Source organism: Nicotiana tabacum, chromosome 19 (assembly GCF_000715075.1).
Source record: "Nicotiana tabacum cultivar K326 chromosome 19, ASM71507v2, whole genome shotgun sequence".
Classification (NCBI taxonomy): Eukaryota; Viridiplantae; Streptophyta; class Magnoliopsida; order Solanales; family Solanaceae; genus Nicotiana; species Nicotiana tabacum.
Window position 1 is genome coordinate 46227797 of NC_134098.1, and position 72089 is coordinate 46299885.

A 72089-nucleotide genomic window follows, 5' to 3' on the forward strand; every position below is an offset into this window, starting at 1 on the left:
CAACTTAAGATATATAAAAAGACAAAAATATTTTAAAGAGACATTCAAAGCAATGCGTTATAATTTTATTATAGCATTAAAAAATCATGGCAATATCTTTCTTAGTCTTCCTCCCCCCTATGGAATGAGCACAATAAGGTGCTAATACCACCATTGAGAAGAAAAAGAAACTAATCAAGATGTGCCAAAATACAAGTTACATATTAATTTACATGGTATCTCTTACAAATTTCATAAATCCTTCAAGGTCCGGAGGAATTTTCGTTGGTGGTGGCGGAAAATAAGCTTGGTCATCACCGCTTCCAGGCGAAGCATCATCCTCCGCAAATTCAGCTAGCATTTCTTCGTAAGCTTCGTCTACCTCTGGTTGTGATTCATCAAGTCCAAAATTTCTTCTTTCCGAACGGATCCAATCTCTGAAAAGTACTGATTTTTCAAGCTCTCCCTCATAGACGCCCTATAATCACCGAGTTGAAGTCTTACTTGACTGAAAGCGCTCTCTGATGCCACTGTTGAAGCTTGAATAGTTAAAATATCTCGAGCCATCCTTGAAAGAATCGGAAAGTATTTTTCTTTGTCCTTCCACCATTCCAAAATATTAAAGGAGCCGTCGGGATTCACTTCCTCAATTCCCTATGAAAAATAAACTTCAAGCTCATTTAGTTGTGAAAAATCACTAGTACTAGAACCTTGAGAACCCGTGAACCCTGCCGAAGCACTAAGTGCTCTTACTCCCGCAGTTCTTTTAGATGATTGAGAACTAGAAGAAGAAGGAGTTGGAACGTTTGGTCTAGCATGATCTAATGCAACTTGATAAGCATTATAAATTATTTGAACATTTATTTTAATTGAGGCTATTGCGTCCGGAAGTTTAGACAACTCCTCATCTTCAAGTGTTAAACCATTATAAACAGTTTCATACCAAAATTAAGGACCTCCTAATTTCATAGTAGGATTTAACAATGCAGCAATACCGTAAATAGGGGGAATAGGAAAAAAAATATTTTTTAAACTTTTTTCTCATAGAATTAATAGCAAGTTGATAAATTTCCCCACCCTCTGAAAAATAATCAAATAAATTTGCAAGTTCTGCAATATAAACTAAACAGTTAGAAATAGTAGGATAATATTGCCCAGAAAATTTATTTGTAGCAATATGAAATTTTTCTAAAAAATCTACAAGCATTTTAACATTAGCCCAATCCGCATTTGTAAGGTGCTCATCATCATCACTTACATGAGCATTAAACGTTGAGTTTATGAGGTTTCTATATTTATATGCAACAACTAAACTTTCATACATGTAATTCCATCTAGTCGGACAAGGTTTAGGAACCTTTCTTTCTCTTAGGCCAAATTCATCGCATCTTTTAAAATATTCTCTAAGTCTACTTCTACGGTTTGAATAAAAAAGTCAATTAAGAGCCATTTTAACCTTTTCAATTTCAACATTTAAAATTCGCATACCATCACCCACAATTAAATGGTAAATATGACAAATGCATCTAACATGAAAAATGTTACTAAATGCAGGACTTAGTGTAGTGGTAAGCAAGGCTACAACATTTGTGTTACTAGTAGCATTATCTATTGAAACTGACATTATTTTATCATTAATGCAAAAATATCTATAAATATCCGTAATCGTGCTAGAAATAAACTGCCCTGTGTGACGTGAATTAATTATTCTATAAGCAATAATGCGCTTTTGCATTATCCAATCCTCATCAATCCAATGAGTGGTAACAGTAAGGTAATCACAGTCATTACCACTTCTACCAATATCAGTTGTAATAGCAACACGACAATTTATATGAGTAAATAAATAACGCAAATATTGTTCATATTCATCTTTATATTTATAAATATCGCTGTTTACGGTTGTGCGAGAAAAACCTTTATAAGTAGGATTATAAACTTTTCTAATATAATGCACAAAGTGAGGGTTAGAAGGAAAACTATAGGGTAAGCACATAACAGTAACCATTTTTTGCCAATTCTTCCCGACTAGGTGCACTTGTCCCCTCGGCCAAAGCTTTCATACGAAAATATCTAGCTTTATCTTGAGGGTGTAGCAATATGTGTCTAGTCAAACTCCCCCCTCCCCCTCCCCGACTTCCAACATATTGAAAAACTAACTCTTTGCCACAAGTTTTATACTTAGCCTTATTTTTTTCTCTTAGTTGAGTAAAAAATGGCCAAACAAGAGATGTTTCTGCCCGTTTAGAAGGTTGTCTAAAAAAAGTAGGGGCAGTAACAGGAGGGTCAGACGGGGCATCATTTGGATTATTATTAGTTGGGTTAACTTCAGGAGCAGGAGTAGTGGGTGTATCGTCATCCGGTTACGTTTCATCAAAATCTATTTTTTCATCATCATTTTCATCAATAGTTGGATTACCATAAAGAGCATTCATATATTCATGGTTTAATTGTTCACCGGGTGCAATATTATGGCAAAATTGACTCTTGATAAATTGTAATAAACTATTATCGTTATCAAGAATAGGAGGTGTAGGACGGGTAACAAGTTTGGGTCGGGGAGCCGGGGGAAGTGGAGGAGGAATAGATTGGCCACTAGATTCACCACTCTTGGATTTTCCCTTATTTTTACTAAATATTTTTTTAAGGAATAAGCCATCTTAATTAATCAAGCAAAGTAAATAAAACAAACAAAACTATACTATTAAAACTTAAGAGTTGGAACGAGTTTACCGAATTGACGAACAACTTGTTGAAAATTAATTATCGATGAAGATTTGAAGACTTAATACTTCAATTCACCAACTTCACAATTTTGCACAAAATGTAACAATTAAGCAAGTAATTATAGAAGAATATTAGAGAGAGATTGATGATTTTGTGAGAAAAATGAAAGAATGAGGGGGTATTTATAGTTGAAAATAGGGAAAAGTGTAATTATAAAAAGTTTGGGGTTAAAAAAAAGTTTGGGGGGGTTAAATGGCTATTTTGCAAATAGCCAACGACTATTTTGGCAGACCAAACGGCTAGTTTTTAAATGGTCAAACGGTCAATTTTTTTTTAAAATTATCTGTTGGGCCTGTATAGGCCCGTTTAGGACTGCTTGAACCGACCCACTTCTCAGCCGGTCCCGGTCCCAAACGGTCCCGGTCTCGCGGGCCTCCCCATAGGACCGACCCACTACCCAGCCCACCTCCCCACCATCCCGGTCCTATCCGGTTAGGACCGTTTAGGCCCACCGCCCATTTGGGCTTGCGGTCCTGGGCCGGTCCCGGTCCTAACCGGCCCACATGCCACCCTTAGTTGGGAGTGGTACTGTGAAAGAAAACCATCTCGTCCTTATCCTTGAATTCTCTTTTATATGTTCCGTCTTTTAATCTCTTGTTTGTGAGCTCCTTAACAAAAAAATCCTGAACTCCAGTGTAACTTTCGTCTCTGATCGGTGTCTTTTTCAGGACCCGAGAACGGGGGGATCCTTGGGAGTGGACGTGAGGACAAAGGGCTCTACAAAGCATCCTTGAGACTTTTGGTCTTATGTCCTCCACATAGGCCTTGAATGCTTCTTCTTATAATGAAATCGAGTATGGCATCGTAGATTAGGGCATCTTCATGTGTCAAAGATGCGAGTCTTAGTTCCTAGTTTATCTGAATCAGGTGTGTCTGAGTTGCAGTCTTATGTATGCAAGAGGGCTAAGCATATTCTAAAGTAATATTCCTATAGTGAGAGTCATTGTAGTGTACTATTTGAGTTAGTTCACTCTGATGTATGGGGGCATGCCCCTACTCTTTCTTTATCGGGTTATAATGATTTTGTGACTTTTTTGGATTCTTTCTCTCGTCTTACTACTGTTTATCAACAAATATCTAAGGATGAGGTTAGTTTTATCCTTCCTTTGTATCAAAAGACTGTTAAAACTCCATACAATGCTTCTATAAAAAAACTTAAGTAAGATAATGATAGAAAGTACATCTCCAAGAAAGTGCTGCAGGGGTATTTGGAAAAGCAAGGCATTGAGTCTCAAATGACATGCCCATACACCCCACAGCAAAATAGGGTTGCATAATAGAAAAAGAGACATTTATTGGAAGTTATTAGGGCACCTTCCTTTGAGATGAATCTTCAAAAGTCTTTATGGTTTGAAGAAGTGTTAACCTAGGTTTTACCTGATTAATAGGGATGCTTTCTGTGGTATTGAAAGGTACATGTACAATTGTGAAATCCTAATGCTAAAAACTTTATTCTTCTACCTAATTTCTAAATGTATCGAAGTCCTGAGTAGTAAAGAAAAGTGGGATGCTATATTTCCAGGATTGGGATTCGTAAATATGTTAATAGATTTTTGATCTATATCTTCCATTTTTGGGTGTGTGTTATGTCTATGTAACCGGGACCTCTCATGAGAAATTGGATCCTAGAGCTGTGAGATGTGTCTTCACTAGTTATCCTATATCACAAAATTCTTTGATCCCATTACAAAAAGAAAGTATGTCTCTATGGATGTTACTTGATTTTCAAATCAACCCGATTTTCATGACCCAACCAAGAAAACCTTAAGTCATCAACAAGAAGGACCTGAGTCAAGTTATTAGCCGTGTTTTATAATCCCTATGTCATCTGCCCATAGAGAAAACAATGCTACTACTCCTCGAGGGGAAGATGCGGTCAAGACCAATTAGTGGAAGACATACTGACCCAACGAGGCAAGAGAGGACTTGTTGTCCCTTATGTTCCTCTTGTTAACATAGAGGATCTTTCCCTTGAATTGGGAAATGTTAATATGCCTCAAGATGAAGAGAGTAAAACTAACCCTGAAACTTCTGATCTTGATCTTACGATTGCAGTCAGGAAAGGGGAAAAAGAGCATGTACCTAACTCCCTTTGAACTACTATATATCCTATCCAAAATTGTCATCCTCCAACAAGGCCTTTATATCCACGTCTAATTCGGTATCCATACCAAAGACTACAAGGGAAGCCTTGTGTGCCTCTCACTAGAAGAAGGCGATGATGGAGGAGATGAGTGCACTTGAGAAGAATGAGACATGGGAGATTGTTGATTTACCTCCTGGAAAGAAGACCGTGGGATCTAAATGTAAATGGGTATACACAGTGAAATTCCAGCCAAGTAGGGAGATTGAGAGATATAAAGAAGGTTAGTGGCAAGAGGATTCACACAAACCAAAGGAATAGACTATGGCGAGACCCTTTCAACAGAGGCAAAGGTCATTTTTATTAGAATATTACTTTCCTTGGCTACACAGAGATCATGGACATTGTATCAGTTAGATGTGAAAAATGCCTTCTTGCATGGGGACTCGCACGAGGAGGTATATATAGAGATAGCACCCAGATATGGAATGAAAGGGGAGTCACATAAAGTATGCAGATTGAAGAAAGCTCTGTATGGATTGAAGCAATCCCCGAGGGCGTGGTTTGAGAAGTTCAGTACGGCCATAATTTAGTTTGGCTACAAAAGGTGTGCTTCTGATCACACACATTTCGTAATAAAGGGTAAGAAAGTAAGCCGGATCATAGTAAATGTTTATAATATTGTGGTCACTTGTGACGATGTTGATGAGATTGCAAGATTGAAGGCTTACCTAAGCCGCACCTTCTACATAAACTTGGCATGCTAAGGTACTTCTTGGACACAGAGGTTTTCGAGATCTATAAGAAGTAGAGTTATCTCTCAAAATAAGTATGTCCTTATTTGAAGAAAACATGGATGTTAGGTTGCAAGGCCGCAATTAGCCCAATAGAAGAAAATCATAAGCTTGAAGAAAAGAGAAAAGAACCCTTGGATGATGCAGGCATCGGAGGCTTGTGGGAAAACTTAGATATTTTACTATCACTAGACCTGACATTACCTATGTTGTGGGGTTGGTAAACCAGTATATGCATGCTCCTTGTCAAGCACACCTACATATAGTATACAGGATCTTGAGGTACCTCAAAGGTTATCTTGGCAAAGGTATGATCTATACTAATCATGGCCATGAGAGAGTTGAAATCTGTAGTAATGCTGATTGGGGTGGGTTACTAGAGGACATGAGATCAACTTCAGGATGAGAAAAGACCGCTGAGAAAGCATCTTGGCGAAGATAAAAGAGTTCGACACCTAAAAACCCCAAAACAAAGCATGTATTCTTCCTAAAACCCCTATTCTTAGCATGACGGATATTGAATAAATGGATGACCGAGGGGGTACCGATTTGAGGGAAGCATAAAGGAAGACACCAAAAGGTTATGTTAAAAGAGATGGCTATGAGACTAGTGCAAATAATATGTTGAAATAGTAGATTTAGTAGTCTGCTTTCTTTCTCCGTGTATGAACTCCTCCCTTGAGGAAGGCCTATGTTGTGGCAATTCAAACCAGAAGGTATAGTTACTATAACTAATAAGAAGCATAGCAAAGTCAGTGTAGAATAATATAATCTCTTATTAGCTTATGAAGGAAGGAAGTAAGTGTAGCTTTGAAAGCAGCAAGGAGGCATTAGGGGAAACCTAGATTCAAGGTCGGAAGAATCGGAAACAGACTCGAAAACGTAACCCTTTATCTAGCGTCCTCTTGGCTTATTTCTTTACAATCAGTCCAGGCCAGTAGCTGCTCCTGGCTTTCGGACAGCTAGAGCACTGATAGATAGAGCGAAGGGTCCATAAGGAGAAGAGCCAAGGCTTGTCGTAGATAAGAGTTGTGTACGATAAGTTTGAGTCTTATATCTTATTCTCGAGAATTTCTTCTCTCAGGTCTTGTTTCCTCACTAAGTGGCTGCACACACCTGTCTTACAGATATAGTCAAGCACGAGATGGGTATTTACTTGTTCTTTTTAGCTAGCTAAAGGGTATCTACGGTTGAATTCGTGGTTTTGCTGGTCGGCTGAGGAAAAGTCAAATGGTATTTGGAGGAATAGACAAGGCATGATTTTCGTCTTGATGAAGTGTAGAACGGGGTTGTCTTTCCATTGAGTCGGGGAGACAAAATCGTAGTCAGTGCCCATTATTTGATTGAGCATGACGTGGTCTGCTAGTCGCGTTAAACCATCCAAAGGAGTACCGTCAGCCCCCAAAAGTGCTTTCCTTCTCGCGCGAAAGAAAAAAGATGTTTAACTTTTTTGTCTGCCTCCTTTACCTATCAAAGATTCTGTTAACATTACAGATGGCACTCTCTTACCTCTTTCACACTGTGGGTCTATGTATTCATCCCGGATTCTTCATGATAGATTCCATTTTCCTCCTAAAGACAACTTGTTTTCTGTCAGTCACCTTGCAACTAACCATCTTCGTCTCATCTTTTCTTCTTCTAACTGTCTTATCCATGATCAGCTCACATGAAGGATCGTTGGCCGGTTGGGAAAGCTTTATTATACATGTATTCTTCTCTACATTCCCTTTTTTAGCTGCTTCATTAGAATAAGGAATGGGACCCGCCATCACCTGAGACATACACAACACACAGTGCAAGACTTCTTCCATTATCTAGGGTATATTCCTGCATTTCATTCAGATGGGTTGAACAATTCATGTGATTGTTTACAGTTGGCAATTGTATGCTCCTGGATTAAACATAAGAATCCAAAAAAGTGTGCCTTTCTTTGGATTGATTCATTCGTTAGTGTCCACTTGTGATTTGACCTACGGCTGATTTAAGGATATATCACAGACAACTACTTGAATTTAATTAAGGGGTCCTACTCGAGTGCAGTCATTCATAGGTGCAAGGTACTTTACTTACTATTATAAGTGGATGACTACAGTAGATAGATCTGGCTTTCTTTACTTAGAGAGAAGTCCTAAGCTCTTTCTAAGTTTAATATATAGAAAGTTTGGAAAATAAGTCAAATCTCCAGATCAAGAGGTTGAGGTCTGAACTCCGGCGGAGAATACGTGTCAAGGGTCTTTGATTTCATGCTCCTGAAGATAGGAATCAAACGTGAGCTGTCGTGTGTTCATACTCCGCTGCAGAATGGGGTGTCCTATAGTTATAGTTGAAATGGATTTGACTTTGATGATAAATAATGGAGTACCAAAGCATATATGGGTTGAAGCATTCACTACTACAGTGTATTTAATCAACATAGTGCCATTTTCAGTTATCAACATGCAATCACCCTTTTCTTCTCTTTATGGTCATGATACTTTTCAGGGGGAGATCACTGCCCTTTCTAAGACATCTGACTGGGTTACTTTAAATCAATCTTCAGAGCACAGTTCCAATAGTATAGTTCAAGGTGCCAATAATTCATCTTCAAAAATCATTCTATCTCTGTTTGCCGCCTCAAGCGAGCACTTTATGGCCTTAAACAAGCACCCAACCTATACAAAGGGCTATAGTTATCCACTATATGAGCTTTCATCTAACAATCCCTTATTTGGTATGTCACGAAATCATGAAGCGAACTCATTCTATTCAATATCTATATGGGGGAAAGAAGATCGAAATCCATTGAGTAGTGAGACTTTCTTTTCCAGAGTAGTCATAGAAAGAGAATCGAGGGGTTTGCATGCATGAGTGCTCAGGTACGCCGTCAGTCTAAATTCCTAGTAGCCTTTTTCAGTTGTATTTGTTTTAACGAAAAAAATAAAGAAAGTCCCGAAGAGCGAAATGGCCGTCCAACTCCCCCAAATACAAGGGAGCGAGCACTACTCTCAGCCTGTCGTAACAATGAAAGAAAACTCCACATACCGTAAAAGAAATTGACCTTATTCCTAGAACTGAATATAGATATTGATACAAAATGAGGCTTGAGGGACCTCGAGCGTAGAGCGTAATATATGCTACCATTAGAGAAACTTTAGCCACAATTAACCCATGGTTGAAGAATGAGGCGATCAAGAAAGTCCTCCACTGGAAAAAATATCCGAAGATCTTCTCTTTCTTTTTCATTACAAACAAAGCGAATGCGCTACTTTTAGCCCTTTCAATAATGAAGGCCCGTGCGACACTCGGCGTTAACACTCCCAAATCTTGAAATCCTAACCACAGTTTTAATGATAACTAGCGGCGAAAGCATACAAAGATAGTGAGGCTTCCATCGCTTAGATTTAGGGCGATAGGGCGCACCACAGATACGATAAGAAGCACCCCTCAATCGATAGGTCAAAGATAGAAAGATAGTACCAGTGACGTCTCTAATCTTTGAGAAAATCGGGGTCTTTTCCACATAATAGCGTCAACCAAAGACCGGAGGATCTTAGCAGACACTGGAGTGAAATCCCTAGTAACTTCGTCGCTCAAAAATGATTTGGCAAACTCCAAAACATGACTTATAATAAATTATCTTTCAAATGGGAGACTTTTCTTTATATATAGTTATAGTACACTAAAACTATATATTATGCTAAGTGGCCATCACCTTCTCGTCGGCGATCACCGTCGCCAAGAATGGCATAGTCGCAAAGCTTCGTCGTGCCATATACCCTTTCAGTAGCTATCCACACAAGCATATGATGTTAAAGTGTGAATAGAGGCCAATAACTAAAAAATCCGATGGGTTGACCCTTCGTAAACGTCACAACCGATGACCTATAGACTTTATTATAATTACAGAAACTATATGGTTATTGAAAGACTACAGAACAAAGTATGAACGTCCAGGAAGTTGCAAAGGGATTTCCGAACAACCTTGCATACATGACATCAGGATAACAGATAAGGAATCGGTAGCATCTTTAAGATAAAAAGAGATAAATATTTTCTTTCTTCTCAAGTACTGTAACGTTTGGGTCTGATTATAGGTACCATCTATTCTTAACCTTGCCAAAACCCTCATCCATCGTGTATAGGCCATACCAAGGCCTGATATAAGGGTAAGACAATAGCGAATAACCTTTTCTTCCATGCCTCCTAGACCTTCATTCCCATCCCGCAACCAAAGTGATAGCGGCTGTAGCATCCACCGGTAATGTGTAGAAGAGGGTAAGATTTCTATGTGGATATGACGTATCAACACCTTTTGCATCTTTTCATTTTAAAGAAAATATAGTTAAATAATATAGTGTTGGGTCCTGAGGACCAGGATGGCCAAAGATCAAAACCTAAATGTGCCAGGGGTTGATCATCGAAGCCTGGGCAATAACGATTAAGGAATTTGAGCGCTGATATAGCTAAGAGCCACCTTCATAGTCAATTCATTAGGGTTGTCACCTTCTATCCGGAAAAGTATCCACCGTTTTATTTATCTGTTAAGCCTCACAGCTATGGGACTTCCTAAAGAAAACGGCAATCGTAGTTTATCAACCACTCACAAGACCAGCAATATCTTCAACTTAGCTCCAAAAGGTAATCCACCCGGTCCTTTCCCAACCTATACAAGGAGAGTGAAAGATAACAAAAGGGAGACAAGGTCCAAACTAAATAGAACACAAACTCCCATTCCATCTATCATATCCGTCGAGTTGATCCGATTCATTCTTATCTATAGATAACGTAAGAGAGAACTTATGACCTCATGGATGGAGAGGGATTCGAACCCCCCGTATTTCTATAAATACTTTGGTTTTCAAGACCGACTCTTTCAACCGCTCAGACATCCATCCCCTTCGAGCTTCGCCCTCCCTATCCATCCGTACACTGGCAGGTAGGGGCTTATCTATGTGATTCGCTACACTTGCCTGCACCTATCGATTGATTCTATTGCCTGCCGGTTAGCCAAACTTTTTCGGTAGTACGAATCGCTACGCTTTGCCTCTTTCTATATGATAATATGCATCTTAGTTGCTGCGCTCCCTGCGGGTAATAGCAAGAGAGTGAATAACGAATGATCCTCCAAACTAAAAGAGTGATTGAGTCCGACTCAAGCGAGTGAGTGGAAGGAATGGCAAGAGAGCGAGCTTGACTCGCGAACGATCAGCAAGTGAAGGACCGATCCTTTTGCGCCAATACTGTTGCAAGACTGGTACTTGGCAGCTCACAAGCAACATATAGACTATGATTGCCCTTCACTCCCTTGATCTTTTTTGAAGGCCCTTTTAATTCTCTTTCTAGTATAGTTCCTCCATAAGAACACTGAACGCCCAGCTTCGCATAGCAGCTCTCTCCCCAGCCCACATCATAGTGTGGAATCTTGATCCTTTCATCGAGCACCAATTTTTTTAGATAGAAAGGTGTTCTGACTCTATTGGATCAAGTCATAACCTAAGCCTTCTACTAGTACACTACTATGGAGAGACTAAGCTCTATTTCAGAGATTGGACTCTCTTACTGTGATTAACTCCTACTAGTAAGAAGCTGTTCCCGAGCCAGGTTCCCTGGATCCACGTGTTCCTAGCCGGACCTAAATGGATGAATGAAGAAGGGCGTCCGTGTAGACTTCAAGAGCTCTTTCTTTGCCTATCCTCCTTCTTCTTATTCTGGGGTCATAGAAAGATACGAACCACCTACTCTTTAAAGCCCTACCATTAGATTGAATAAAATGAAAGCTGCTTGTCCTCACTAATAAAAAACAGCAATCCCTCCCCTTCTGTTACCTACTTTTACTTATTTCTTCGGTATAACTCAATATAAGACAAGCGCAGGAAAGGATAAACAATAAAAATCGGGCTATCGCCCTATCTAAGCAGCTTTCCCCTCTCCTCTACGGAAGTAATCTTTTAATTTATTTCAGTTCCTGTGTTTGTCTCTATCGCCCTATTCTCTCTCAATTGCCTATCCTTTCTAGATGAGTGGGAGTCCCTTAGCCGTAGCTTCCAACACTTAAGATTGACCTCCTTAAGTGCCAGATATGAATATTTTATGAATTTCATACGTGACTACTTACTTACCTAAAGTTCACTTTTGGCTTACCAAAAAAGTTGACTGAAGGAACTGAACTAAGCATAGCTCTCTCTCTCTCTCTCTCTCTCTCTCTCTCTCTCTCTCTCTCTCTCTCTCTCTCTCTCTCTCTCTCTCTCTCAAATACAAATGCTAAGAAAGGGATTCCTTGGATAAAGTGGAAAAATGCTAAAAAATCCTTTCATTTTTATTTGAAGGCCTTTGTCCTACTTATAGTATCAGTCCTCCAGCCTATACTTGTGTTTTTATTAACCAAGAATACATGCACTTTGTTGGCACTAAAAAAAAAGGTTATTCAATCCACTAGTGAAACTGAAGGTGCGCAACCTCTTCTGAACCGGAACAAGAAAGAGCTCATAACCACTGCTTGTGAACAACTCTCCTCAACTTAAGGCGCACCTACTCTTACTAGAAGTCTAGTCTCTCTCAGGTCCAGTTTCGATCTCTAACTAACTAACTTATAACATAGGCTGGAAGAGAGATATTCAGAAAACCCGATTTCCTGTCTTAAGAACCTGACTCAAAAGAGAAAAGAAGATCGGACTAAAAGAGATCTCACTTTCGACGATTGAACTTGTCTTTTATATCCAGATTGGAACTAGACTTAAACGTCTTTGGATCCTGCTTAGGGCCGGCTTTCACTCCACTTTCACTTTCATATCAGGAACATCGACTTGCACTTGCAATATAGAATTTGACTTTCTGGAATCTTTGCTCTTGGCTTATATTCACATAGGCCACTCATAAGAATAAGACGTTCAACTCCCTAAAACATGTGTAATTGAGAGAGTCATCATATCAGTGCCTTAGGGAAATGCCTACCTTCAGGAAAAGATTACCAAATGAGTTTCAAATCTGTCCTCTTCGCTTTCCAAGATATTTAGGAAAATGGGCCTTGTCGGTCACCGCTTGCTGACGACGGAACACATCATCAATTAACGGGTCCTCGCCTTGGACTTAGTTGGAAAGGTAGGTGTTCGGCATGTCCATTGCTTATGAACTTCTTTAGTAGGGCGGAGGTGCCATTCCTCACGTTTATCGTTGTCCCCAGACTTCACTCTTTCAACACGTGTATACTTTCTAAAGAGTCAGGCATTCACTGAGTGACTTTTTCTTACCGCTGCGCTTACGTCCCTATCTCTTAAAGCTCTATCAGACTTCCCTTGCCGATTGAAGAAAGCCTTATATGGCTTCAAACAAGCAAGAAAGGCCCTTTCTATCTTATTAGTCAAGCGTGCTAGCTGCAATCGAAAAACAATATTAACGAGCAAGAAAATGGATGCGCTAAGGCGCAACTTCATGCAGCTACTACGCCCTTGCTTCTTGCTTTCTAGCCGGAGCTTGCTGGGTAGTGAAGTGGCCCGTGAAGGTTAAATAAGACTTGTGTTAAGAAAGCAGAGTAGTCAAGCCAGAGAGGAAAAAAAAGCAAGAAGCTATTTTCATTCGATCGACGGAATCAATCGTCTTTTCAATGCTGTGGACCGGCTTTCATAAAGCACCTTTGGGAAGCAGCAACTATTGGGATCCAATTTCGAGATCAATTGGATAATGAAACTCTTTAAGCAATGATCTTATCTATGTCATTTCTCTTGACGCAATACAAAAGACTACTTTCGAGAGTCACTTAGCCCCTTGACCTCTTCTGTCAAAAAAGACGATATGCGGGCAAGTTGATCAAAGTCAGAGCAGGGAGGGAATGTTTATTTACAGTTGTTGTAGTACAACTTTTCATTTCCTGTTTGGTATTTCAATAAGTAGTCAGCTGTGGGCGTAGTCAGACTTAACATTGATTGAAGCAACTGTTGGAGAGAAGGCACCAGTCAGACCTGCAAGCACCGGGTAGTATGCAGTGGCAGTTTTCAATCATACAATGTGTACTCTTAGTCTGACTTTTAGCGGTAGTCATATGTCCTCATTCTCCTCTTTGAATTGCCCTATTGAGTAAGGGTCGATGTTTGCTAAAATGTCGAGCCGACGGGGTCAGGTACCAGTAGTGACAATAGCAAAGGGGGGCTGGACACTAGTTGTGCGAGTGGAATGACCCAACTGGACCTAGTCAGCCCGAACCATTTTGCGGTTCTAGAGGACCCTGAACAAGAAAGGGCAAAGATGCCATATCTAGACACTACTGAACCAGAAGAGATTTCTCAGGATGAGTGTTTGGGTAACAAAGCCGCGGAGGGTGTAGTCAAGGAAAGAACTCCCGAGGAGAGTGATTTGGCTCATAGAAGTGAGGATCTGGAAGAGAGGGTAAACTATGGAAGTGACTGAGATGGACTTGTTCTGTGATAAACAAATGACTTCAAACAAGAACCTCAGGGCATCCAAAAGAGGTGAACCTGAGAAGAACAGTAAGAGTAAGCGTTCAAGTACTAGTGCTATGACCAACAAGGTAGAAAATCCTCCCCTGGTTCGAATCACCATGAATGAAAAGTGGGCGAACAAGATGCAAAACATATCATAAATGTTGAATTCTAAGAATGAGGGGGGAGGGTGAAAGTAAAGGCCAAAGAACAAAAGACAAATAAGAGTTGCACAAGACGAAAAACCAGAGGTAGCGCTAAGGTGCGAGGGGAATGTAAAATTAACAATAGTTCCACATGAAGGTCCTTATATGGAATGTCAAAAAGATCGGTAAAGTTGAGAAGAAGAGAGAGGCCAGAGATTATATAAGAGCACAAGAGGCAGATTTGATTGGCTTGGAGGAAACTAAAGTGAGGAGTGGAAAGGTAACCAGAATTACCAGATGCTTGGGAAAGAATTAAAGTAAATCCATTACTGTGGAGAATGAGTAAATAAGTTTGATGAGTGTAAGGACTAGTAAGGCCTACCCACTTTATTGAGCATTTTCATTCACTGAAGCAACTTGAACAAAATAAAAGTAAAAGAAAGAAATTCATTGACTTTAAAAAGTAGGTCAATTAAATGAGTACTAACTCTCTTCTATTACTTTATTGTACCGGGTTAACAAGAGCTGACCCTCTTTATTCACTACAGTCTCGGAACAGAACAATCTTGTGTCATAAGAAAAGCTATTATCCAAATCGATTTTTTTGTTTTTTTTATTGGCTTCATCCGGAACATCCCATTACTGATGGGGAAATCTGTTCGGAAAGAGATATTTATTAAATAATAAAAGCGGCATTATCCCTAAACTTTAAGAACACACAAAGAAATCATGCAACACAACTTATTAATATCATCTGCAGGAACCATCCCTTCTTCAATGTCTATTGATACTAGCTTCTCAAATGTAAAATCACTAGGATCCCCTTTATTTTACCATGTATACTGAGGTCCCAAAGTAGATATTGCTATTAGTCCCAGCTCATTGATAAAGTTCTTCAAATCCCTTGCTCCAGGTTTTGACTGGTTCATAAGGACCAGGAAACAAATGTCTATTCAATAGAAGAAGTTGTTCGACCTTTCTTTCATTTAGTTTGAACCACCCGAAACAAAAGGAAAATCAGGCTAGGAGATGACTCGTAATCGATCCGGCTGTTGGACCCTTGACCCACCCGGCCCGTATATTTCATAAGATGTGTTTCATTTAGGAGGATAAACTAGACTTTTTTCATCGCCCCACCCAAGGCAGATCGAACAAAAGATCTTCCCACTATTGCTTTCATTCTCCCGGCTATGTTACTGGTAAAGAGCCCTCTTCCTTCTCTCCGACACGGTTGTTGAGACACACTAAGTAGTCATGGTAAAGATAAATATCATCCGTGTGAAGGATATTGAGATAGCTTCTTCCTTCTCTGTGCGTGGGTTAGCCCTTGATCGGATAATTATTCTTATTAAAAAGTCAAAAAATAGAGTTCTTTTCACTTTAATAACTGTGTTTTTTCTAACAACTCGAAAGGCGATTCCCCTTACTATCTACAACTCCAGACGTGACAAAAGTGCTTATTCCCCAAGAAAATGATTCATTCCCCTTCTCTTCCCGACGATCGGTAATTCTTTCTAACAACTCCATCTGCCCATTTGATAACGATGCCCTTCTTGTAAAATCTCTTCTTACGCTAACCCTGTTGGTGGGATCTTTTATCCTTTCCTTCTTTCTAGGACAGTAAGAATGGAATTGCCTGAATGATATCAGTCAGAGCGCATTCTCTCACAACTTCTTTTCTTCTCAAGCACTTGCTATTCATCTTCTCTTAAATAGGCTATCTTCCGATTCAATGCCATCAAAATGTATTTAGCATGCCTACTTTTCCTTATTAGTTCAAATAGACCTAGCTAGATTCTCAAGCTCTAATAAACCCACAACAAGAACAATCTTTATTTTATGCCGTGCTGAAAGGACTAAGAGCTCTTATTCTGCAGTCATTAGCACATAGTAGTCGACGCAGTACTGATTCCTGGCGGTTCTGCTAATCTTTCTATAAATTTCATTCCTAAAAAATTCGGCAATTGTAGATTGCTTTGGTTTATCTAGTCTTGATAAATGAAAGGTACCCGCTCTTATTCCAAACAGTCAATGAAAAAGGCCGTCTTCGCAAAGTCTGTACCTGTACCGAAGAGACCAGACCTTGGGTTGCAAGGTTGCTTTGGATTGCACTTGTTTCCTGTTTTTCAAACAAAGAACAATTTGTGAGTTTGAAACGGTGGTTGATTTTGTGGCCTTGAGTGTTTCAACCACTTGATCTTGATCGGCTTCTTTGATGATGATTTCAACCGTAACTAGTTGTTTCCTGGATATCGATTGCATTTATGGCCTGGAGAACCTTTGGCTCTTCCAAACTTTGCCATAACGGTCGGTCACGTGGGATTTAACCCTTTTTCAACTTTATTTTGCCTCTTTAGGCCTTTGACTTCTTTCTTCCAATTTTAACTTCAGAGCATTGGGGAATCCTTGGCTTTTCAAACCTTGCCAAGACGGTTAGTCGTGTGGGACTCAACCTTTTCAACTTCATTTCTGCTCATGTAGATACTTCAATTTGATTTCCTTCTTTCGAGAGTTTTTGATTTCAAAACATAAGCTACCATGGCCAGTCGGGGTTGACTTGATGCCCCTACCGAGGCTGGGTGCCTTTTTTTAGCTTGCATTAAACGAGAGCCCTGTAAATCAATCTTGCCATCCCTTTTTTGCCTTAGTTTTGTAACAGAGTTAGACCAAAAGGGATTCAAAGAAAAATAAGCAGTAAAATGGAGAATGAATTTAGACAAAAGGTATCCCTTTCGGAGAAAGGAAAAAAGGACTTATCTGGAGTACATGCGGATTTCAATGAACATTACATGCCTTTTGGACTGGATGCCTGATCTGTATAAACCGTCCGACTCTCAGAAATTCATCACAACTTTTGCCTTGAAAACAAGAAACCTTGCACAGGGTTATGTCGATGCCAATGACTGTGAGGACCCTCTTTTTCGATCAGGCTCACCATTGACTTATAGTGCTCTTTGCGAGTTTTCACTAATAAGACTCTCTCTTTCAATTTTTTTACTCCCTATCGCCTTACGGCGCCCGAGAGGGTTTTCACCAATAAGACTCTCATTTTTGTTGCATCAAATCCAAGTAATTGTATTCCCCGATTCTTGAACATTCTCGCCAAATGATCGGAAGGGCTTTAAAAGGATTTGGGGTAAAAGGAATTTGGATTGAATTACAACTTTGGAACCTTTCAAGCGAAACCATCGCCGAACCATTATAACTTCTGCCTGAGTTTCAACTTTTGGGGGAATGTGAATTTTTTTTTTGGTGTGACTAAACCCCAAAGAGAGGCTGCCTACGAATCCTTTTGGAATCAAGTCAAACGTAATTCAAGGAACTTTGTTTTGATTTTCTTTTGTCTTTTATTTTTCTTTTGTTTCTTTCCTTTTTTTTTTAGTTTTTTTTTTATCTTTTTGTTTAATATCAATAAACTTCCAGGTTCCAAAGAGGGTAATCAAAGGAAGGTAACTGGCTCAAAGGGTTGGCAAAAGGATTAATAGTTTTTGGATAGCGAGAAAGAAAGCCTTCGTCATCCCAGTCGGAGCATTAATGCTATATAGAGGATCAAACATAATATCTTTTGACTGCACTTGCGTTGACAGTTATTTCAGGGACATTTCCTTCGATATTTCCTAGGTACAACGCTCTCTTTTAGCAGTACTCTCATTACCATATATGGATCTTTCCAATATGGAGCCAATTTCATTTAATCGTTCCGATTCTTTGTTTTATTTCCTTAAACCTATTTTCATTGCATTCTGATTCTTGATTCATTATTTTGAAGTCTGAAAATGTTTTAGTATCCGGCATGAAGTCTGCAAGCATGTCATATTATTGAAATGTATATTTAACAGAACTGAAAAGAAAAGTGACAAGATTAAGAAAAGAGACATTTTTGGACAATGAAATATTAATTTCATTTCATTTTATTTATTTTTTTGATTTTTTTGAATTTTAAAGATAGAAAGGTTTTACATCGGAAAGTAAAACATCCAGATCACACCTTGAGATAATCTGGATGCAGAAAGGATAGCAAGACTGGCTACCGAGACTCCCATCTGATGGGAAACTTTTAGGCTTGGCAACCGTTTTTCGTCGCACACATGCCAATGGGTAATTTCTTGATCTATGTACCACTTAGAAGCGATTCCGGTGAGGCTTTCTCCAAAATAGGCCATTAGCAACTCCTCTTTTCCACCAACACCCCTTACCTGGTTAAAGTATCATTTCAGATGAGCGATCAGGTCTCCGTGCCCGTCGTACTTTTCAATTTTTTGCGTTTTGAAGCCAGCCGGTAAGTGAACATGGGGAAACATACACAGTTCGGAGTATGAGGCATTCTTTTGGCCACTCAGGCCTCGCATGTTTTTCATGCTTTGTTCTAGGCTTTTCATCTTCCAAGTCATTTTTTCTTGCTCGGGATTCTTGATAACCTTTTCTTGCTCCACCGAAAAATCATATTGCGGTGGTAGAGTAAATGAGTATGGGGTCACGTATGTTATTTCTGATTGAAATTATAGACCCTGAAATATGAACATTGGAGGCTCAACATACGGTCGTGGTATAGTTGGTTGTGCTGTAGTGCTGACTGGTGCTGCAGAAAACATTGCTGGCGGTGCCCTTGAGGCCGGCGCCTGGGGGCGAACCACAGAAGGCATTCCGGGACCGTTAAACAACATTAGAGGGTAACCGTATGAGGTAAACGGGTTAGACATAGGGACGCTGGCAGCGTCACCTGATCTCGGGATCAACACAGGGAATCCGGGGATTACATTTGGTGGTTTCCTACCATTAGACCAGACGCCCCACATTTCTATCACGCGGAGATGCAATATCCTATTCTCTTGAGCAGTTGTTGATTCTGGTTGTGGAATAGCCGATGCTGGGCTATCCTCAGGGTCGATAATTGGTAGATGACTGTCGGAGGCCATATGAACCTTGCATTTAGATCTTGTGAAGTATGGATATGAAGCCAGATTACCAACAGAACCAACCACCTGAACAGAACGTGGCTAATTTGCACACGCCACAACCTTGTTAGTTTTGAGGCATTTATCATATAGGAAATCGCACGTTGGGATGCAATGCACCTAATAATTAAACGCTTCTACCATGTGTGTTAAACGGTTGCGTGTTTCATCCCGGCTATTAAATGTCCTTTTTCACTTTGTACCTTTTTTCATTCATTTCCACTCTCCTTTTCTTTTTTTGGATCTTTCACATCTTGATTTTTTCTCTTTTTGTTGTTTTCACTCTTTGTTTTTCTATGTTATTTTTTGTCACTCTTTTCTTTCTTTTTCACTTAATTTTTCTCTCTTTCTTTCTTTTTTTTTTGATTTATTTTTCACTCAATTTGTTTATGGCTATGATCGAATCCGATGGGGATTACTTACGAATTATGACACCGCATGAATCAGATCATTACATAGTTCAGGAAACAGATGACTCCTAATCATGAAAAAAATAATTTGGATTTTAGGTTTTGATTTTTTTTAAATTATATTTTTAATTTTGTTTTCAAAAGAAAGACTTCTAAAAATTATTTTTCTTTCGTTTTGAACTTTGGGAATTTAAAAAGTAAAAGAAAAAATATTTTTTTTTGAATTTCCATTCATTTTCTCCTTTTCTAAATAAGAAAAAAAATATTTTTGGATTTTGAATGTTGCCTCTAAATTTTCGAAAGAGGGACTTTTAAGAAAATATTTTGGATCTTTTTTTTTTTTAATTTACGAAAGTACTTCTAAATAAAAGCGAAAATATTTTTGGACTTCAATTTTTAATTTTTTTTATGACATTTACAAAAGAAAGACTTCTAAAGAAGAAAACGAATATTTTTGGATGACACCGCGAGAGAAATTGGTGATTCTGGTCGGCTACTTTTGCTGTGATGTTTCCCACATTTCCTGCCTTCGTTGCTGAGATCTCCGGCCACTGAGTGATCTTTGTTGTATTAACATATGATCTTATCTGAGGAGCATAAACGTGCTAGTATCTGTTTTGTGGGTAGTTCCTCCAGAAAATGTAAGATCTTATTAGCAATGTCACCCCATTCCCCATTGTAAACTGATTCGGGAATAATTACTGCTTTTTTTCTATCCCATGTCCAAGTTTCTATTCTGATGAATCTGCCATATGTTTTGAAATTTTAAAACACTCTGTATGCGTATGCTTGTGACTTCCATCCCCATCGCATGTAATGATCCCATGCACTTCTTGATGCTTGCCTAAAAGATCCACACACCCGACGAAGGTTCTCCTCGTCTAATCTGATTTTGGCCGAGAATCGTCTGCCCCTTTCAATTAAAACGAACCATCCTTCCCCGGAATCGATCAGCTCAAAAGATTTATCACCTGCAATAAAAAAATCTTGTTTTCCATGTGAACCCGGTGAAGAACAGAGTGATATTAATAAGAAAAGTCGTTGGAACATGGTTCAAGTAGAGTGAGAGATTGCTCATTTCCCAAGATATAGATTTTTTTTTGCAAATAGTTGATTTAAGAGATTAAATTTTGCAGATCCACCCATAAGGCACATTGGCTTAGAAACACAAAACCCTATATGATATTTTCATTTTAGCAACAATGCAACTTATATACTACAACTATTTAGACTATAGTACGACCTCAAAGCTGATGAGTTACATCAATTTCCAAAATTCAACCTAAACAGTGAATAAGTGCTACATTATGTTACTTAGTACCCATCCCCTTTGTGTTTTCATGTAAGAAAATCCAATTCCCAGTTTACCATCAATCATCAGACGAATGCAATAGTGAAACGAAATAATTTTCAGGTCACTTTTAAATGTATTAAGATGTAACGACCTGACCGGTCGTTTTGATACTTAGTGCATCATTCGATGGTTTGAGGCCATGAGTAGATTCACCTCAAGTATTATGACTTGCACGTATGGTCGGAATTGAATTTCGGGAAGTTCAGAGTTGATTTGGGAAGAAAATTCTAATTTTAGAATCTTTAAGTTGGAGGGATTGACTAAGGTTTGAATTCCAAGTAAACGGTCTTGGAATCGGGATTTGAAAGTTACAATAGGTTTGTATGATGATTTTGGGCTGGGGCGTGTGTCCGTATCGGGTTTCGGATGAACCCAGGGCATTTCGGCGCCTATTGTGGGGAGTTGGTACTTTGGAAGAATTTCATGAATTTGGGTTGAAGTGTATTTCAATGTCATCGATGTCTGTTTGGGATTTCGAGCTTGGGAATAGCTCTGTATGGTGATTCTGGTATGAGGAGCGCGCCCGGATGTGGATTTGGAGGTCTGTAGGTCATTTCGGGGTCATTTGGCGAAAGTTGGAAATTCAAAGGTTTTTGAAAAGCTTGACCGGGAGTGGACTTTTTGATATCGGGGTCGGATTTTGATTTACGAAAGCTGGAATAGGTATGTAATGTCATTTAGGACTTGTGTGCAAAATTTGAAGTCATTCTGGATTGATTTGGTACGTTTTTGGCACAAGTTATATAATTTGGAAATTTGTAAGTTTGATTCGAAGCGTGATTCATGATTTCGATGTTGTTTGGTGTGGTTTGAGGCTTCGACTATGTTCGTATTTTATTTTGGGACGTGTTGGTATAATTGGTTGAGGTCTTGAGGGCCTCGGGTGTATTTCAGATGGTAAACGGATCGAGTTTGGGCTTGGAGGAATGCCGGAGCTGCTGCCATCTTGTGTAACCGTACCTGCGAGGGTTTGGTCGTAGGTGCGGACCTACAGAAGTGGTTCTGGGTGAGCTGGGCAGTACCCGCAGGTGCTAGACTTTTTTCGCATCTGTGATGGAGCAGATGCGGCCTCTTGGAGCGCAGAAGTGTAGTGGAGCGTAGGAGCGAGGTGGATTTGCGCACCTGCGATGTCGCAGGAGCGAGGAATTGTCCGTATGTGTGAAGGGGCAGCCTCCAGTGTTTTTCGCAGAAACGGTCTTGGTGCCGCAGAAGTGACGCCACAGAAGCAGCCTTTGGTTTCGCAGGTGCGAAAGTCGCCTGGGCAGAATGTATAAGTTAGCCAAATTGAGTTTTGGCTCATTTCACCTCCTTTCTCTTATTGGAGCCGGTCTTGGGTGTGATTTTGGAGTGCCATTTTGTCATCCTTCATGAGGTAAGTAATTTCCACATATTGTGAGTTAAATACATGGTTTACATATGGATTTAAACATAAAAATTATTTTTGAAGAAAAATCTATAAATTGGTATTTTTGGATTTGACCACGAAATTGGACATGGAATTGGGAATAAATCATATATTTGAGTTCGTAGTATTATGAGTAATGATTATATTTGGAAATTTTCGAAATCTGGGCATGTGGACCCGAGGGTAAATTTATCGACTTTTTGAGCGGAGTTGGAAATTTATTATAAATTGATTTATAATGAGTATTATAGTATGTATTTATGAATTTGCATATTGATTGACTAGTTTTGGAGCGACTGGCATAGATTTGAGTTGTTAGAGAGGCTTTGGAGCCGGTTGTAGAACTTCAGAGCGAGGTGAGTCTCCTGTCTAGCTCTGTGAGGGGGAAACTACCCCTAGGTATTGTAATTGATATTTGCTATTTTTTGTGGAGGCTACGTACGCACGAGGTGACGAGAGTCCGTACGTAGCTATATTCATGTTATTGTCCGGGGTAGACTTAGGTTTATGCCATGCTATAACTGTACTATTTGTGTTGTCTCTTACCTATTAGATTCCTTTACTACATGTTAAAATTTGAGAATAGACCTGTGTAGAGAGGTAGACTCATTATTGTAGAGACCGATCGGACTTTATGATTTGCCACGGAATAATTGTACTCCTCTTACGAATTTTTCCCGCGTTACGCTTTCCCATCGAAGGGCTTTCCCCAAAGCTTTTCTAAAACTCACATGTCCCTTCGTGAGTGGGGTCAAGGACCTGTCAAAGTTTTTTATTCTAATGGGATCGGGCCGTTCGCCTCAGCAGGATAGATACATCTATGGTTCGTGTCGTTCGACCCTCGGCAGTGCGCACATCTTATGGGATCGGGCCGTTCGCCTCGACAGTTCTGTAAAATACTTCTATGGAATCGTGCGTATTATTTGTCAAAAGGCCAGTGTATCTGGGGGTATTCCTGATTTGAGTTATGACGACCCATCTGGTGAGATCCATTATATATGTATATACACTCCGGTGGAGGAGGTGGAGGAGGTGATTGCTAATCGAGAGTTGAGCTTATTGTTCAGAGAAGGATTGTACCACATAATTATACTTGTTTAATTCGTTTATTTACTCTGCCCCATATCTGTTTACTTCTACTGTATCTGTCTTATTGGACCACTAGTATGTGTCGATGTCGACCCCTCGTCACTACTTCTCTAGGCTAGGCTGGATACTTATGGGGTAAGCGTTGATTTACGTACTCATGCTACACTTGCTGCACATTTTTGTGTAGGTACATATATGTCTGGTGATCTTTTGGGCGCAGAGACGTGGCTAATGTGGAGACTTACCGTGAACTGCATTTCATGATATGATTCGCAGCCCGCAGAGTCTCTATCATTGTTATTTTTATATTTCTCTTTGTCTAATTTGTATCTCCAACAGATGTTGTATTTTATTTTATTCCTTATCTAATGCTCATGCACTCGTGACATCGGGTTTTGAGAGTGCTTATGGGTTTTTCCTTTATCGCAGATGTGAAACCATTTTCAGTAACCCTGTAAATTCTATTTCTTACTATTTAAATGATAAAAAATTATGGTTTTAAAAATACTAAAATGAGTAATTAAGTTGATCATCCATTGTTGGCTTGCCTAGCGGCGGTGTTAGGCGCTATCACGACCTTAATGGATATTGGGTCGTCACATAAGATATTGGCCAACCACAATAACCTGGAATTTTTCCAATAACATCAACTGAAAATAACAACAGAAGTATATACTTAGATAATTCTCTAAGGCTCCCATTATCCCCAAGTTTCGAAGACTGTGGTTGTACCTAAGGGTTGGCCCTAGAGGGATTTCTCGTCAGCAAAAAAATAATTCTAGAAATATAGCACTGCGCTCACTCTCTTGCGTGAGCTTTCGATCCAGTATTTGTTTGGCTTTGAAAACCTCAAAATACCAGCTTTGACTACAGTTATAGCATCATGTCCTGCCAAAGCGGCAAACATATATATAGAAGATCAGAGATATTTATCTTAACAGCAGTTAGAAAATCTAAGATACTGCTGTATTGCCTCATTGTATTTTGAGCATACTAAAAGTATGATAGAAATTTCTCAAGTATCAATATTCAAACCATAACTCAAATAATGCTAAATCGATTACTATCATCCACAAAGGAAAATACCATATATACAGGAAATGTCCCAGAACAGTGGGGGAAGCAACCACAAGTTGGAGATCTCACAGGATCAGTGTCTAGCTTGAATATGTTACCTATGTATCTCTTTTTTGTACATATGGAATGAAAGAAATAGAAGATTTTCCTAAAATAGCAAGAACGGTATCTTCCAATTTGAGTTTGTGGTGTAAAGTCAAGTATATAAATGATCCAGAATCACTGACAGATTTGGCGAGAAGAACTAAAGCATTATAAATGTACATAGTTTTTAGCATTTGGTTGCATTGAATAATGAAATCCCAATTTGCTGAAGGAAAAAAATGGCAAAAGTGATGTATAAAGTATAAATGGAACCTTTTTTTATATGTATTTTTTTGTGCAAGGAGATAAGACCATGCTCTATAGGCAGCTGGGCAAACTTTAGATGACTCTTGTTGGTACGAGTTGAGTCATATACACAATTTGAATATATTCTTCAAAGTATCTTGGTGTTATATTAATGAAATTATTCGGGTTATATAAAAGGGAACCATATACGGGGAAAATGGTGAAAGAAAATTAGTTCTTTTACTCATTGCTAATAAGTGTTGAACAAAAAATCAAAAATGTATCAAAATCCATGTGCCACAACTAGTAGAGTTCAGAAAGTCACAGTAGCTACATGGAAAATAATCAAAGCATCCATATGAAATTAACCCTACTGAAACAAAACCTGTTGGAGGCTGCCACCCAACTTAATGGTTTGGTTAGTCAATGTAATAACCCGGTCGGTCATTTTAAGTATTATAACTGTATTCTCCCATTTACTGCTCAAGTTATTCTTTACAGTTATTTTATTACTTACCGGATTAGTTGGTTTGGGTCCGTAAGGATTTCGGAGTGAAATGGGACACTTAGTCTCATAATTGAAAACTTAAATTGGAAAAATTGACCGGATATTGACTTATATATAAATGGCCTCAGATTTGAATTTTGATGATTTCAATACCTCCGTATGGTGATTTTGGACTTAGGAGCGTGTCCGAAAAATTATTGGGAGGTCCGTAGTGGAATTAGGTTTGAAATGGCGAAAGTCGGAATTTTGGGAAAGTTTGACCGAGGGGTTGACTTTTTGATATCGAGGTCAAAATCCGATTCTGAATATTTTAATATGTCTATTATGTCATTTATAAATTGTGTGCAAAATTTGAGGACAATCAGACTTGATTTGATAGATTCCGGCGTCATTTATGGAAACTTGAAATTTCAAGGTTCATTAGGCTTGAATTGATGTATGATTCGTGGTTCTAGTGTTGTTTGGCGTGATTTGAAGTTTTGACTAAGTTCGTATGATGTTTTAGACTTGTTGGTATTATTTGACGGTTCCCGAGGGGCTTGGGTGTATTTTTTTTGGATCATTAGATGAGAGACTAGTAAAGTTAACAATTTGGGTTTTTTACAATGGTCAATATCGGGTCAAGACGATCTCTTTTCAGTTTTTGAATGCACGAGCAGGTCCGTAGCGTGTTTTATGATTGAAATTCATATATAGTTTGTGTCCGGGAGGTTTCAAGTGAGTTTAAGATGGTTAACGGATCAAATTTTGGACTTAAACAGCTGGTGGAAATTTCTACTGCTGGAAAAATCGAGGTCTTGAAAAATCGAGGTCATAAAAAATCGAGGTCATGAAAATCGAGGTCATGAAAAATCGAGTTCATGAAAAATCAAGGTCATGAAAATCGAGATCAGGAAATCGAGGTCATAAAAATCGAGGTCATGAAAAATCAAGGCCAGAAAATCGAGGTCATGAAAAATTGAGGTCATGAAAATCTAGGCCAGGCCTGCGCAGAAACTTTAAGTTACAAAACGGGGGTTTCGTCCCATTTTTTTCTATTTTTGACAAATTGGAGGTTGGGGAGAGGCGATTTTTGAGAGATTCTCAAGGAAAAATATCGGGGTAAGTGATTTTAACTCGGATTTGGTCAATATACACGAATATATCATTGTTTTCATCATTTAATTAGTGTTTTGAGATGAAAATTTGGGGAAAATGAAAAAGAGTTCTTGGACTAGAATTTTGAGGTTTTGAATGGGATTTTGTTATCGGATTTGAGTAAAATTAGTATGGTTAGACTCGTGAGTGAATGGGATTTTGGATTTTGTGACTTTTGTCGGATTTCGAGACATGGGCCTGGGGCCGGGTTTGAGCCGATTTCGGATTTTTGCTTATAATTTCGTATTTTTTTATGGAATTGATTCCTTTAGCCTGTATTGATTATACTGTACTGCTTGTGGCTAGATTCGGAATGTTTGGGGATCAATTCACTAGGCAAGGGCATAGCGTAGTAAGAAATTACGCGGCTTTGAGATAAATAACAGTTCTAAATTTAGTCCTGAGGGTATGAAACCTCGGATTATGTGTTATATGATTGATTTTGAGGTGACGCACATGCTAGGTGAAGGGCGTGTGAGCGTGCACCATAGGAATTATGATTTGGTCAAAACTTCTATGGAACTGTATAGTTGAATAATCTGTTGTTATCTGTACATTCTCCATGTAGTAGAGAAATTGAACCACAAATCATGTTTAGATTATGTGTTGGCATTGTAGGGACCCACAAAGGTCATTACTTGTTGAACTATGTGCTTAATTGTTGTTTTGTATTCAGTCACAGTTTACTTGTTTATTTTATCTCAGTTTCTATTGTTCATTATTGATGCATCATATTATTGTGGTATTTATTAATGATATCCTGGTGTACTCTCGTAGCCAGAAGGAGCATACACAACACTTGGGTATTGTATTGCAGAGGCTGAGAGGGGAGAAACTATATGCCAAATTCTCTAAGTGTGAATTCTGGCTTAGTTCGGTGACATTCTTGGGACACATAGTGTCCAGTGAAGGGATTAAGGTGGATCCGAAGAAAATAGAGGCAGTTCAGAGTTGGCCCAGGCCATCTTTAGTTAATGAGATTCGGAGTTTTCTCGGCGTGGCCGGTTATTATCGTCGCTTCGTGGAGGGTTTCTCTTTCTATTGCATCACCTATGACTAAATTGACCTAGAAAGGTGCTTCGTTCAGGTGGTCGGATGAATGTGTAGAGAATTTTCAGAAGCTCAAGACAGCTTTGACTACAACTCCAGTATTGGTGTTGCCTACAGGTTCAGGGTCTTATATTGTGTATTGTGACACATCGCGTATTGGTCTCGGCGCAGTGTTTATGCAAAACGGTAGGGTGATTGCCTATACGTCCAGATAGTTAAAGGTACATGGGAAGAATTATCCGGTCCATGACCTTGAGTTAGCAGCTATTGTTCATGCCTTGAAGATTTGACGGCATTATTTGTACGGTGTCCATTGTGAGGTTTATACTGATCACCGATCACCGGAGTCTACAATATCTGTTTAAACGGAAGGATCTTAATTTGCGGCAGCGAAGGTGGTTGGAGTTGCTTAAGGATTATGAAATCACCATTTTCTATCATCCCGGAAAGGCCAATGTGGTGGCCGATGCATTGAGTTGTAAGTCGGAGAGTTTGGGCAGCGTAGCATACTTACCGCTAGCAGGGAGGCCTTTAGCCTTGGATGTTCAGGCCTTGGCCAACCAGTTTGTTAGATTGGATGTTTCCGAGCCGAATCGAGTTTTGGCTTGTGTAGTTTCTCGATATTCTTTATGTGATTGCATCAGAGAGTGCCAGTATGATGATCCATATCTACTTGTCCTTAAGGACACAGTTCAGCACGGTGATGCCAATGAAGTCACTATTGGGGATGACAATGTGTTACGGATGTAGGGTAGGCTATGTGTGCCTAAGGTGGATGTATTGCGTGAGTTGATTCTCCAGGAGGCTCACAACTCGCGGTACCCCATTCATCTAGGTGTCACGAAGATGTATCCGGATTTGAGGCAGCACTATTGGTGGAGGCGAATGAAGAAAGATATAGTTAGGTTTGTAGCTCGGTATTGAAATTATCAACAGGTGAAGTATGAACATCAGAGACCAGGCAGATTACTTCAGAGACTTGAAATTCCGGAGTGGAAATTGGAGCGTATTACCATGGATTTCGTAATTGGCTCCCACGGACTTTGAGGAAGTTTGATGATGTTTGGGTGATTGTGGATCGGTTGACCAAATTCGCGCATTTTATTCCAGTTGGTACTACTTATTCTTCAAAATGGTTGGCTGAAATTTATATCCGCGAGATTGTTCGCCTACATGGTGTGCCAGTATCCATCATTTCAGATCAGGGCACGCAGTTTACATCACAGTTTTGGAGAGCAGTGTAGCGAGAATTAGGTACACAGGTTCAGCTAAGTATAATATTTCACCCTCAGACGGACGGACAGTATGAGCGCACTATTCAGATATTGGAGGATATGCTACGCGCTTGTGTCATTAATTTTGGAGGTTCTTGGAATAAATTTCTGCCACTGGCAGAGTTTGCTTACAATAGCAGCTACCAATCGAGCATTCATATGGCTCTGTATGAGGCTTTATATGGGAGACGGTGTCGGTTTCTGGTGGGTTGGTTTGAGCTGGGTGAGACTAGACTATTGGGTACTGATTTGGTTCAGGATGCTTTGGAGAAGGTTAAATTGATTTAGGAGCGGCTTCGCATGACGCACTCTAGACAGAAGAGTTATGCTGACTGGAAGGTCCGTGATGCTGCCTACATAGTTGGGGAGAAGGTTCTGTTCAAGATTTCACCCATGAAGGGTGTGTTGAGGTTCGGGAAGAAGGGCAAGTTGAGCCCTCGATATATTGGGCCTTTTGAGATACTTAAGACGATTGGAGAAGTGGCTTATGAACTTGCTTTGCCACCTAGTCTATCAGGTTCATCCAGTGTTCCATGTGTCCATGCTCCGAAAGTATGTCGAGGATCCGTCTCATATTTTGGATTTCAGTACAGCGCATCTGGACAGTAATTTGACTTATGATGTGGAGCCGGTAGCTATTTTAGACCGGCAGGTTCGAAAGCTGAGGTCAAAGAACATAACATCAGTGAAGGTACAATAGAGAGACCAGCCAGTCGGAGAATCTACCTGGGAGATTGAGCAGGAGATGCGAAGCAAATATCCACACCTATTTGAGACTCCAGGTATGATTCAAAACTCGTTCGAGGACGAACGTTTATTTAAGATGGGGAGAATGTAATGACCCGGTCGGTCGTTTTGAGTATTATAACCCCGTTTCCCCATTTACTGCTCAAGTTATTCTTTATAGTTATTTTATGACTTACCGGGTTAGTTGGTTCGGGTCCGTAAGAATTTCGGAGTGAAATGAGACACTTAGTCTCATAATTAAAAACTTAAGTTGGAAAAGTTGATCGGATATTGACTAATGTGTAAACGACCTCATATTTGAATTTTGATTATTTCAATAGCCCCGTATGGTGATTTTGGACTTAGGAGCATGTCCGAAAAATTATTGGGAGGTCTGTAGTGGAATTAGGCTTGAAATGGCGAAAGTCAAATTTTTGGGAAGTTTGACAGAGGGGTTGACTATTTGATATCGAGGTCGAAATCTGATTTTAAAAATTTTAATAGGCCTGTTATGTCATTTATGACTTGTGTGCAAAATTTGAGGTCAATCGGACTTGATTTGATAGGTTCCGCCGTCGTTTGTGAAAATTTAAAATTTCAAAGTTCATTAGGCTTGAATTGATGTATGATTCGTGGTTCTAGCATTGTCTGGCATGATTTGAAGTTTTGACTAAGTTCGTAAGATGTTTTAGGACTTGTTGGTATGATTTGACAGGTCTCGGGAGGCTTGAGGGGAGGGGGGCTTGGGTGTATTTTTTTTTTGGATCATTGGTTGAGAGACTAGTAAAGTTAAAAAAATTTGGGAGTTTGACCATGGACAATATCGGGTCAAGACGACCTCTTTTCTGTGTTTTGAGTACGCGAGCAGGTCCATAGTGTGTTTTATGATTGAAATTCATATATGGTTTGTGTCCGGGAGGTTTCAGGTGAGTTTAGGATGGTTAACAGATCAAAATTTGGACTTAAACAACCGCAGGAAATTTCTGCTGCTGGAAAAATCGAGGTCATGAAAAAGCGAGTCCTAAAAAATCAAGATCATAAGGTCATGAAAATCGAGGCCAGGAAATCGAGGTCATGAAAAATCGAGGCCAGAAAATCGAGGTCATGAAAATCGAGGCCAGGCCTGGGCAGCAACTTTAAGTTACAAAACGGGGGGGGGGGGGGGGGGGTTTCGTCTCGTATTTTTCCATTTTTGAAAAATTGGAGCTTGGGGAGAAGCGATTTTTGAGAGATTCTCTAGAAAACAACATCGGGGTAAGTGATTTTAACTCGGATTTGATCAATATACACGAATATATCATTGTTTTCATCATTTAATTAGTGTTTTGAGATGGAAATTTGGGGGGAAATGAGAAAAAGTTATTGGACTAGAATTTCGAGGTTTTGAATGGGATTTTGTTATCGGATTTGAGTAAAATTGGTATGGTTAGACTCGTGAGTGAATGAGCTTTCGAGTTTTGTGACTTTTTTTGAATTTCGAGACCGGGCCCGGGGGCCGGGTTTGAGCCGATTTCGGATTTTTGGCTATAATTTCGTATTTTCTTGTGGAATTGATTTCTTTAGCCTATATTGATTATATTGTACTACTTGTGGCTAGATTCGGAACGTTTGGGGACCAATTCACTAGGCAAGGGCATAGCGAAGTAAGAAATTACGCGGCTTTGAGGTAAGTAACAATTTTAAATTTGGTCATGAGGGTATGAAACTCCGGATTATGTGTTATATGATTGGTTTTGAGGTGACGCACATGCTAGGTGAGGGACGTGTGGGCGTGTACCGTAGAAATTATGGTTTAGTAAAAAATTCCATGGAACTGTGTAGTTGAATAATCTATTGTTATCTGTACATTCTTCGTGTAGTAGAGAAATTGAACCACAAATCATATTTAGATTATGTGTTGGCATTGTAGGGACCGACAGAGGTCGTGTACCTGTTGAACTATCTGCTTAATTGTTATTTTATATTCAGTCACAGTTTACTTGTTTATTTTATCTCAGTCTCCATTGTTCATTATTGATGCATCATATTATTGTTGTTTGGATTGATTTGCATGATCATTGAGAGCCCGAGAGACTAGAGAGATTTATGATTGAGTGAGGCCGAGGGCCTGTTTGTGAGATATTATACTATATCACGTGAGTTATCCGTGCAGATCCAGATATTGATACTATAGTACGTGAGTTATCCGTGCAATATTTGAGTTGTCCGTGTAACATGTGAGTTGTCCGTGCGGATCCAAATATTGATACTATAGCACGTGAGTTGTTCGTGCAGCACGTGAGTTGTCGCGGATTCATATATTATACTATAGCACGTGAGTTGTCCGTTCAGATTATAGCGCTTGGACTGAAGGAGCCCCTCCAGAGTCTGTACACACCCCAAGTGAGCGCAGGTACCTACTGAGTGCGAGTGCCGAGTGATTTGGGAGAATGAAATGGCAGAGTGACTGTGGTCCTGAGGGGATGCATATGATTTCATTATTTTTGCACTTCAGTAGTCATATATCACTGTTTGAAATTTTTTGAGAGATATTATCTTATGTTTCAGTTAAACTTGACATGAAATTACTGTTTTGGGCTTAAATGTTGAACTTGAAAGCATGCCTACATTATTATATTGGAAATTACTGTAATTGGACTCAACTATGAAGCTCGTCACTACTTTCAGTTCCTTATTTATTATTGTTACTTGCTGAGTTGGTTGTACTCATACTACACCTTGCACCTCGTGTGCAGATCCAGGTACCTCCGGAGACGGCGGTTGCTAGTTTTTCGGAGTTTTATCTATTGGAGATTATCGAGGTAGCTGCTTGACGTCCGCAGACCTTGACTTTCTTTTCTTTCAGTTTTTGTACTGTTCTATATTTTTAGACAGTATTTTTAGCAGTCAGACTTTGTTATCATTTAGATACTCATGTACTCAGTGACACCGGGTTTTGAGAGTGTTTATATTTGTACTTGTGAGATTTTTTCCGCTGAAATTAAATATTATATTTTCAAATTTAAAAGATATGATATTTTATTGAGATTGTCGACTTGCTTAATATTTAGATAGGCGCCATCACAATATGTGAAATTTTGGATCGTGACAGTCAACTTAGAAAGATCCAAAATCACATCACTACGAACGTGATTAAAATAAAAAATACAATCTTTTTTGCATTAAATATACACGCGTGAATTTCAATATATTGGCACATAAAAAAGAAGAAAAAAATAAGTGGGGGGAAAAGAGGGTACTTACTACAGGTTTATCAATAAAGGTTGAACGAGTAGGTAATGGCTTTGAAACCATTGTCTTTCTTGGTTTTAACTCTGTTACAAAGGGAAGTGTAAAACTTACGGCTGTGTACTCAGAGCAACTGAGACGAGAGCCTGTTGTAGGAGAAGAAAGGGAGACTGCGTAAGAGAAGAAATATATTCCTTGTTTTTCCTTCCCCTTTAAGTCGCTAAAAGGTGATAAAATGTTATTTGAAAAATTATCGGATTTTTTACCACAAATATATAAATTTTAGTTTAAATATTTATGTTCAAATTTACATCAAAAATTAAATAATTAGACCCTCGTGTCATATAACTAGTATTACTTTTTTTTTTTTAGATAAACAAGAAAGCAAATAGAGCTATTTTTTAAGATGTATGACCGCGAACCACAATGTCGGTGTACGCATAAAATTGATTACTGACAGTTAGATGAATGAGGAGATGACATGTGGAGCTGAAAACAGGTAACATGTGAGTCAACAAGTAGTTAATACCGGTTGTAAGCATGTGACCGGTGTTGGGTGAATTTCGATGACAGGGTAACCGATAACAAAGATTTGAATAATTGATATCGAATAGCATTCAATAAACAGACGTTACAGAGAATATCTGCATTTATATCCAACCGTTATGCAGCCATCAATGACGGTTTTATTCTCATTCAAGAGGAGATTGATTTGGGGATCTTGCCACCCTAAATATAGCTATAAATAGGAGAATTAGTATCCATTGTAGAAAAAAATATATATTATGTACACAAAAGCTTGAATCAGCTCTCATTCTATAACATTATTCTTCTACCCTGTTCTTAATATTGTTCTTACTTTTGATACTAGAGAAGCTAAAATTCGTAGCTAGGCTTGTATTTCCTTTAAGTTCATTTTATAATCTTATTTATGTTCTTATTTGTTTAATATTTTTGGGTCAAATTAATTCACGTATTTATAAATCGTGTTACAAATTCAGCTGTACCATTTTACGGGTAAATAGTTTTGCGCCTACCGTGGGGCATAGACAATTGTGTAATTGATTTGATCCATTCATATGTTACTAACAAATTTTGATTCCTTTTTTAGGAAAAGAAAAATTAGATATGGCAGCTAACAATGTCAATAGTTCCTATAATGTTAGAGCTCACAATGAACGTGAAGATATGTTTCAATGTGATGATTCAACCAACGAAACTCACAATGAAGGAGATAAATCAACTCCAGTTTGCGAAAGTCAAAATCCTTGACATGTGAGAAGTCCAACTCTTGACGATGCGGATAATGAACACGTTATTGAAATGGTCAAAATCTTAAGAGAGTAACAAACGACAATTATGGATCACCTCTCAAGACTGTCACACCTTCCTTTTCCCACACAACCCTATTACGAGGTTGAGTTAGAAGTGTTTTTTCAATTGAAGTGACGTTTTAAAAAGGGATTATTAATTGTTTGGAGTCGCCACTTGGAATTGAGTTTTAGTATTTCAAGTCACATTTTTATTTGAATCCCTCATCAAATGGAAGATTTGACTCCTTATTTATGGTCTACGAAAACAGAAGACTGAGTAAGGAATTCTGTTGACCGATGGGATGTGTGAGGTGCCCCTCGAGTCTCGTGGTTCTAGCACGGTCGCTTTTATCGACTAATGTAAGGCTTAAATTAATTTTTGGCTATTCTTATATTTTATTATTTTTTTGACCTAGATGTGGTATGCACACAAGGTACTTATTAGAAATTGGATATTAAACCAAGGTACGGAATGTACACATGGTTAAAACATAATTATTTTAAACTTAAAGGTATTGAGATGTGGGAATGCGCACAGATCCTTTTATTATTTAAGCATATCAATTCAAAGTTCGTGCATGAACACATGGGCTAATTGCGTATTAGAATATTTCATTTATGGAAATTTCGGATCGTGACATATATATATATATATATATATATATATATATATATATATATATATATATATATATATATATATATATATATATATATATATATAAAAAGAAAGTGGTAAAAATTAATTGTGAGGGAGCGAGATGAGTTAGGAACTAATTCAATACTCGTTGTAATAATTCAAAAATAAAAATAAAAATAAATAAATAAATAAATAAATAAATAAATATATATATATATATATATATCGGGCTTACGCATGTGGCGAGAGAAAGAGGCATTTATAACTATTTTCTAGTAATAGGCCTCGAAATATATCTAGCCCCAATTAATTACGTTCCTAACACGCAACATTGCCTATCCTATTTTCTACTAAAAATCTCGGCACAAATTGGAGTTGGAATAAAATGTACCCAATGTACCCAAGTAAGATGGTCATTGTCATTCAAATAAAAAAATCAAAAAGCTGATACGATCAAAACATGACATGATCCAACTTAAAATTCATTAGTTTTTAAACCTATCAATAATGGAAATGGCTTTGGCGTTCAACTGATTTCTAAAGCATTTATGGCATTTTATAATTAAATTATAAATAAGACTTCTAAAAAAAAGGAGAATGAAAGAAAAAGAAAATTTATTACATTGAATTAGAACCTTACACTATTGACATAATTAGATCTACACTTCTTGATAATCTAAATTCCACCTTAAATTTCCTACTTCATTCCATGAAAAGACAAAAAGAACAAAATCAAAAGCAAACAATACTAAAACTCAAACATCCTTTAATTTCAAAATGCTAAACACTAAAAAATAACTAAATTACCATGCCTCAGTTATTGCTTTCCTTTAGCAATTAAATTCACTTATCTTCAATGAATAGAGCCTCTGTTATTAGAGATAAGAATCATCCACGTACAAAAGAACGAGTACTTCGTAGGATATGTGGAGCGAAAAGTCTAAAATGAAGACTATCAACAATAAAGTTAAAATATTTCAACCAAAACTTACATATAAAATTGCTACCAAAGTCTAGCCTACGTATTAAAAGAAAAGAAGGTAAAGAAAATGAATTATCAAATACATAAAAAGAAAAGCAGAAGATAAACGCCACTTAAAAGATTAACATCCGGCCTTATTATGCGCATAGAGAATCATCACAGATGGAAAATAAAATAAAAAGATGCAATATAAATATTAACCTTTTGCCAGTGAAGTTTTTCAATATATGTTTGAGAAGAAAAGAAAATCCAGCAAATATAATGATATTCAACGCCAAACTTGAGCAATGACGACAAAGCACGAACCAAAAGAAATTTGACTTGAACCTTAACGTCCAGAACTCGAACAAAGAAACCCCATTTACTTCATTTCGAGTATGATTTTCAAACTTTTATTCTTAGAAGAAAAGACCGGAATAAAGTAGAACTGAAGGAACTTCAAATATTTATGTATTTTTCTTCACTTTACTCTATCTCTCCGACTCAAAAACCAAAGAAAACCAATATGTGCTTTCTTCTTCTCACTGCCAATTTTCTTCTCCAAAAAACAAATCCCCCTTGAATGATTAAAGTTTTTCTCTATATATGCCTATGTATAGGAGTTGTGCAGGTGGTTAAAATAAATATGGGTGATCGTGTGTGTGTGCCAGTGATCGTGAGAGACATGAAAGGTGGGGGAAGTTAGGGGATAAAGATCTGATGAGTTTGGGAAGAGGGGGTCATGGGGTTAGTTAGGATAGGAAGAAATCTTTTTGTTGTGTTTACTCTTATTTTGTATCTTTTTTTTGGTTCTTTTCGTTAGTTATCTATCTTTAAAAAAACTCTTTTTTTGTGAAATGAAGAAAAGAGAAAGTAAAATACATAGCGAAAAATATTAGCCAACTACTTTGAGAATTATATATTATAAATATAAAAAAATTAAATATTTATACTATAGTATAAATTATACTAAGAAAAATACCATAGCTTATTTATTAAAATTCTAATTAAAAATAAATAAATATTTTTTATAAATTTTCTTTTTCTCTTTATAAATAGAAATAAAATATATTCTATAAGTATGTGAATATTCTTTTTTGTAATAATTTGTTTTTTAAACTTTTTTCTCAAATAAAACCTATTAAGAGTAAGATAAAAGTTTAAAATATTAAGATTAAACCTAAAAGAAATATTTATACTAAAATAGTATAGAATTTGGGTGTGGTAAAAAATTAATTGTTCACAAAGACAAGATCAAGTGATGACAAAGTTGAAACAGAGTGCTTCCAATACTTCTAATGGAAGAGCTCAAATTCTTCCCAATGTCCCTGCAAATCAAATAGTTCAAAGAACTGGTAACGACGCTCTAAGGGATGAGTTTGATTTTAACGAGGTAGGAGGTACCAGTAGTGGATATGAGAACGTCAACAACACAAATGGCCCTTTCAAAACCAAGCTCATGAGATTCATGAGGAAAATGAATGAACGAATGGACCAAAACATTAAAAGGATTCCATGCTCGGATGGATCAGATGCCGGGAGCGCCGCCGGTGCTTAAGGGACCAGATTCAAAACCAACGTAACGCCATAATTGATTCCGAAAAGATTCAAGATGCCAGATATTCCGGAGTATGATGGGACTTCGGATCCACGGGAACACTATGGTTGTAAAGGTAAATGACCTGGCTCATCACGAGATCGAATATGTCGTATTGAAGAAGTTTGGTGAAACCCTGACGATGGGTGCCTTAACTTGATATTCTCTTTTACTTGAGAATTTTATTGATTCTTTTAAAATGCTTGCAGATTCGTTTATTAAATCTCATGTTGGAGAAATAAAGGTCCAAGCAAGAAAGGAGAATATATTCAGAATATCCCAAGAAGAATCCGAACTATTGCGAGAGTTCGTGATCCGTTTTCAAAAGGAGAGGATGTTGTTACCGGCAGTACCGAATGAGTGGGCAGTAGAGGCATTTACAAAGGGTCTCAGCCCGTTAAGTTCCGATGCCCCCGGGAAATTGAAGAAAAACTTACTAGAATTTCAGGTAACTACACGGGCAGATGTTCACAATTGCTACGAGTCAAAAATCAGAATAGAAAATGATCAACTGGGTTCCTCAGTATCTTCCAAAGAATGAAATCGTGACCGGAATCAGAATAAATTTAAAAATGATTTTGATGCAGATCGGAGGTCCTCTAAGAGTTGATTTCAACCTTATGAGGGGGCTGATGGGCTTGGAAATAAAAAATTTTAGCCATTGGATAGGTTCGCTTCTGATAGTACGGTGGATCGTGGTCGAAGTAGCATATCATTGCAGGAGAAAGAGGCGTTGGGGTCCCGAGATTCAATATATCCCAGATTATCCGACTACAACTTTAACATCATCTTGGTAGAACTAGTGTCAATTATGAGGAATATTAAAAAAGCTAGGTTCACGAAACCAATCCGGTCGGATCCTAGCCAAATAGATCCTAATTTTTGGTGTGAGTTCCATGGAACTCACGGCTACAGGACTGGGGACCACCGACACCTTCATGAAGAGGTAGCAACATTGTTGAAGAATGGTCACCTTAGAGAGTTTTTAAGTGATCGGGCCGAGAACAACTATGAAAAAAATTACGATGTTGCAGAACCATCAAAATAGGCTGCATGGTCACCTCGTATGACCATTAACATGACCTTTGGTGGAGACGAAGTAGGATGGCATTTTTTACAGCAAAGAAGACAAATATATCGGTAACTCATGGCAAAAGGATCCGAGAGGTCTCAGAAGATGACATCACCTTTAAAAAAGAAGATGTTGATGGACTTCTTCTACCACACAATAATGCTCTGGTAATTTATCTTAATGTTTTAGATTTCAAATTAAGCATGTTTTGATTGATCCAGGTAGTTCAACCAACATCATACAATAGAGAGTTTTGGAGAAAGCGAAGTTAACCAGAAACATAGTTTCGACAATAAAGCTTTTAACTGGGTTCAACTTAATAAGTGTTACGACCTGAGGAGAAATTTTGCTGCCCACGCATGCCGAAGGAGTAACGAAGACCACCATGTTCAAAGTGGTAGATGGCAACATGGGCTATAATGTAATCCTTGGGAGGCCATGAATACAAAAAATGAAGGTTGCACCTTCAACATACAATCAGATGTTGAAATTCCCCATACTAGAAGGGATTAAGCAAATTCGAAGAGACCAACCAATTGTAAGGGAGATGAACGCAGTGATCATCTCCAATAGCAAGGTCAAAGAACGAGCAAATAGTAATTACAGGAACTGGTGCCTTCTTCTACCGCAATTGAAGATGATAAAGAAGAGGAGTCATCGGAATTTTATTAGGTACCGAGGTCTTTTCAGGTAGCGGAGGAAACAGACGCGACCAAATAAACCGCAGAAGAGCTCGAACAAATGTCTATGTTTGAGGAGTTCTTAGAAAGAAAACTTCATTTAGGAACGGGTTTGAGCCTAACACAGATTAAAAATTATAAATTTTCTAAATGGTCGCATTTAGATATGACATGTATTCCATTGGAAGTGGCTATCCACAAGCTGAGTTTGGATCCTAACTTCCCTCTGGTAAGGTAGAAGAAACAACCGATAGCAGAGGTCAGAAACAAGTTTATCAAGGAAGAGTTAACCCGGTTACTAAATATAGGTTCAATTCGAGAGGTAAATTACCCCGATCGGCTAGCTAACGTAGTGGTAGTGCCTAAAAAGAATAATAAATTTAGAATGTGTGTAGATGTGATGACCCAAAAGGTCATCTTATATTTTAGAACTCGAATCTGCGCTCTTAAGCCTTAAAAATCTCATTTTTACCCTTCTCGATTTGCGTGCGCAGTCCGTGCAGGTTTCCAGAAAGCTTTTATGTTGAAAGCTAATGAAATTAATAATTTTTGCCTTAAAAGTTGATTTTAGTTGACTTCGGTCAACATTTTTGGTAAACGAGCCCGGATCCGTACTTTGACAGTCCCGGTAGGTCTGTATCAAATTATGGGACCTGGGCGTATGCCCGGAATCGAATTTGGCATTGTTAGTATCGGATCCGTATTTTGGTTCCGGAGCCCGGTACACGTTCATTATGATATTTAAGAAATATATGTGAAATTTGGTGAGAAACGGAGTTGATTTGACGTGATTCGGACGTCCAGTTGAGAAAATAGAAATTTTAAATTGTTCTTGAGAATTTCATTTTATTTGGTGCTAAATTTAGAGTTCTAGGTGTTATTTTGGCGATTTGATCGTGCGAGCAGGTCCGTATGATATTTTTAGACTTGCGTGCATGTTTGGTTTGGAGCCCGGAGGGCTCGGGTGCCATTCGGGCGATGGGCGAGTTGAGTTCAAACCTCAACAAGGCTGGTGGTGCACCAAATCTGGTGTGCCTGCACCTCCGAGCCCTTGGTCGCAGGTGCAAGCTCGCAGGTACGAGCGAAAGCCCCGCAGATGCGACCCAGGCCTGGACTTTATTTTTCCGCAGATGCGGACTTTTCTCCACAGGAGCGGGACCGCAGAAGCGGAACCCTGTCCGCAGGTGCGGCCCCAGTTGGCCCAGCGCTTTTTCGCAGAAGCACACACCCCATCCGCACATGTGGATGCACATGTGTGAAGGTCACTGGGCAGTGAGCATTTAATTCGGACTCCAGCCATTTTTCTTCTCGTTTTCAAAAGGATAGGAGGCCTAGGGCGATTTTTCAAAGACGTTTTCTTCCCCAAATCATAGGTAAGTGTTCCTTAACTCGTTTCTTTCAATCTTTTACTTCATTTCACTAGAATTCAACCTAGAAATCTAGAGTTTCATGGTAGAATTAGGGGTTAAGGTAGAAAATAGGAATTTCAGGAATTTGGGGATTTAGACCTCAATTCGGGGTCGGATTCCAAAACTAATTACATATTCGGGTTCGGAGGTGAATGGGTAAAAGGATTTTGGTCCGAACTTCGGGTTTTGACCAAGCGGGCATGGGGTCGATTTTTTCGACTTTTGGAGGAAAATTTTGAAAATTTAATTTATGAAATATAATCGATTCCTTTAGCAATATTTGATATTAATGAGTCATTTTTGAATAGATACGAGTGGTTTAGAGGTGAATTCCAAAAGAAAAGCTGTGATTGAGAATTAAGTGGCCTTCGGAGCGAGGTAAGTGTGGTGCCTAACTTTGGCTTGAGGGAATAGGTATTGTGTGAGTATTTGCTACGTGTTTTGTTATTGAATACAACGTATAGTTGGGGTGATGAGCATCTATGCGTTGTAGTCGAGTCATAGCATGCGAGTAAAAAAAAATTCATTTCTTGCAAATTTGTAGTCTTAAATCTTGTTATCCATGCTTATTGTTGTTGTTGAAATGTTGAAAGACTTGTATCCGGTTCCACCAAGGACGATAAAATTGGGAATATTGATTCAAGGTTGAGATGTTAAATTGTGAAAGTAATCATTTATGAAATATTATTTTATTGTGAAACTTCTCTCCATCCGTTGTTACTAATTCTGTGAATTGTGAGAAAGAGTTTAAAGCACGAAGGGTGATGCCGTGCATAATTTAATTATGTTGTGAGGAAGAGTGTAAAGCACGAAGGGTGATGCCGTGCATAATTTATTTATATTGTGAGGAAGAGAGTAAAAGCACGAAGGGTGATGCCGTGCAGTATTATTTGTTATTTGGTAAGGTTGAGAGTAAAAGCACGAAGGGTAATGCCGTGCCGTTTTCCTTGCTGTTCTAATTGCTCAATTCGTTTAAGGATTTCTGGTTTAATTATGTGTTTTCATTTTAGTCACTCTTTATGTTATATTCCCCCACTGTATGTTCCCCTCTCATTATTTCTGCATTTACTGCTTTACTTATTGTTGTTGCCTATAGTATGATTATACCGTTCAGGTTATATGTGGGTGTCTTGTCCTAGCCTCGTCACTACTTCACCGAGGTTAGATTCGACACTTACGAGTACATGGGGTCGGTTGTACTGATGCTGCACTCTGCACTTTCTGTGCAGATTTTGATACCGACTCAGGTTGATCGAGATTTGCTACTGGTCCGCTGTCCGGAGACTCAAGGTAGATCTGTCGGCGTTCACAGACCTTGAAGTCCCCGTCTATCCTTTATGTCTTACTATTTTCTTTCATTCAGACAGTTGTGTTTCCTTCAGACTATTACTTGTTGTAAATTCTAGAATGTTTCTGAATTGTGACTCCAGATCCGGGTGGTAGTAGTTAATACAGATTTATGATATTCCGCACTTGTTATATTTTATTGTAGTTAATTAATGTTAATTACTGAACGGAAATAAGGAATTGGTAAATGATTCTCTAACGTAGACTTGCCTAGCAAGTGAAATGTTAGGCGCCATCACGGTCCCGTCGGTGGGAAATTTCGGGTCGTGATAGTTGGTATCACAACCCTAGGTTGCTTAGGTCTCACGATTCACGAGCAAGCTTAGTACAGTCTGGAGGATCGGTACAGAGATGTCTGTGCTTCTTCCAGAGGCTATGAAGTTTAGGAACAAGTTTCACTTATATTTTTCTCTGTCGTGCGATTTTGCTTTCTCAATGCTGATTGAACTCTTCTACTCTTATTCTCTCGCACATGGCAAGAACACGTACCGCTTCCTCAGCTGAGCAGCAGCCAGAGCCTCCAGTGACAGCTCCTACACGGGGCAGAGGTCGAGCTCGAGGCCGTGCCAGAGGCCGAGGCAGGGGCAGGGCTCAGCCTAGGGCCCGAGCAGTTGAGCCTCAGATAGAGCTTGACGAGGAGGTTCCAGACCAGACTGTTCCTGTCGGACCAGCTCAGGTTCCGAAAGGGTTCATTGCTACCCCAGTACTTTAGGACGCTTTGGTCCGTTTGGTGGGCCTTATGGAGAGTGTGGCCCAGACTGGCACATTTCCCATGGCACCAATAGACTCTCAGGCTAGAGGAGGTGCCCAGACTCCCACCACTCCCGCTCCGGAGCAGATAGCTCCCCAGTATCAGGCTCCAGCAACTCAGCCAGTTGGATTAGTTTAGCTGATTATTGCGGCACATGTCGGAGATGGGCCAGCTATGTCTTCTGAGGCTTTATGGAGATTTGACAGGTTTATCTAGCTTTTTCCCGTTCACTTCAGCGGTGCTCCTTCAGAGGATCCCCAGGAGTATCTTGACAGCTGTCATGAGGTTTTACGGAACATGGGTATAGTGGAGACCAATAGGGTCAATTTTGCTACATTTCGGATGACGGGTTCCGTCAAGAAATGATGGAAAGATTACTTGTTGACCAGACCAGCTGGGTCACCTGCTCTTACTTGGGACCAGTTCTCTCATCTCTTCATAGAGAAATTTCTGCCTATCACATTGAGAGAGGAGCGTCACCGTCAGTTTGAGCGTCTCCAGCAGGGCAGTATGACTGTTACTCAGTATGAGACCCGTTTTGTGGATTTGGCCCGTCATGCTATTCTCCTGCTTCCTACCGAGAGAGAGAGGGTGAGGAGGTTTATTGATGGACTTGCTCAGCCTATCAGATTGCAGATGGCTAAGGAGACTGGGAGTGAGATTTCTTTTCAGGCGGTTGCTAATGTCGCTAGACGAGTCGAACCGGTTCTTACTCAGGGAGGTAAGGGGTTTGACAAGAGACCTCGTCATTCTGGTGAGTTCAGCGGTGCCTCATCTAGAGGCAGGAGTACTTTTGGTAGAGGCCATCCTCTCAGGCCGCTTCATTCAGCGCTCCAGGCATCCCACGGTGCCTCACGTGGTCGTGGCCCTCAGATGCATTATTCCGACCAACTAGCCTATAGTGCACCACCAGCTCCTATTAGTGCACCTCTACTCTAGAGTTATCAAGGTGGTTATTCAGGTCGACATGGTCAGTTTTAGGGTCAGCAGTCACAGCAACCGAAGATCCGAGGCACATTGCTAGATTTTTGCCCTCGAGCAACGGGCAGCTCACAGCATCAGAGTTCTCGTGCCATGGTTCCGGCACCAGTTGCTGCACCACCTGCTCAGCCAGCCAGAGGCAGGGGTCAGGCAGCCATAGGTAGAGGCCAGACAGTTAGAGGTGGAGGTCAGGCCGTTAGAGGTGGAGACCAGCCAGCTAAAGGCCATCCCAGGGATGTAGTTCAGGGTGGTAGGGCCCAGCCCCGGTGTTATGCTTTCCCAGCCAAGCCTGAGGCTGAGTCATCTAACACTGTTATCACAGGTACTATTTCAGTTTGCAGTAGAGATGCTTCATTTTTATTTGATCTGGGATCTACTTACTCCTATGTGTCATCCTATTTTGCTTCATATTTGGTTGTGCCCCATGATTCTTTGAGTGCTCTTGTGTATGTGTACACACCAGTGGGAGATGCTATTGTTGTAGATCGTGTTTATCGTTCGTGTGTGGTCACCATTGGGAGTCTTGAGACCCGTGTAGATCTCCTACTTCTCGACATGATTGATTTTGATGTTATACTGGGTATGGATTGGCTGTCACCTTATCATGCTATATTAGATTGTCACACTAAGACAGTGACCTTAGCCTTGCAGGGGTTGCCTCGATTAGAGTGGAGAGGAAATCTTGGCCATTCTACCAGCAGGGTTATCTCTTATGTGAAGGCTCAGTATACGGTCGAGAAGGGGTGTCTAGCTTATTTGGCTTATGTCCGTGATTCTAGTGCGGAGGTTCTTTCCATAGCTTCGGTGCCGGTTTTTTGTGAGTTTCCCGAGGTATTTCCTGTAGACCTGCCGGGGGGCCACCCGATAGGGATATTGATTTCTGCATTGATTTGGCTCCGGGCACTCAGCCTATTTCCATTCCGCCATATCGCATGGCCCCGCCAGAGTTGAAAGAATTGAAGGAGCAGTTGCAAGATTTTCTTGATAAGGGCTTCATTAGACCTAGTGTCTCGCCCTAGGGTGCACCTGTGTTGTTTGTGAAGAAGAAAGATGGATCGATGAGGATGTGTATAGATTATCGGCAGTTGAACAAATCCACCATCAAGAACAAATATCCATTGTCGAGGATTGATGATTTATTTGATCAGCTTCAGGGTGCCAAGGTGTTTTCAAAGATTGAGATCTGGCTACCATCAGTTGAGGATTAGGGCATCCGATGTTCCTAAGATAGCTTTCCGGACCCGGTATGGGCATTATGAGTTTCTAGTGATGTCATTTGGGCTGACAAATGCCCCAACAACATTCATGGATTTGATGAACCGGATGTTCAAACCCTACCTGGATTCCTTTGTGGTTGTGTTTATTGATGATATCTTGGTCTACTCCCACAGTCGAGAGAAGCATGAGCATCACCTTTGGATCGTTCTTCAGACTCTGAAAGACAGCCAGTTATATGCTAAGTTCTCAAAATGCGAATTTTGGTTGGGTTCAGTTGCTTTCTTAGGTCACGTTGTATCAGAAGAGGGTATTCAGGTGGATCCTAAGAAGATTGAGTCAGTTCAGGACTGGCCTAGACCCACATCGGCTACGGAGATCCGTAGTTTCCTGGGTTTGGTGGACTATTACAGTCGATTTGTGGAGGGGTTTTCATCCATAGCAGACCCGTTGACCAGATTGACCCAGAAGGGTGCCCCGTTCAGGTGGTCAGACGAGTGTGAAGCGAACTTTCAGAAGCTCAAGACTGATTTGACTATAGCACCGGTATTGGTGTTACCTACAGGTTCAGAATCTTATACAGTATATTGTGACGCATCTCGTATTGGCCTGGGTGCGGTATTGATGCAGGGTGGCAAGGTTATTGCATATGCTTCGCGGCAGCTGAAGGTTCACGAGAAGAATTACCCTATTCATAATCTAGAGCTGGCAGCCATTGTTCACGCGCTAAAGATTTGGAGGCACTATCTTTACGGCGTGCCATGTGAGGTATTCACTGATCATTGGAGCTTGCAGTATTTGTTCAAGCAGAAGGAACTCAATTTGAGGTAGAGGAGGTAGCTGGAGCTATTGAAAGACTATGATATCACCATATTATATCATCCCGGGAAGGCCAACGTGGTGGCCGACGCTTTGAGTAGGAAGTCAGTCAGTATGGGTAGCCTTGCATATATTCCAGTTGGGGAGAGATCGTTTGCATTGGATGTTCAGGCCTTGGCCAACCAGTTCATGAGGCTATATATTTCTGAGCCCAACCGTGTTCTAGCTTGTACAGTTGCTCGGTCTTCTTTGTTTGAGCGCATCAGAGATCGATAGGATGGCGATCCTCATTTACTTGTCCTTAGAGACATAGTGCGGCACGGGGGTGCCAAGCAAGTTACTGTTGGAGATGATAGAGTTTTGAGGATGTAGGGTCGTATTTGTGTGCCTAATGTGGATGGACTTCGTGAGTTGATCCTTGAAGAGTCCCACAGTTCCCGGTATTCTATTCATCTGGGTGCCGCCAAGATGTATCAGGACTTGAGGCAGCATTTTTTGGTGGAGGCGAATAAAAAAGGACATAGTTGCCTATGTAGCTCGGTGCTTAAATTGCCAGCAGGTAAAGTGTGAGCATCAGAGACCTGGTGGCTTACTTCAGAGGTTAGATATTCCTGAGTGGAAGTGGGAGTGTATCACTATGGACTTTGTCATTGGACTCCCACAGACTCAGAGGAAGTTCGATGTAGTTTTGGTCATTATGGACAGGCTGACTAAGTCAGCGCATTTCATTCCCATGGCAGTTACCTATTCCTCAGAGCTGTTGGTAGAGATTTATATTCCTGAGATCGTCCGTCTTCACGGTGTGCCCGTGTCCATCATTTCTGATCGAGGTACACAGTTTACCTCGCACTTTTGGAGGGCAGTTCAGCGTGAGTTGGGTACGCGGGTTGAGTTGAGCACAATATTTCATCCTCAGATGGACGGGCAGTCCGAGCGTACTATTCAGATCTTGGAGGATATGCTCCGTGCCTGTGTTATTGACTTTGGAGGTTCTTGGGATTAGTTTTTGCCGTTAGCGGAGTTTGCCTACAATAACAACTACCAGTCGAGCATTCAGATGGCTCCCTATAAGGCATTATTTGGTAGACGGTGCAGGTCGCCAATTGGGTGGTTTGAGCTGGGGGAGGCTCGGTTATTGGGTACAGATTTAGTACAGATGCCTTGGATAATGTCAAGATTATTCAGGATTGACTTCGCATAACTCAGTCCAGGCAGAAGAGTTATGCCGACCGTAGAGTTCGTGATATTGCACTCATGGTCGTAGAGAGAGTGTTACTTCGGGTATCACCCATGAAGGGTGTAATGAGGTTCGGAAAGAAGGGCAAGTTGAGCCTTAGGTATATCGGACCTTTTGAGATTCTGGAGAGAGTGGGAGAGGTGGCTTATAGGCTTACGTTGCCACCTAGTTTATCAGCTGTTCATCCGGTATTCCATGTGTCCATGCTTCGAAAGTATCACGGCGATCCGTCCCATGTGTTAGATTTCAGCTCTGTCCAGTTGGACAAGGATTTGACTTACGAGGAGGAGCCGGTGGCAATTCTAGCACGGCAAGTTCGCCAGTTGAGATCAAAGAGTTACCCTTCAGTTCGAGTGCAGTGGAGCGGTCAGCCTATTGAGGCAGCTACTTGGGAGTCCGAGTCTAATATGCGGAGTAGATATCCCCACCTTTTCACCGGCCCAGGTACTTTTCTATGTCCGTTCGAGGACAAACAGTTGTTTTAGAGGTGGAGAATGTGATGACCCAAAAGGTCATCTTATGTTTTAGAACTCAAATCTGCGCTCTTAAGCCTTAAAATCTCATTTTTACCCTCCTCGATTTATGTGCGCAGTCCGGGCAGGTTTCTGGAAAGCTTTTATGTTGAAAACTAATGAAAATAAGAATTTTTGCCTTAAAAGTTGATTTTAGTTGACTTCGGTCAATATTTTTGGTAAACAGGCCCGGATCCATGCTTTGACAGTCCCGGTAGGTCCGTATCAAATTATAGGACCTGGGAGTATGCCCGGAATCGAATTCGGAGGTCCCTAGCTTGAGTTATGAATTTTTGATGAAAATTAAAAGTTTGGAAATTATTTGTTTTTAAGAATTGATTGATATTTGGAATTGTTAGTATCGGGTCTGTATTTTGGTTCCGGAGCCCGGTACATGTTCATTATAATATTTAAGACATGTCTGTGAAATTTGGTGAGAAATGAAGTTGATTTGACGTGATTCGGACGTCCAGTTGAGAAAATAGAAATTTTAAGTGTTCTTGAGAATTTTATTTGATTTGGTGCTAAATTTAGAGTTCTAGGTGTTATTTTGGCGATTTGATCGCGCGAGCAGGTCCGTACGATGTTTTTAGACTTGCGTGAGTGTTTGGTTTGGAGCCCCGAGGGCTCGGGTGCCATTCCGGCGATGAGCGAGTTGAGTTCAAACCTCAACAAGGCTGTTGGTGCACCAAATCTGGTGTGCCGGCACCTGCGAGCCTTTGGTCGCAGGGGCGAGCGAAAGCCCCGCAGATGCGACCCAGGCCTGGACTTCATTTTTCCGCAGATGCGGACTTTTCTCCGCAGGAGCGGGACTGCAGAAGCGGAACCCTGTCCGCAGGTGCGGTCCCAGTTGGCCCAGCCCTTTTCCGCAGAAGCGCACACCCCGTTCGCACATGCGGATGCGCAGGTGCGACCAAAGCACCGCATGTGCGAAGGTCGCTGGGCAGTGAGCATTTAATTCGGACTCCAGCCATTTTTCTTCTCGTTTTCAAAAGGATAGGAGGCGTAGGGCGATGTTTCAAAGACATTTCCTTCGCCAAATCATAGGTAAGTGTTCCTTAACTCGTTTCTTTCAATCTTTTACTTCATTTCACTAGAATTCAACCTAGAAATCTAGAGTTTCATGGTAGAATTAGGGGTTAGGGTAGAAACTAGGGATTTCAGGAATTTGGGGATTTAGACCTCAATTCGGGGTCGGATTCCAAAACTAATTACATATTCGGGCTCGGGGGTGAATGGGTAAGAGGATTTTGGTCCGAACTTCGAGTTATGACCAAGTGGACCCGGGGTCGATTTTTTCGACTTTTGGAGGAAAATTTTGGAAATTTAATTTATGAAATATAATCGATTCCTTTAGCAATATTTGATATTAATGAGTCATTTTTGAATAGATACGAGTGGTTTAGAGGTGAATTCCAAAAGAAAAACTGTGATTGAGAATTAAGTGGCCTTCGGAGCGAGGTAAGTATGGTGCCTAACTTTGGCTTGAGGGAATAGGTATTGTGTGAGTATTTGCTACGCGCTTTGTTGTTGAATACAACGTATAGTTGAGATGACGAGTATCTATGCGTTGTGGTTGAGTCATAACATGAGAGTAAAAAAAATCCATTTCTTGCAAATTTGTAGTCTTAAATCTTGTTATCCATGCTTATTGTTGTTGTTGAAATGTTGAAAGACTTGTATCCAGTTCCACCAAGGACGATAAAATTATGAATATTGATTCGAGGTTGAGATGTTAAATTTTGAAAGTAATCATTTATGAAATATTGATTTCTTGTGAAACTTCTCTCTATCCGTTGTTACTGATTTTGTGAATTGTGAGGAAGAGTGTAAAGCAATAAGGGTGATGCCATGTATAATTTAATTATATTGTGAGGAAGAGTGTAAAGCACGAAGGGTGATGCCGTGCATAATTTAATTATATTGTGAGGAAGAGTGTGAAGCACGAAGGGTGATGTCGTGCATAATTTATTTATATTGTGAGGAAGAGAGTAAAAGCACGAAGGGTGATGCCGTGCAGTCTTATTTGTTATTTGGTGAGGTTGAGAGTAAAAGCACGAAGAGTGATGCCGTGCCGTTTTCCTTGCTGTTCTAATTGCTCAATCCGTTTAAGGATTTCTGGTTTAATTATGTCTTTTCATTTTACTCACTCTTTATGTTGTATTCCCCCACTGTATGTTCCCCTCCCATTATTTCTGCAATTACTGCTTTACTTATTGTTGTTGCCTCTAGTATGATTATACTGTTCAGGTTATATGTGGGTGTCTTGTCCTAGCCTCGTCACTACTTCGTCGAGGTTAGGTTCGACAATTACCAGTACATGGGGTCGGTTGTACTGATGCCGCACTCTGCACTTTCTGTACAGATTTTGATACCGGCTGCTCAGGTGGATCGAGATTTGCTACTGGCCCGCTGTCCGGAGACTGAAGGTAGATCTGTCAGTGTTCACAGACCTTGAAGTCCCAGTCTATCCTTTATGTCTTACTGTTTTCTTTCATTCAGACAGTTATGTTTCCTTCAGGTTATTTCTTGTTGTAAATTCTAGAATGTTTGTGAATTGTGACTCTAGATCCGGGTGGTAGTAGTTAATACAGATTTATGATATTCCACACTAGTTATATTTCATTGTAGTTAATTAATGTTAATTATGGAAATAAGGAATTGGTAAATGATTCTCTAACGTTGGCTTGCCTAGCAAGTGAAATGTTAGGCTCCATCACGGTCCCGACGGTGGGAAATTTCGGGTCGTGACAGTAGATTATAAAGATTTAAATAAGGCATGCCCTAAAGACTTTTTTTCGTTGTCAAACATCAATCAAATGATTGATCCTACGACCGGGCATGAGTTAATGAGTTTTCTTGATGCTTATTCCGAGTATATCAAATTAGGATAGATCCGAAAGATCAAGAGAAAACTTCTTTTATCACAAATTTTGGCACATACTACTATAATATGATGCCTTTTGGGCTTAAAAATGCCGGAGCCACTTATCATAGGCTTGTTAATAAAATATTTAAAAAATAGATAGGTAAGACAATGGAAGTTTATATTGACGACATGTCAGTTAAGTCTCTTAATGCAGGAGATCATTTGAAACTGATTCAAGAAACATTTGACATTCTGAGAAAATACAACATAAAGCTCAATCTGCGCCTTCGGAGTTGGTTCCGGTAAGTTTTGGGGGTTTCTGGCCTCTCAAAGAGGAATTGTAACGACCCGACCGATCATTTTGAGCATTTGCATTTTTGTTCGGTAATTTGAGTTCATAATTAGATTATGACTTGTGTTCATTGTCAGTTTTGGTTTTGGAGTGGTTCGGGATTGATTGGAAAGATGATTCTTAATTTGGAAGCTTTAAGTTGAAAGGGTTGATCGAGTTTGACTTTTATGAATTTGACCACATATCGGAAATTTTATGGTTCCGTTAGGTCCGAATGGTGATTTTTGACTTGGACATATACGCAGATTTGTATTTAGATATTTCTATAAAGCTTTGGCACTATTTGGCAAAAGTTACCAATTTGAAGGTTTGAAAAGTTCATAGGTTTGACCGGGAGTTGACTTTGGAGTTATAGGGATCGAATTATTTTTTCGAAAGTTGGAATATATTATTTATATCATTTTGAATTTGTGTGCAAAATTTGAGATGATTCCAAGTTGTTTAGAGGTGTTCGACGTAAGTTTGAAATTTGGAAATTTGAAATAGTTCATTAAGCTTGAATTGAGGTGTGATTCATGGTTTTGATGTTATGTTACAATATTTGAGGCTTCAAGTAGGTTCGTGTTATGTTTTGGGACTTGTTGGTATGATTTGACAGAGTCCCGAGGGGCTCGAGTGTGTTTTGGATTATTGGTCGAGAGACTTGTTAAGTTAAGAAATTTGGAGTTTGACCATGGTTAATATCGGGTCAAGACAACCTCTTTTTAGTGTTTTGAGTGTGCAAGCAGGTACGTAGCGTGTTTTATGATTGTAATACATATATGGTTTGTGTCCGGGAGGTTCCGGATGAGTTTCGAATCATTTTTGGTGAAGTTTGGGATTGTTGGTGCTCGTACTTCGTAATTACGAACCTTTTGTTGCAAATACGAACTCTGCATTTACGAACTTCTTGTCGCAATTGCGAACCTTGGTCGCAATTGCAAACATGTGATCACAATTGCGAGCTCCGCAATTACGAATTTGTGGTCGCAATTGCGAACTTTTGGTCGCAAATGCAACATCTGCAACTCGGTTAAGAGTTGAAATTTCGGGATATTAGCTCATTCTATCATATTTTGAACTCTAGACTTGGTTAGGGGCAATTATTTATGGGGATTTTCATACAAGGCAAGAAGGTAAATGATTTCTACCTATTTGTGATTATATTTCAAAGATCTACATGGATTTATACACCAAAAACATGGAGTTTCAATGTGAAATTTGGGGGTTTTGACTGCACTTTAAGAAAGTATATTTTGAGAATTTGAGTATCGATTTGGATTCGATTTTGGAATCTAATCATATATTTGTTCCCGACAGGTTATGGGTCATCAAATTTTGGTATTAGTTTTGGGTTTTGGACATGCGGACCCGGGATTGAGTTTTATTGACTTTTGTTGAATTTTTCAAAGGTCTTGGCTTTATTGATTGAGATTAATTCATATGACATTGGTTGACTTCCTTGAATGATGATTGGCTAGTTTCACACCGATTAGAGGTGATTTCTCAAGGAAACACGATTCTGATGAGGTAAGTATCTTGACTAGCTTTGTTTGGGAGGATTTTTTCTAATAAAATGATATTGTTTGCTACATGTGAGGTAACGCATATGGGAGGTGACGAGCGTATATGCGTGTGCCTGGATTGTCCATGTTCAGGGTAGATTATACGATTCTTTGTGCCATGTTGGAATATGTGATTTTCTTGATTCATGTTTTACTTGACTTCTATAATAATATGAATATGAATTTCAATGCTAGAAATCATGATTCAACTTATTATAACTTGATTAAATTTGACGGACTCTTTGTGTTAATGTGCTAAATTCGGTCATCACCATACCTAATCACGAATACATGTATATGACCGTACCTAAACTGTTAATGTGTTATTAATTAAAATGAAAACCTTGAAAAGAAAAATAAAAGATAGAAGTATCGTGTTTTGGAGTATATATATATATATATATATATATATATATATATATATATATATATATATATATATATATAAAATTGGATTCCATACTTATGTTGAAAAACATGTTTGATCTTTGTCAAGATACTTGAACAATAAGATTCTTGAGGTTTATTGAATTGTTTATTGGTTCGAGTGATGTGATTGATGTTCACGTGGTGTATTTGCTTAACCACTCTTCTTGATGTTATTCATGCTTCCTACCTTATTTTTCATTGATATACATGTGTTTGGTGAGTAAGAGTGTAAAGCACGAAGAGTAATATCGTGCCATTGCATATGCATTATCATGTGAGAACGAGTGTAAAGAACGAAGGGTGATATTGTACCATTGCATATACATTATCATGTGAGAAAGAGTGTAAAACACGAAGGGTGATACTGTGACATTTCATACACATTATTACGCATAAAGGATAATTATGTGCCATTAATTTACATTATCATGTGAGGAAGAGTGTAAAGTGCGAAGGGTGATGCCGTACCATGCATATACATTATCATGTGAGGAAGAGAGTAAATCACGAAGGGTAATGCTATGTCATTGCATATATATATATATATATATATATATATATATATATATATATATATATATATATATATATATATATATATATATTTATGTATGTATGTATATGTGCACATATGCTTTCTATGTGACTTGTTGTTGTTATCACGTCTTTGCCTCCTACTTTAATTGTTGTTGTTCCAACCACACTTTCTATCTATTTATCTGGTCAAAATCATACTTTCCGTCTTATGTTTTTTATATTTACATATATGCCTTTCCTCGTTTGTTGTGCTCTCATCTAAACCTTCTACTGGGCTAGATAGTAAAATTTATGTTCCCCTACCTTAATTGTTATCATTACTTATGTGCTTCCTACACTATCTGTTACCGTTGCCCGTATGCTCTGCCTTGTTCGATATTGCTACATGTGTATTTTCCACTTTGCCGTTACTGTTATTGACATTTCTTTTATCTAGTTGGTATGTTATACATATGCTTGGTGAGGATAAGATAAATGCACGAAGGGTGTTGTCATGCCAATTGATTTGACATACATTCATATATTTGGTGAGTATTAGATAAATGTACGAAGGGTGTTGCTGTGCCATTTGAATAGATATCTTGAACACATTCCTCATACTATGAAGATTCACAGATTTACTATGTTGGTTGGTGGTTATCGCTTTAAGAAAAAAGATTGGTTGTAATATTGAGAAAGCTGATCGTGATTTCTTTCAGTAATCATTTACTACTTCGCATATTTGTTCTTGTACTCTTCGCTGTTAATTCTAGTATTGTTTCTATTATAAACTTAACTGCATAGGTTATAGTAGTGAGAATCTTTGACCTAAAACCCTCGTCACTACTTCACCGAGGTTAGTCAAGATACTTACTGAGTACGTAGGGTCGATTGTACTCATACTATACTCATGTACCTTGCGTGTAGATCTCGGAGTTGCGTCACTGTGAAAGACGGAGCCTTGCATTGAAGTTGTACATGCGTTCCAGATTCAAGCTACCTTTTGTTCATGGTAGTTTTGGATTCATCTCTGCTTATGTAAACATCAAATAATTCTTGTATTTATTCTTCATATCGGCTTTGTTAATCTAAACCATAAGGGCTCATGACTTGTACTACCAGTCCTTGGGGTAGTTATATTAATTTTTTTTGTAGCTTCTTTTATATATATTAGTGATTTCACAGTTTAGTTGTAACTTATATTGTCTGGCTTACCTAGCGGATTGGTCTAGGTGCCAACACGAGTTAGCGGGATTTTGGGTCATGACAGGAATCGAAGTAAACCCCGATAAAATCAAAGCCATCGAGGATATCCCTGATAAGTAGGGATTTTGACTGCTTATTAGTACCTTTTTGATCTTGTCTTAGTCCGAAAGTGTCGAATTGTGTTCCCAAAACTAATAAAATTGTGCAAATTGTAGGAATGCTGGAAGTTTGGTCTCTTATGATGAAACCATACTAAAAAAAGAGTATTCCGAAGCACAAGAAAATAAAGAGTGCATAAGCAAAGATATGCGGTCCGCCGAAGGAATTTTTAGCAATGTGCGTCCGCAGAACTGTTCTTGCACTGACAAATATTTTCAAGTTCAAAGAATATGCAGAAGTCCAAATCCTGAAGCCTTGTAGAAGTGCGGACCACACAAAAATTGTGCGGCCACAGAAGTTTGCTTCGCAACCGCAGTTCAGAAATGTGCGGCTGCAAAATCCTCCTTCCTGCCAACTGAAGAAATCTGTAGACCGCACATGGAATTGTGCGGCCTCAGAACCTCCCGAGGGGAATTTTTGTTCGCGGTTTTTAGCCTAGTATAAATAGAAGAGTTTCACAAAATTAGGTCAAATTTGAAGATTCAAAGCTGCCATAGCCGTGTCTTTTTACAATTCTAGGAAGTTTTAGCTTATTTGGGTATTTTAACATTAGATTTCATCATTTTAATCCTTCATTATGAGTTTAATTAGCTTTTCTTCTTTATTTTTTGCAATTTCCATTATGAGTAGCTAGATTTTTACTAGGGTTGTGACCCGACCAATCACAACTCAAACTAACCCTGTTGTGATGGCGCCTATCGTGGTACTAGGCAAGCCGACCTTTCCAAGACTTTCAAAATTTAACATAAGTGAATTAAGATATTTAAAATATCCGGAGTTTTTCATAAATACGGGGTAAAGCCCAAATAAAAATATAAGTGCATAAAAATAGCTCGACATTGGGGTGTCACTAAGTCATGAGCATCTAGATAACCAAACTAATACAACCAGTATCTAAGTATCAATACAAGACAGAAAGAAATATATAGAAGGAAAGACAAGGCACTGCGGACGCTGGCAGCTACCTCGTAGTCTCCGGTACTCGATCCTCCCGAACTCAACGACCTCAGTAATCAAACACACCTGGATCTGCACATGAAGTGCAGGGTATAGCATGAGTACAACCAACTCAGCAAGTAACAGAAATAAATAAGGAACTGAGAAGCAGTGACAAGCTATACAGTACAATTCAATTTAAAAGTTTCCAACAAAGAGTGAACATGCTTTCAAATCATGTGGTATAAGTCAAAACAGTTTGCGCTCATGTAAGACGGATATGAATCTTCCAGAAATTTCATAACAACAACAGATAACAACCAAGTGCAACAATAAATAAAGCAGGTACAACCTCTCAAGGCAACAATCACTCAAACCATTTCAACCTTACGTTCTCGGCTCTCAGCCCTCAATACACACTCTCAATAGGTACCTGCGCTCACTGGGGGTGTTCAGACTCATGAGGGGCTCCTACAGCTCAAGCGCTATAAGCACGGACAACTCACGTGCTGCACGGATAACTTATGTGCCATAGTATAAATATAAGGATCCGCACGGACAACTCATGTGTTGCACAGACAACTCACGTGCCATAGAACAATACCTCACAACCAGGCCTTCGGCCTTACTCAGTCATGAACCTCTCTAGTCTCATAGCTCTCAATAAAGAAAGGGAAAGCAGCCCAAATCAAAGTGTTACGGTATATCATGAGGGAAAAACAAATAACAAAGACTGAGGTAAACATGTACAAGAATCACTATGACAGAGTATAACTACCATGAACGGAATATAGCCTAAGCATGACTTCTAACATGAAAGGCAGTCAAGTTCTAGTAAAAACAGAAATGCACATAAACACAAATAAAGGCTATTAGACTTCACAGTTTCCCGGGACGGACCAAGTTTCAATCCCCCATGGTGTGCAGCCTACACGCCCGTCACCTGGCATGGGTGCCACCTCCAAACAGTCACATCATACCAAACTCCGGGTTTCATACCCTCAAAACCAGATTTAAAATTGTTACTTACCTCAACAGTGTAGAACTCCTACTCCGGAATGCTCTTTCCTCTCAAACCGGCCTCCAAATCAGTATAATACCATCAATATACGCTAATGGAATGAATTCCACAAGAAAAACTATCAAATTAGCCCAAAACCCAAAATTGGCTCAACCCGGCCCCTGGGCCCACGTCTCAAAATCCGACAAAATTTACAAAACTAGGAAGATCATTCACTCACGAGTCAATACATACAAAATTTATCAAAATCCAACATTGTTTGGTCCCTCAAATCCTTAAATTAAACTCTCCAAAATCCCAAGCCCTAACCCCTCTTTTTCACTAATTACATGATTAAACAACGGGAAATCACCATACATACGAGTATTAGGGCTCAAGCAACTTACCTCACTGATAGCCCTTGAATCACCCTTCAAATATCACTCCAAAAGCTCCAAAAACCGGCTTGAAAATGGTGGAAATGAACTAAATTCGCGAAGGGTTCTATTTATGGTTTCTGTCCAGGTTTTTCGCACCTGCGGACAATTTCTCGCTTCTGCGCCAGCGCACCTGCAGTCCAAACAACCGCACCTATGTAAGTCACTTAAATTCCCAAACTCCGCACCTGCGTTCCATTTTCGCATCTGCGACCACGCAGGTGCGGAAAATACCTTGCACCTGCGGCCACTCCCTGACTCGACATTGTCCGCACCTGCAACCTCTTGTGCGCTTCTGCGGCATCGCAGGTGCGGGAACTTCATCGCACATGTGCCTTCTGCCCAGCTCATCCAACCTCGCATCTGCGACATCCCGCTCGCTTCTGCGGGCTCGCACCTGCGATAAGACATCCGCAGGTGCGATTATGACAGTTGAGTTCCAACTTCAGCAATCCTCCAATATCCAAACTTGTTCCGTTAATTAGCCAAAATCACTCCGAGGCCCTCGGGACCTCAACCAAAAATACCAACAAGTCATCTATCAACATACAAACTTAGTCAAACCATTGAATCACTCAAAACAACATCAAATCACCATATTACCCTAGGATTTAAGTCTAAGAACTTCTAAACTTCCAAATTAGACACCCGATGCTGAAACCAACCAAACCACGTCCGAATGACTTCAAATTTTGTACACACATCACAAATGACACTACAAACCTACTACAACTTTCGGAATTCCATTCCGACCCCGATATCAAATTTTTCTTGCTTCTGCGCCAGCGCACCTGCAGTCCAAACAACTGCACCTACGTAAGTCACTTAAATTCCCAGACTCCGCACCTGCGCTCCATTTTCGCATCTGCGACCATGCAGGTGCAGAAAAAACCTTGCACCTGCGGCCACTGCCTGACTCGACATTGTCCGCACCTGCGACCTCTTGTGCGTTTCTGCGGCATCGCAGGTGCGGGAACTTCATCGCACATGCGCCTTCTGCCCAGCTCGTCCAACCTCGCATCTGCGACATCCCGCTCCCTTCTACGGTCTCGCACCTGCGATGAGACATCCGCAGGTGCGATTATGACAGCTGAGTTCCAACTTCAGCAATTCTCCAATATCCAAACTTGTTCCGTTAATCAGCCAAAATCACCCCTAGGCCCTCGGGACCTCAACCAAAAATACCAACAAGTCATCTATCAACATACAAACTTAGTCGAACCATTGAATCACTCAAAACAACATCAAATCACCAAATTACCCTAAGATTCAAGTCTAAGAACTTCTAAACTTCCAAATTCGACACTCGATGCCGAAACCAACCAAACCACGTCCGAATGACTTCAAATTTTGCACACACGTCACAAATGACACTACAAACCTACTATAACTTCCGAAATTCCATTCCGACCCCGATATCAAATTTTCCACTGCCGACCAAAAATCGCCAAATTTCCAATTTTGCCAATTCAAGCCTAATTCTACCCCGGACCTCCAAATCACATTCCGGACGCGCTCCTAAGTCCAAAATCACCTAACGAAGCTAATGGAACCATCCAAATTAAATTCCGAGATCGTTTACACATAGGTCAATATCCGGTTGACTTTTCTAACTTAAGCTTCTACTTTAGAGACTAAGTGTCTCATTCCACTCCGAAGCCACTACGGACCCGAACCAACCAACCTGGTATATCATAATATAGCTTAAAAGCATAAAGGAAGCAGAAATGAGGGAAACGAGGCTATAACTCCCGAAACGACCGGCCGGGTCGTTACATCTTCCCCCTCTTAAACAACCGTTCATCCTCGAATGGGTCTAGAAACATACTTGGAGTCTCGAATAGTCATGGATATCTGCTCTGAATCTCCCGCTCGGTCTCCCAGGTGGCCTCCTCCACAAGATGAGCTCTCCACTGCACCTTCACTGAAGCTATATCCTTTGACCTCAACCTTCGAACCTGCCGATCCAAAATAGCCACCGGCTCCACATCATAAGTCATATCACCCTCCAACTGAACCGTGCTGAAATCCAAAACATGGGACGAATCTCTAATGTACTTCTGGAGCATGGAAACATGAAACACTGGGTGCACACTCGAATGGGTGGCAAGGCAAGCTTATAAGCCACCTCCCCTATCCTCTGAAGCACCTCAAAGGGCCCAATGAACCGGGGGCTCAACTTGCCCCTCTTCCCAAACCTCATAACACCTTTCATGGGTGATAGCTTCAGCAAAACCTTCTCCCCAACCATAAAAGATACATCACGGACCTTCCTATCCGCATAACTCTTCTGCCTAGACTGCGCTATGCGAAGCCGCTCCTGAATCAAATTCACCTTATCTAATGCATCCTGGACCAAGTCTGTACCCAAGAGCCTAGCCTCACCCAGATCAAACCATCCAACCGGAGATCTACACCTCCTCCCATATAAAGCCTCGTACGGAGCCATCTAAATACTTGACTGATAACTGTTGTTATATGCAAACTCCGCGAGCGGAAAGAACTGGTCCCATGAACCCCCAAAGTCAATGACATGAGCGCGTAACATGTCCTCCAATATCTGAATAGTGCGCTAGGACTGCCCGTCCGTCTGAGGGTGAAAAGTTGTGCTCAACTTAACCTGAGTACCCAACTCTCGCTGAACTGCCCACCAAAACTGCGATGTAAACTGAGTGCCCCTATCTGAAATGATGGAAACTGGGACACCATGCAGTCGAACAATCTCTCGGATGTAAATCTCAGCCAACCGCTCTGAAGTGTAAGTAGTACCAACTGGAATAAAGTGTGTGGACTTGGTCAGCTGATCCACAATAACCCAAATAGCATCGAACTTCCTCGAAGTCCGTGGGAGCCCAACTACAAAGTCCATGGTAATCCGCTCCCACTTCCACTCTGGAATGTCTAATCTCTGAAGCAAGCCACCCGGTCTTTGATGCTCATACTTAACTTGCTGACAGTTGAGACACCGAGCTACAAACCCAACTATATCCTTCTTCATCCGCCTCCACCAATAGTGCTATCTCAAATCTTGGTACATCTTCGTGGCACTCGGATGGATGGAATATCGCGAGCTGTGGGCCTCCCCAAGAATGAACTCCCGAAGCCCATCCACATTAGGCACACATATCCGACCCTGCATCCTCAACACACTATCATCACCAATAGTCACATCTCCAGCATCACCTCTCCGAACCCTATCCTGAAGAACGAGTAAGTGGGGGTCATCATACTGACGCTCCCTGATACAGTCATAAAGAGAAGACCCGGAGATCACGCAAGCCAATACCCGACTAGGCTCCGAAGTGTCCAATCTCACAAGCTGGACCGCTAAGGCCTGAACATCCGATGCCAAAGGTCTCTCTGCTGCTGGAAGATATGCTAAACTCCCCAAACTCTTCGCTCAGCGACTCAAAGCATCGGCCACCACATTGGCCTTCCCCAGATGGTACAAAATATTGATATCATAGTCCTTAAGAAGCTCCAACCATCTCCGCTGACGCAAATTAAGATCCTTCTGCTTGAACAGATGCTGCAGACTCCGGTGATCGGTATAGATCTCACAATGAACCCCATACAAATAATGACGCCAAATCTTCAAGGCGTGAATAATGGATGCTAACTCAAGATCATGGACAGGATAGTTCTTCTCATGGGTCTTCAACTGGCGCGAGGCATAGGCAATCACCCTACCCTCCTATATCAAAACACAACCAATGCCTATCCTCGAGGCATCATAATACACGGTGTAAGAACCTGAAGCTGATGGCAGAACTAACACTGGAGCTGTGGTCAAAGCAGTCTTGAGCTTCTGAAAGCTCTCCTCACACTCATCCGACCACCTGAATGGAGCACCCTTTTGGGTAAATTTGGTCAAGGGCGATGCAATAGTTGAAAATCCATCTACAAAGTGACGGTAATAACCCGCCAAACCAAGGAAGCTCCTAATCTCTGTGGCTGAGGACGGTCTAGGCCAACTCTGTACCGCCTCTATCTTCTTCGGGTCCACCTGAATACCCTCATTGGACACCACGTGTCCCAAGAATGCTACTGCACTGAACCAAAACTCATACTTGGAGAACTTTGCATAAAGTTTCTCCTCCCTCAATCTCTGTAATACAATCCTCAAATGTTGAGCATGCTCCTCCTGGCTACGAGAGTACACCAGGATGTCATCAATGAATACAACAATGAATGAGTCCAAATAGGGATGGAATACACTGTTCATCAAATGCATGAACGTTGCTGGGGCATTGGTCAGCCCAAAAGACAACACTAAGAACTCATAATGGCCATATCAGGTCCTAAAAGCTGTCTTAAGAATATCTGAATCCCCAATATATTCAGCTGGTGATAACCGGACCTCAAATCAATCTTGGAGAACACCCTCGCTCCCTGAAGCTGGTCGAATAAATCATCAATACGGGGCGAAGGATACTTGTTCTTGACTGTGACCTTGTTCAACTGCCTGTAATCAATACACATTCTCATGGAACCATCCTTCTTCTTCACAAATAGAAACGGTGCACCCCAAGGTGATACACTAGGCCGAATAAACCCCTTATCAAGGAGTTCCTGAAGCTGTTCTTTCAATTCTTTCAACTCCGTCAGTGCCATACGATACGGTGGAATAGAAATGGGCTGAGTGCCCGGCACCAAATCAATACCGAAGTCAATATCCCTGTCAGGCGGCATGCCCGACAGGTCTGCAGGAAACACATCCGAAAAATCACGTACCACCGAAACATAATCAATGACAGGAGTCTCTGCACTAACATCCTTCAAATATGAAATCACCCTACTTGGTACATAATCTACAGAACCGCTCCACTCAACCCTCAGAAGTCCCAGCATAGCCAACGTCACCGTCTTAGCATGACAATCTAGAACATTATGACATGGAGATAACCAATCCATACCCAATATCACATCAAAGTCAATCATACTGAGCAGCAAAAGGTCCACTTGGGTCTCCAGACCCCCAATAGTCACCACACATGAGCGATATATGCGGTCCACAATAATAGTATATCCCACAAGAGTAGATACATGTACAGATGAAACTAAAGACTCACGGGGCATATCCAGAAAATGGACAAAATACGAGAAAACATATGAATACGTGGAACCAAGGTCAAATAATACGGAGGCATCTCTATGAAAAACTGAGACAATACTTGTAATCACAGCATCTGAAGAAATAACATCTGGTCTGGTAGGGAGGGCATAGAAATGGGCCTGACTACCCCCTAATCTGCCTCCCCCTCTATGGCGACCCCTAGATGACTGGGCTCCGCCACTAGCTGGCTGGGCGAGTGATGGAGGAACTGGTGTTAGTGCTATCAACCTAGTACTCCACTGTGGAGTCCCACCCAATAGCCTAAGGCAATCTCTCATAATGTGACCAAAATATCCGCACTTGAAACAACCCCTCCTCTGACAAAACTGCTGCTCCTGATGCCCCAAAAAACTACCTGAGGATACCTAAGCGGGCGGGGCATGATGAGAACTCTGCGCTGGTAGTACACTGAATGATAACTGGCCCTACTGATGACTGTGAGAACCATGGCCAGATGATGCACCACGGTGAAATGGCCGAGCTGTCTGAGCATGTCTGAAATGATGACCTCTATCGTGTTGGAACTAACCCCCAAAAGGAGCACCGCTGAATACACCCTGACCACGAGGTCGCTTGGCCTCCCTCTCAACCCTCTCCTGACCGCAAACCATCTTAATCTGCCGAGAAATGTCGACAACCTCATCAAAGGTAGTACCGGACACCCTCTCTCTGGTCATGAGCAACCATAGCTGAAAAGTGAGACTATCTATAAACCTCATGATCCTCTCCCTGTCTGTGGGAACCAACCAGATAGCATGACAGGCCAACTTCGAGAATCGCATCTCACACTGTGTCACCGATATGTCGCCCTAGCGAAGCTGCTCAAATTGTCTACACAGCCCCTCTCTACAGGACTGAGGCACGAACTTCTCCAAAAAGGCCACGGAGAACTGCTGCCAAGTAAAGGGTGCTACGCCAACAGGCCAACGCCTCTCGTAAGTCTCCCACCATCTGAGTGCAGCCCCAGAAAACTGAAAGGTAGTGAATGAGACCCCACAAATCTCTAGAAAACCAGCAGTACGGAGTATCCTCTGACACCTGTCTAATAGGTCCTGAGCATCCTCTCTCTCTCTGCCACTAAAATGTGGCGACTGGAGTCTCTCAAACCTCTCCAACCTACGCTGATCATCCTCAGGCATAGCAGGAACCACATAATCCTGTGCAGCTGCAACCGGCTGGGCTGGTGGTGCCTTCGGTGTCTGAAGTCCCTGAAAAACCTGCTCGGGTGTGCGAGCGACGAGAGTCTGAGTGCCTCCCCCAACCTGAGAAGTGGTTGCGGCCGTCGAGATAGAGACCGCCTGAGCAAGGCCGGTACATGCTGTCAGAATCTGAGCTAGGGCCTCCTGAAGGCCTGGAATCACAATAGGCACAGGTGGTGCTTGAGCTGGCGCATCAACAACTGGAACCTGGTCCTGATCTGGGACAACTGGTGGATCTGCAGGTACTGCCCCAGCTACTGTACGGGTTGCACCTCTACCCCTACCATGGCCTCTACTGCGGCCTCGGCCTCTCGCGGCCCTGGCTGGCGGTACTGGAGGTTGGCCCTCCTAACCGGTAGCATGAGTCCTCACCATCTGTGAGAGAATGAAACAACAGATGTTTAGTTACTAGAATCAACAGATTCGCACGACAAGAATTCAAGAATGTGAAGTTTCCTAAAGGCTTTGCAGCCTCTTGAAGATAAGTATATGCGTCTCCGTACCGATCCGCAAGATTCTACTTAACTCACTCATGACTCATGAGACCTATGTAACCTAGGTTCTGATACCAATCTGTCACGACCCAAACTAACCCTGTCGTGATGGCGCCTATCGTGGTACTAAGAAAGCCGACCTTTCTAAGACTCTTTCAAAATTTAACATAAGTGAATTAAGATATTTAAAATATCCGGAGTTTTTCATAAATACGGGGTAAAGCCCAAATAAAAACATAAGTGCGAAAAAATAACCCGACATCGGGGTGTCACTAAGTCATGAGCATCTAGATAACCAAACTAATACAACCAGTATCTAAGTATCAATACAAGACAGAAAGAAATATATAGAAGGAAAGACAAGGCACTGCGGACGCTGGCAGCTACCTCGTAGTCTCCGATACTTGATCCTCCCGAACTCAACGACCTCAGTAATCAAACACACCTGGATCTGCACATGAAGTGCAGGGTGTAGCATGAGTACAACCAACTCAGCAAGTAACAGAAATAAATAAGGAACTGAGAAGCAGTGACAAGCTATACAGTACAATTCATTTTAAAAGTTTCCAACAAAGAGTGAACATGCTTTCAAATCATGTGGTATAAGTCAAAACAGTTCGCGCTCATGTAAGACGGATATGAATCTTCCAGAAATTTCATAACAACAACAAATAACAACCAAGTGCAACAATAAATAAAGCAGGTACAACCTCTCAAGGAAACAATCACTCAAACCATCTCAACCTCACACTCTCGGCTCTCAGTCATCAATACACACTCTCAATAGGTACTTGCGCTCACTGGGGGTATTCAGACTCATGAGGGGGTCCTACAGCCCAAGCGCTATAAGCACGGACAACTCACGTGTTGCACGGACAACTCACATGATAAAATATCATATCTGGATCCGGACGAATAACTCACGTGATGCACGGACAACTCACGTGCCATAGTATAAACATAAGGATCCGCACGACGGATAACTCACGTGCTGCACGGACAACTCACGTGCCATAGAACAATACCTCACAACCAGGCCTTCGGCCTTACTCAGTCATGATCCTCTCTAGTCTCATAGCTCTCAATAAAGAAAGGGAAAGCAGCCCAAATCAAAGTGTTACAGTATATCATCAAGGAAAAACAAATAACAGAGACTGAGGTAAACATGTACAAGAATCACTATGACTGAGTATAACAACTATGAACGGAATATAGTCTAAGCATGACTTCTAACATGAAAGGCAGTCAAGTTCTAGTAAAAACAGGAATGCACATAAACACAAATAAAGGCTATTAGACTTCACAGTCTCCCGAGACGGACCAAATCTCAATCCCCCACGGTGTACAGCCACACACTTGTCACCTAGCATGGGTGACACCCCCAAACAGTCACATTATACCAAACTCCGGGTTTCATATCCTCAAAATCAGATTTAAAATTGTTACATACCTCAACAATGTAGAACTCCTAGTCCGGAATGCTCTTGCCCCTCGATTCGGTCTCCAAATGCTCTGAATCTATTCACAATCAGCACAATACCATCAATATACGCTAATGGAATGAATTCCACAAGAAAAACTATTAAATTAGCCCAAAACCCGAAATTGGCTCAACCCGGCCCCCGTGCCCACATCTCAAAATCCGACAAAATTTACAAAACTAGGAAGCTCATTCACTCACGAGTCCATACATACAAAATTTATCAAAATCCAACATTGTTTGGTCCCTCAAATCCTTAAAGTAAACTCTCCAAAATCCCAAGCCCTAACCCCTCATTTTCACTAATTACATGATTAAACAACGGGAAATCACCATACATACGAGTATTACGGCTCAAGCAACTTACCTCACTGATAGCCCTTGAATCACCCTTCAAAAATCACTCCAAAAGCTCCAAAAACTGACTTGAAAATTGTGGAAATGAACTAAATTCGCGAAGGGTTCTATTTATGGTTTCTGCCCAGGTTTTTTGCACCTACGGACAATTTCTCGCTTCTGCGCCAGCGCACATGTGGTCCAAACAACCGCACCTGCGTAAGTCACTTAAATTCCTAGACTCTGCAACTGCGCTCCATTTCTACATCTGCGACCATGCAGGTGCGGAAAATACCTCGCACCTGCGGCCACTGCCTGACTCGACATTGTCCGCACCTGCGACCTCTTGTACGCTTCTGCGGCATCGCAGGTGTGGGAACTTTATCACACCTGCGCCTTCTGCCCAACTCCTCCAACCTCGCATCTGCAACATCCCGCTTGCTTCTGCGGGCTCGCACCTGCGATGAGACATCCGCAGGTGAGATTATGACAGCTGAGTTCCAACTTCAGCAATCCTCCAATATCCAAACTTATTTCGTTAATCACTTGAAATCACCCCGAGGCCCTCGGAACCTCAACCAAAAATACCAACAAGTCATATATCAACATACAAACTTAGTCAAACCATTAAATCACTCAAAACAACATCAAATCACCAAATTACCCTCGGATTCAAGTCTAAGAACTTCTAAACTTCCAAATTCGACATCCGATGCCAAAACTAACCAAACCACGTCCGAATGACTTCAAATTTTGCACACGCGTCACAAATAACACTACCAACCTACTCTAACTTCCGGAATTCCATTCCGACCCCGATATCAAAATTTTCATTGCCGACCAAAAATTGCCAAATTTCTAATTTTGCCAATTCAAGCCTAATTTTACCCCAGACCTCCAAATCACATTTCGGACAGGCTCCTAAGTCTAAAATTACCTAACGAAGCTAATGGAACTATCAGAATTAAATTCTGAGATCGTTTACACATAGGTCAACATTCGATTGACTTTTCCAACTTAAGCTTCTACTTTAGAGACTAAGTGTCTCATTCCACTTCGAAACCACTCCGGACCCGAACCAACTAACCCGGTATAACATAATATATCTTAAAAGCATAAAGGAAGCAGAAATTGGGGAAACAGGGCTATAACTCCCGAAACGACCGGTCGGGTCGTTACACAACCCTAGTGTGTAAACCTTATGGGTATTTAATTTTGTGCTTGTTTATGATTGATGTTGATTATTTAGCTTAGTTCATGCTTCAATTTCATGCCTATTTGACTTAGTATCTACTTGAGAAATAGGGACCTAGTTTAGGATAACTTAGCTAACAAGGAATTTGGTTAATTGAGAGATTGATTAACCTAATTAAAGGGTTCAAACTAGAGATAGTAAGAACCCAACTTGAGCTCTTATCAATTGTTTTGGTTGATACCCATTTGGACTTAAGAAAGCCAAATTGGGCAAAATCACTCTTTTACCGAGAGGTATTGAGTGGGTAATGTAGAGTTGAGAGCTATAATACACCTCGATCAACAAAACTAGCATTAAAGTCTCTAATAGGCAAACACCTAGGTTATCCCATTAGGCAAACACCTAGGTTATGGTCACAACCCTAGGCCTTTAACCTATTTGGAAAAACCTCAAAAACATTTATCTCTAATATATTTTCGTTAGCTTGTATTCATTAGAGTAACAGTAGAAGTAGAAAGCAAAACTCTGTTGTGGAAGTGTAATCTTAGATAACCCATTTGCTTACTTTAAATATACACAGTGTCATAGTTGGGTAATTATTTTTGCATATGACTATATCATATCTATTATTGGGGTGTGTTGTGGACGTCATCAATATTTGGCATTGTTGCCGGGGATTTTAAAATGGTGTTAGCTATATATTTGAGTTTATTCTTGGAATATCTTCTTTTCCTTCCGTTGTTACTAACTTGTGTGAAACAATTTTAGGTACAATTATGGCGGCAAACAATGAACTCGGAAATATACCTTTGAGGGATGTGGACATCGACGATGAGCAAGTTGAGGAGGTTCCTCTTGAACATCAAGCCAATAGAAGAGGCCGAGTGCCTCATGACAATGTCCCTGATCCACCCCCACCTCCACCACGAGCGGATCCACACCTTGTGTTACCTAATGAAGGATATGCCAGTGCAATAGTCCCTCCCCGTATTTGGGCGGGCAACTTTCAAATCACTAATGTGATGCTCACTTTGCTAGAGCAACGAGGTTTCTTCACCGGTGCTCCAAGTCAAAATGCGTATAAACATTTAAAGGGGTTTGTGGATACTTGTTAGGGGAGCAAACAAATAAATGTCTCTGAGAATGCATTGAGGCTAAGGATTTTCCCCTTCTCTTTACGGGGGAAAGCTTTAGATTAGTTGGAACGATTATCAAACCATTCCATTCATACTTGGGATGAGTTAGCGGCAAATTTTATTGCCAAGTTCTTCTCTCCCGGGCATATGACTACACTTCGAGATGAGATTTTGGCATTCAAGAAAGAGCCGAATAAACCACTACACAAGATGTGGTAGCGATATAGAACAATGGTTAAGGAATGTTCTGACAACGATATGACGGAAAACCTGATTCAACAAACCTTCTATCGTGGGATTAACACAACCAACCAATGTGTAGTGAATCAACTTACCGGTGGGAACTTTATGACTACGCCTTATGCAGAGATGTGCGAGATTTTGGATAAAATAGCGGAAACATCATCGACATGGAAATTCCGGGCTAATGTTCCACAAAGTGATCCGAACATGATCTACCTTCATAAATAGTTGCATGACCATGGGCAAGCCATTGCCGAATTGACTACCACCATGAATCAACTAGGAAAGGCTCAACTTTATCAAGTGCAAAATCCTAAGCAATTCAGTGCCATGGAAGAGGTGAACATGATGGTAAACAAGAGAAGGTCCAAGGGTCCACAAGTGCAAAATCGAGTGGAGAATTATGTTCAAGAGGATAGTGGTTTTGATCAAGATGATTCTTACAATGAACAAGAAGACGAGGTGCAATATGTGAACAACTTTCAAGGGCAAAGAAACAACTTCCAAGGCCCAAACCAACAATAATGACGACCTTAAAATAATCAAGGCAATTAGAATTCTAACAATCAAGGAAATTGGAGTGGTGGAAACAATCAAGGGAATTGGCATAACAACAACAATCAAGGAAATTGGAGTGGAAATAATCAAGAAAATTAGGGGGGGTAACAATCAAGGCAATCAAGGGTCGGGTTTTCAAAGGACCCCGATGTATCAATAACCGAGCAACCCGCCTTCTTATCATTCTCATGGTCCAAGTTCTTCAAACAATGAGATGTGGCATATTGAGAATATGTTCAAGCAAATGTTGGAAAAAAATGTCGATTCGGATGCCCAACTTACGTCACCCAACACATCAATCTGTAACTTAGAAGTGCAAATAGGGCAAATCTCCTAAGCTCTAAATTCTCGTCCTAACGGGGAACTACCAAGTGACACGGTAGTAAACCCAAAGGGTGGAAACAACATGGAGCATGCTATGTCCATTACTACAAGAAGTATGGAAGAGACTAAAGAAGAGGTGAACCCGTCTAGGGATCACATTATTGACATACCAGAGCCGGTAGTGCAAAAGACTGAGGCACCATTGCCTAAGACTCCGCCTCCATACCCTCAAAGACTTGCCAAGCAAAATGGTGAGAATCAATTCAAGAAGTTCATTCAAATGATGAAGAGTCTCTCAATCAATGTGCTATTAGTTGAAGCTTTGGAACAAATACCGGTTATGCAAAGTTTATGAAGAATCTTGTGACAAATAAGTGATCAGTGAATTTTGAAACCGTTAAAGCCACTCATCAAGTGAGTGCATTTATACATTTAATGGCTCATAAGTTGGAGTATCCTCGTGCTTTCACGATCCGCGTACAATTGGAAGTGCTGAGTTTGCTAAAGCTCTTTGTGATCTTGGGGCAAGTATCAATTTGATGCCCTATTCGGTTTTCAAGACTTGGGAATTGGGCAATGAAGACCCACCTCTATGAGATTGCAAATGGCCGATACTATAAAGAGACCTTTGGGAGTGATTGAAAATGTCTTGGTTCGTGTTGAGAAATTTATTCTTCCGGCGGATTTTGTCATTTTAGATTATGAAGTTGATTATGAAGTATCGATTATTCTTGGGAGACTTTCCTTGCTACGGGGAAGGCTCTTTGTGATGTTGAAGCGGGAGAACTTACCTTCCGTGTTAGTGATGAAAAAGTAGTTTTTCCATGTGTGTAAGTCCATGCGGCAACCAAATAGCAATGAGGTGTGCTCATTTGTGGACTTGGTGACCGATGTTATTGTTGATGAAACGAGTGCTACAACCAATGTTGGTGATATATTTGAGGTCGTCTTGCTCAACTTTAATGATGACGAGATGGATGGCTTTATGGAATGTGTGAACTCTTTGCAAGGAATGGGGTCGTACAACTATGCACCCCGAAAATTGTCCTTAGATTCTGAAAATAGGACAACTCATCCTACAAAGCCTTCTATTAAAGATCCTCCTACCTTGGAGTTGAAGCCATTGCCTCCACATCTTCGATATGCATTTCTTGGTCCTTGTTCTACTTTACCGGTTATTCTTTCCTCTTGTTTGTCTAATGTGCAGGTAGATTCCACTTTGGCAGTGCTACAAAAGAGAAAGAAGGCTATTGGGTGGACCTTGACGGATATTCGGGGGATAAGCCCCATATTTTGCATGCATAAGATCAACTTGGAGGATGACACCAAACCATCTATTGAACATCAAAAGAGACTCAATGAGGCGATGCAAGATGTTTTCAAAAAGGAGATTATCAAATTGTTGGATGTCGAGGTTGTCTACCCCATCTCCGATAGTTCATGGACTTCTCCAGTTCAATGTGTCCCGAAGAAGGAGGTATGACGATGGTCACCAATGACAAGAATGAGTTGATTCCTACAAGAACGGTGACCGGTTGGAGAGTGTATATGGACTATCTCAAGCTCAATAACGTCACAAGGAAGGATCAATTTCCACTTCCTTTCTTAGATCAAATACTCGATAGATTGGCCGGTCGTGCTTTCTATTATTTTCTTGATGGGTATCGGGATACAACAAAATTTTTATTGCTCCGAAAGATCAAGAGAAAACAACCTTTACATGTCCTTATGGTACTTTTGCTTTCAAGGGAATGCCATTTGGTTTGTGCAATGCACCGACGACTTTCTAAAGGTGTATGATGGATATTTTCACGGACATGGTGGAGGACTACCTTGAAGTTTTCATGGATGACTTCTCGGTGGTGGGTATTCTTTTGATGATTGTTTTAACAATTTGGATAAAGTGTTGGCAAGATGTGAAGAAACAAATTTGGTACTCAATTGGGAGAAATGTCATTTCATGGTCGAGGAAGGCCTTGTCCTTGGCCACAAAATCTCAAAGAATGGAATTGAAGTTGATACGGCAAAGTTAGAAGTGATTTCTAAACTTCCACCTCCAACTTCGGTGAAGGGTGTGCGGAGTTTCTTAGGCCACGCAGGGTTTTACCGGTGTTTCATCAAAGATTTATTTAAGGTGATGAACCCGTTGTTCAAGCTTCTTGAGAAGGATGCTAAGTTTAATTTCAATAATGATTGCATGAGAGATTTTGAATTGTTAAAGTATTACATTTCGCGTTTTCGTACGTTAAAGTTTCATCGTAAGTTAATCGACGTAGGCTCGAGAATGAGATTAATTTTAAGGTTATAAGTATTTATGCTATTTATAACATGTGATAAGTAAGTGTTGTGAAGGTTAGAGGGTAAACAAATCAAAAAAAATGAGTTTCGTTGAAGGTTGTCAATTTGGGATAAAATACGGTCCATGCTATAATACCCGATATTTATGGATTAATGCCATACAAGGTACCACATGACCATGATAGTGAGGTGTATAAAGTATGTTAAAAGTGATTAGTATTTTAAGTAAATTAAGATATTACCTAATTATGTTGGTAATGGGTTAATTATTGATTTAAGTGGGAAGTTAACAAATCAATTAGAAATGGGTGGATAATTATTTGGTGGAAACATCACCCCCAACGTGGAAGCAAAGGGTAATATTTGCCAAGACCAAACAATGACTCTTTAGTTTATGTGACTAGGTGTCATATTTAGGGGATTTTTGGGCAAAGTAATCCACAAAAGTGGGCCCCACACCCCCACAATGATAAGAAATTTGCCTATATCTTTAAGTGTGATGTTTTATGTTTGGTTAGTAATGGATGGAGCTACAAAAGAATTCCAACGAAACTACATAATGTAATAGCAACGTGACTTGCAATTCTAAGGGAGCCCGGTATAACCTTTCTCAAGAACGTCATACGGATTTTTTCCTACTTCGATCCATCGTTATGTGTTTTGTCGCGATTGATGTGTGTTAGAGGGATTGTCAAAAAAATTGGCTCAGGTATGTTAAGGCTATCCCCTCTTTCCTTTTAGCACGATCCATATGATACAAACGAAACGAGCAAACACACAACTTTCATAAATGACTCTATTCATAGAAGTACTAGGGGTTCTTATGTTCTTGATTCCCCATGTGTACTATTATTCTATCATATGTTCATGGGTCTCAAAAAATACGTAAGTTGATAAAGTTTATTTCATGATATTAATCAAAGCCATATTGATCTTATGATACTCCGAGAGATCTTATTGACTTACTTTTTATGTAGTGCATTCA